This window comes from Rhipicephalus microplus, chromosome X, assembly GCF_043290135.1.
Source record: "Rhipicephalus microplus isolate Deutch F79 chromosome X, USDA_Rmic, whole genome shotgun sequence".
NCBI classification, from domain to species: domain Eukaryota; kingdom Metazoa; phylum Arthropoda; class Arachnida; order Ixodida; family Ixodidae; genus Rhipicephalus; species Rhipicephalus microplus.
Window position 1 is genome coordinate 438,327,794 of NC_134710.1, and position 72,089 is coordinate 438,399,882.

A 72,089-nucleotide genomic window follows, 5' to 3' on the forward strand; every position below is an offset into this window, starting at 1 on the left:
GATGAGGACGCTGCTACAGAAATTCATACAGATGCCAGCAACGTCGGACTTGGCGCTGTCCTTGTAGAACAACACGGCGGCGTTGAGCATGTTATAGCTTACGCCAGTCGCACTCTTTCTCGAGCTGAGACCAACTATTCTACGTCAGAAAAAGAATGCCTCGCAGTCGTGTGGGCGACGACCAAATTTCGGCCTTACCTCTACGGTCGTCCCTTCAAATTGGTGACTGACCACCACTCGCTCTGCTGGCTGGCAAATCTCAGAGATCCATCCGGGCGTCTCGCACGGTGGAGTTTGCGTTTGCAGGAGTTTGATATTACGATTGTGTACAGGTCAGGGCGCAAACACGAAGACGCCGACGCGCTTTCTCGAGCACCTGTGGGGAACGCTGTCAGGGGCTCCGAAGATGAAGATGCCTTTCTCAGAGAAGTTAGTGACTCCGAATTTATGTCAAAGCAGCGGGCAGACGATGAATTACGCCCAGTCATTGATTCCCTGGAAGGGCACAACTCTCAGGTTCCTCAACACATTGCTCGCTAACTGTCCTCTTTTTGTCTAAGAAGAGGCATTCTTTACAAGAAAAACGCCCGTGGTAGCGACAAAGCCTTTCTACTCGTTGTTCCTACCGACATGCGTGACGAAATCCTCCTGGCGTGCCACGACGAGCCCACGTCAGGAAATTTGGGCTATTCGCGAACTCTCGCCCGAGTACGCCAACAGTATTATTGGCCGCGACTATCAACTAGTGTACATCGATATGTGAAAGGCTGCCGTGAGTGCCAGCGCCGCAAGACTCCGCCTGTGAGACCCGCAGGTCTGCTCCAGTCGATCGCACCACCACAGACACCGTTTGGCCTCGAGGCAATGGACCTTCTCGGGCCCTTCCCTTTGTCGTCCTCTGGGAACAAATGGATTATAGTTGCGACAGATTATCTTACGCGTTATGCTGAAACAAAAGCGTTACCCCGTGGCACGGCCTCTGAAGTCGCGCAGTTCTTCGTGTACCAAATCGTCCTATGGCATGGTGCCCCGTCATGCGTGATTACGGACAGAGGGACGTCGTTTACAGCACGAATGATGGAGGACATTTTTAAACAGAGCTGCACAAGTCATCGAAAAACAAAGGCTTATCATCCGCAATCCAATGGACTGACAGAGAGGCTTAACAAGACCATAGCGGACATGCTGTCAATGTACGTGGACGTACAACATAAAACCTGGGACGAGATTCTTCCATACATCACGTTTGCTTATAATACGGCAACGCAAGAAACAACGCGATTTCCGCCTTTCCGACTTGTTTACGGACGCAACGTGCGAACCATGCTCGATGCTATGCTTCCGTGCGACCAAAGCAATGAACTTGCTCAAGATGCTGAGCAATACACTCAATACGCCGAAGAAGCTCGTCAGCTAGCTCGCATAAACACCAGTCACCAACAAGATGCAGACGCACGACGTTACAACCTCCGCCATCGAAATGTCACCTACCACCCTGGGGACCGAGTGTGGGTGTGGATCCCTGTCCGGCGACCAGGCTTATCCGAAAAACTCCTAAGCCGTTATTTTGGACCGTACAAGGTTCTTAGACGAATCACAGATCTTACCTACGAGGTATTTCCGGACGGCGCAGCGTCTTCTCGTCGACAGCTTCGGTCCGAAACCGTGCATGTCGTTCGGCTGAAGCCCTACTTCACACAGTAGCCCTTGTGGTTTCACGTGCTACGACATGCCGTGACATTGCGTTGCTGCTGCTGTTTGTGTTCTCCCGTGTTTTTATGCCTTTTCTTTTTGCGCTTGGCGGAAGCGTTGGCGAAACTTCCTCATTTGCGCTGCGAGTAGTGACACTCTCCCTCTTTTGGTTCTCTATATCTGCGTGTGTATACCTTCATTTTTTTATTTACGAGCATCGAGTCGATGCTTTAAAAGGGGGGGACTATTGCCACATGGTTTTGCTTGGGTGAGATCGAAGAGTGAAAGAAGACAAAGACGATCTCTCTGAGCCGCTGCTTGAGTAGTCGACTAAACGAGCCCATTTTTATCAAGTTTGTCAAGAATAACGTGACAATACTCTCCCGTCCGGCGACATTGAAAGAGCGCACCGCCTGGGTACTTACTCGCCTAACAAGTGTCGCCCAGTTATAGCGAAATTTGCAAATTATAAGACTAAAGAAAAACTACTTTCCATGCGCAATCGCCTCAAAGAAGACAATATCTCGGTAACCGAAGACTTCTCAACAAACACTCGTTCAGCGCGGAAAAAGCTAATAGAATTTGGGAAAAGGCAACCCAGCTCACCACTTTTCAAACTTCACTATAAAAAGTTGTCAATCGGTAACAAACAATCCATGTACGACCCTGTTATCGATGCCGTTCAAGAAATACGGCCGCAAGCGGCACGTGTACGACATTCTTCTAATCTTGCCTCGAGTTCCTCGCTGTAGGAAAACGAGAGAGGCAGTGGACAACCGATCTTATCTTATGTATCTGTTCTCTTTACAAATATAAGAAGCATCCTTAACAAACATAACGCTCTATCTTCCGCCATAGATACTTGTTCAGCCCATATAATCGCTGTAACTGAAACCTGGCTTAATGCGCATGTGCGTGATTCCGAACTTTTTCTGAATTCCTCCCGCTTCTCAATTTATCGCTGCGACCGCACTGAAAGACGTGGAGGGGGTGTTTTGTTGGCAATATCAAAAGACATTCCTTCTTCGCCTGTGCACGTGCGCAGCAATCTAGAAATAATATTTAGCTCACTTACAGTAGGCCACCAAAAGTACATTGTTGGTGTATGTTATCGCCCTCCTTCCTTATCACCGACTTTCATTAATGAATTACACAATGTTCTTAACATCATTCATACCCGTTTCCCTTCGTGTTCTTCGTTTCTTTTTGGCGATTTTAATCTCCCAAACATAAAGTGGCCTGCCGCCCCACCCTTTTTGTCACCATCTTCAAGCGAAGCTAGCGAATTCCTGCAACTATTATCGACGTTTTCGCTTACACAATTAGTTACACTACCCACGCGGGTAACATCTCACGCCGCCAACACCCTTGATTTAATTTTAACAAATACACCTGAGCTTGCATCCAACATTACTTGCTTACCGGTGTTACGCTTCATTTTACGCGAACCCCTTTGGGCCCAAATGCAAGACCACGGACAGCGAGCGAACGCTCCCGGGCCTGTAAACGTATCGGGGGTAGAGGCGCAGAAGTGTATGCCCAGACGCCGAGGAACCTGAGACGCTGCTGCCGCGAAGGTCGTCATGTGCTGTGCGCGAGAACGCGGTGAGCTCGTGGCTCATTCGCACCTGGCTCTTGAGTGTGGGAACGCCGGTGGTGTGATCCGTGGCGCGATCAGTCGCGTGATCGGTGGCGTGACCAGTGGCGTGGTAGGTGGTGCGAACACAAGGTCTTCCATATTTGGTCATGTCTGGAGGCGCCTGACGTCACACAAGCGTCTGGAACCCTTTAAAAACGCGCAGGGAGAGACTGGGTGGAGCATTCTGGATTGAGACTCTGCCGGAACTCTGCTCCTCGGCTTCTTACCTTTGTTTGTAAACTTGAATGTCCACTTTGGTCTAACTATGTAGTATTAAACTCTTTTGATTTGCTGTTCTGCGCCGTCTCGCCGGTACTTCCCTTCTCGTCGGTTCTGATGCAAGTTACGAGCACAACCTGCTGACGGCGGCGGTCAAGAGACACCCTTAACAACTGGTGGCAGCGGTGGGATGCTGCAGTCATTTCGACGACTCGAGGGCTGAGCTGCGACACGGATCCACGAGCCGTCTCGTCTGCCAGGCCGCAACCAGATGCAGTGTTTGCGAGGGTCTACGCGGAATTCTTGGCTGCTGAGTGGTGAGTGCGGGGCTTTATCTGCTGAGTTTTGCCAGGCTTTTCCAGTGGGGAAGCGTAACTGGTAATTCGAACTATTGTTGTCGCCAAAGTGGGCTGCGGCAAGAGAGTTGTGTACAGTAGGAAAGGTCGCACTGAACACAGCCATGAATTTGAAGTTGCTGCGTAAAGCGGAGTTATTACAGCTTGCAAAGAAGTTGCGTTTGGATGTTTCTGACGCACTCCGGAAACCAGAATTGATCGAGGCTTTTAGTGCTCTGGAGGCTGAGGAAGATGAGCTGACGGAATACCTTGAGATAATTCGAGAAAGGGAAGCCACAAAAAGACAGGCAGAGGAGCGTAGAGAACAGCAAGAGAAAGAGCGTGAGGAAAGGGAGCTCGAATTAAAACGACTCGAGTTTCAACGTTCGAGAGAGCGCGAGGAACGCGATCACGCGCTCGAGTTAAAGCGACTCGAGGTTGAAATAGAGCGCGTGCGAACGGCAGGGCAGAGAAGCGAGGCAAACAGTGCAGGGGTGCACATATCGCTCAAAATGACAGAACTAATTCACCCTTATAAACTAGGAGAGGACATTGGGTTGTTCTTGGTGAACTTTGAGCGGACGTGTGAGAAGCAGGGGTTCTCCTGTGAGTCGTGGCCACAGCGCTTGCTCACACTCTTTCCTGGCGAGGCAGCAGAAGTAATCGCTCGTTTATCCACTGAGGAGGTCGACGATTACGATAAAGTAAAATCCAGTTTGCTTAGGAAGTACAGGCTGTCCGCGGAGGCATTCCGGCGGAAATTTCGTGAATTGGAGAAAGGAAGGAGTGAGTCATACACTGAATTTGCCTATAAACTGAAGTCAAACATGGTGGAATGGCTAAAGGAGGAGAAGGCCTTCGGTGACCGCGCAAAGGTTATTGAGTGTTTTTTACTAGAGCAATTCTACAGCCGGTTACCAGAGAACATTAGGCATTGGGTGCAAGACAGGCCAGATGTTAGCTCTGTAGCCAGCGCCGCAGAGCTAGCAGAGGAATTCGTCACACGTCGGGCTCGCGAAGGCAGTGACACTGGTCGAAAAGGGGGTCCCGATTTTGGGTTCAAGCCAAAGAGAGGGCCTGTGAAAACGAAGGAAGAGCCTGAAATTGGGATGCCCGAACCGTAAATACGTCGGAGTCGGAACGGAACACCGAACCTGCGTTAGAACAGCAAAGGAAGCTAGAAGCGAGGAAACCGTTCCTTTGCTATAACTGCCATAAGCCCGGTCACATTGCGGCGCACTGTAAGAAACCAAAAGTTGTGTTTCTATCCATCAGTGGTAGGGACGAGAATATCGAGCTTCTCGAACCTTACATGCGCGACCTTGAAGTGAACGGGAAGCCATGCCGCGTACTGCGCGATTCTGCGGCTACGATGGACGTAGTTCACAGCTCGTACGTTGAACCGCAAATGTTCACGGGTGAGTGTGCTTGGATCAAGCAGGCTGTAGAGTCGTGTAGTGCATGCCTTCCCGTCGCAAAGGTAACTACCAAAGGCCCTTTTGGCACGCTCGAGACGGAAGCTGCCGTGTCGCCGGCACTCCCTCCGCAATACCCTTACCTGTTTTCGAATAGATCTGACAAGATGCTGCACGAGAGAGGGCAGCTGTTTGGGGAGGCAAATGTGATGGCGCTAACGCGTTCGAAAGCATGGGAACTCGCTGCGAAGGCAGTTGCCGAGTCCCCTTTAGCTGAAATCGGCCTGACGCAGGACTCCCCAGCAGAGGTCGAACTTACGCCAGCGTTACAACAGCAGGGGGTCCCATCCGTGGAGGATAAAGCTACGGCACGGGCACCATCAGAAATATTGGAAGAGCATTCCAGAGATTTACTTGTAGCGCCTACGTCGGAAAGCTTACAGCGACTGTTAATGGTAGACAGCATGGCCTTGAGGAATCAACAAGATAAAGACCCGAGCTTGCGAAACATCCAGAGCAGGGTACATGAAAAGATAGCCCCGAAAAACATGAGTTATTATGAGAAGGATGGCATACTGTACAGGAAGTATGTTGACAAAAGGGGTGTAATGTTTGAACAGCTGGTCGTGCCTCAAGCTTATCGAGAGGATTTACTGCGCTTGTCGCATGGAAGTTCTTGGGCAGGTCATTTAGGCGTCAAGAAAACGAAGGGACGGTTGTTGCAGGAGTATTATTGGCCAGGCTGTTTCCGCGACGCAGAGCGATTTGTAAGGACATGCGACACGTGTCAGCGTGTAGGTAAGCCGGGTGACAAGTCGAGGGCGCCGATGAAGCTGGTGCCTATCATCACAGAGCCGTTTCGGCGGCTCGTAGTGGACACTGTAGGCCCACTGCCGGCGACATCGTCGGGGTACCGCCACGTGCTGACCGCGATATGCCCAGCGACTAAGTTCCCTGAAGCGGTTCCACCTAAAGAACTTAGCTCTGTGGAAATAGTTAACGCGCTTCTTTCCATATTCGCACGAGTTGGCTTTCCCGCCGAAATACAGTCGGATCAAGGCTCTGTGTTTACTAGTGCTCTTACCACTACGTTTTTGGAAAGGTGCGGAGTAAAACTAATTCATAGTTCAGTCTACCACCCTCAGTCTAAGTCCGTGGAGAAGCTCCACTCCGTTCTGAAGCGAGTGTTGAAGGCGTTAAGCTACGAAAGGAAGACGGACTGGGAGCTATGTTTGCCGGCTACCATGTTCGTGTTAAGGACTGCCCCGCATGAAGAAACGGGATTTTCACCGGCCGAGCTCGTGTACGGCCGCTCGTTGCGATCTCCTCTTCGCTTGCTTCGAGAATAGTGGGAAGGCCGAGCCGAAGACCCAGTAGTGGTCGAGTACGTTTTGAAGCTACTGGAGCGTTTAAGAAGCGCTCAACGGCTATCAGAGCAAGCCATGGCTGAAGCGCAACATAGGTCAAAGGTGTACTATGACCGCACAGCCAGAACCCGTCGATTTGATGTCGGGGACAAAGTAATGATACTGCGACCGTCGCAGAAACACAAATTAGAAATGCAGTGGGAAGGTTACGCCAACGTAGTTGAAAAGCTTTCTGACACAAACGACGTGATACGCCTGCCCGGAAAGCGAAAGATACAGCAAATGTATCATTGCACTCTGCTCAAGCCATACCGAGAACGGGAGGCAGTGGTATGCATGATGGCGAACATCCCCGAGGAGATTCTTGTTGAACTTCCAGGGCTTGCATCAGTCATAAACGGTGAGGATGGTGAACCGCTAATCAAAGAATTAATATCGAAAGCGCAGTTAGAGCAGGAGCAAAAGATCGAGCTCCAGGATCTTCTGACAGAATTTCAGGACTTATTTGTAGATAGGCCTGCAAGAACCTCGGTTGTTTCTCATGACATCGAGCTGACATCCTCAGAACCCGTGCGTAGCAAAGCTTACCGAGTGTCACCGCGCCAACGAGAGATTATGGATTCCGAGGTGAAGAAGATGTTGGAATTAGGCGTGATCGAGCCTTGTGAGAGCGATTACACTTCGCCCTTAATCTTAGTTGAGGTGCCGGGAAAATCCACGCCGTTGTGTGGATTATCGCAAGCTAAACTCGATCACCAAAGATCAGATTTACCCGATACCAAACATTGAAGAGCGCATTGAGAGGGTTAGTGGAGCTCGATATATTTCCACGCTGGATCTCGTTCGAGGCTACTGGCAGGTTCCTCTCACCAAAAGGGCTAGCAGATATGCAGCGTTCATATCGCCGTTGGGAACGTTCCGCCCTAAGGTATAAAGCTTCGGTTCGAAAAATGCACCATACTGCTTTTCAAGCCTTATGGACAAGGTGTTACGAGGACTAGGGGAATTCGCTTTACCCTACTTAGACGATGTGGCGATATATTCGTCCTCTTGGTCGGAACACATGCAACATCTGCGAGTGGTTCTAACGCGTTTGCGTGAAGCGGGACTAACTGTGAAGGCACCTAAATGCCAACTCGCTCAAGCTGAGGTGATCTACCTAGGTCACATAATCGGACAAGGACGCCTCCGACCTTCTGAGCTCAAGGTGGCTGCCATACGCGATTTCTCGCAACCACGCTCAAAGACAGATATCCGCTCATTTCTGGGGGTTGCAGGTTACTATCAACGTTATATCCCGAGATATTCGGAATTAGCTAGCGCTTTAACTTACGCGCTCCGGAAAACTGAGCCACAAACTGTCATCTGGGATGACCGTAAAAAGGAGGCTTTCAAAGCATTAAAAGCCGCCTTAACAGGTCAACCTGTGCTGAAATCACCTGATTATTCGAAAGAGTTCATAGTTCAGTGTGATGCTAGTGAGCGAGGCATGGGAGTAGTGTTGTGCCAACGAGGAGAGGACGGTGAACACCCAGTTCTTTATGCCAGTCGTAAGCTGACTGTGCGAGAACAAGCGTATAGCGCAACCGAGAAAGAATGTGCGTGTCTCGAATGGGCAGTGCAAAAGTTGTCGTGCTACCTTGCAGGCTCGAGGTTCATAATAGAGACAGACCACTGTCCTCTCAGATGGCTGCAGTCCACTTCTTCCAAAAATGGTCGCCTCCTGCGCTGGAGCCTCGTTTTGCAGCAGTATTCATACGAAATACGGTACAAAAAGGGGAGTCTCAATGGCAATGCCGATGGCTTAAGCCGAAGCCCCTAGGTCATGAATTGGCCTCGATTGTTTTTCTTCCTGACATAGGTTTTTGTGTTATTATTTCTTCCGTAGTTTTGGAAGACCTGTGCGTCGTTAGGTGGGCAACGAAATTAGGGGTGTGTTTAGTACTTTGTACGAGTAATAAGATTGAGACTTTTGTGTTTAAGGTAAGCCTGGCGGGGCTCAGTGGATACGTGTCTCGCGCTTGCTTCTTCAGTGGCTTTGTTATCCTGTGTTTTCCCGTGAATTGTTTGTTCAGTCGACCGGCTCTACCATGGCGAGGATCTTGCTCGCCCAGAGAGAGGACTTCGTTGTCATCTGGCATCTCTTCGGACACCACGTCGGTTCCAAACTCTTGGCAGGAACGCCAGAAGAACCTGTGGTTTCCCTTCTTGCTGATGAAAGACCTGAAGCGGTGGGGTGTGATGATCTCACCACCCGGAGCTGCCTGGCAACCAGCCCCACCGACGAGCCCCTGCGGGGTCGCCCCGGACAGGAGCTCATACCATTGTCTTTGGCCACTTTTGACTGTCGCCATTTGCTGGATTCCATTGTATGGTTCGCCTCCAGCCTCCGGCGAACCTCGACAACATCAGGGAAATCTGGCGGAACTACCTTACGAGACGAAACAGGGCCTAGAGCCAGGTATCACGTACCGTGCTCCAGGTTAAGAAGGCTACGAGCTTCAACGACTGATCCCTGTTGACAGTGGATGCTGTCCCCTGCCGTTCGGGATCTCCATCCGCGAGGGGGCAGTGTGTTACGCTTCATTTTACGCGAACCCCTTTGGGCCCAAATGCAAGACCACGGACAGCGTGCGAACGCTCCCGGGCCTGTAAACGTATCGGGGGTAGAGGCGCAGAAGTGTATGCCCAGACGCCGAGGAACCTGAGACGCTGCTGCCGCGAAGGTCGTCATGTGCTGTGCGCGAGAACGCGGTGAGCTCGTGGCTCATTCGCACCTGGCTCTTGAGTGTGGGAACGCCGGTGGTGTGATCCGTGGCGCGATCAGTCGCGTGATCGGTGGCGTGACCAGTGGCGTGGTAGGTGGTGCGAACACAAGGTGTTCCATATTTCGTCATGTCTGGAGGCGCCTGACGTCACACAAGCGTCTGGAACCCTTTAAAAACGCGCAGGGAGAGACTGGGTGGAGCATTCTGGATTGAGACTCTGCCGGAACTCTGCTCCTCGGCTTCTTACCTTTGTTTGTAAACTTTAATGTCCACTTTGGTCTAACTATGTAGACCTGTATATGTAGACCTGTAGACCTGTGTTTCCTGTAGACCTGTAACTATGTATGTTAAACTCTTTTGATTTGCTGTTCTGCGCCATCTCGCCGATACTTCCTTTCTCGTTGGTCCTGATGCAAGTTACAAGCACAACCTGCTGACGGCGGCGGTCAAGAGACACCCTTAACACCGGATATAAGTGACCATTGATTACTCACATTCTGTATCAATGCGCCATCCCACACATGTAGCAAGAAAAAGAAAATAATAAGAAACTACAGGAAAGCAAATTTTGAGGCCATAAATGATCAACTTGCGGTATTCCTTGATGTTTTTTGAAGGATTTTGATGAGCGAACTGTTCAAACTAACTGGGATAAGTTTTCTTCCAAAGTTCGCCGACTAACCGATAAGTACATCCCCACGAAATTCATTACGACTCATGCACAATGCCCATGGTACACCCCAAGCATCAAACGCCTATCAAACAAAAACAAACGTCTATATCGGGCTGCTAAATTTTCTCAGACTAATGCAAAATGAGCTGCCTACAAAGAAGCTTCTGATAGCTATGTGACAGCTCTAAAAAATGCTAAAGAAAATTTTATGTCGAATGTATTACCTTCCATGCTAAAATCAAATGTGAAACAGTTTTGGCGCACTATTAACCCGACTTCTAATGATTCCATCTCTCTCCTAGATATGTATGGTGATTATATTTCTGAAAGTGAATGTGCTGGTGTCCTTAATGAAACATTTGTAAACAATTTTTCGCATAAATCCAACAGCTCTTTACCACACCTACCTTACTGCAATTACGTCCAAATGCCACCAGTGAACATGGACGCTCCTGGTATTGCCGCCCTTATAGGCAATTTGAAGTTTCATTCTTCACCTGGGTATGACAGCGTTGACGCTAAATTTTTGAAAAATACATCTGCAACTAGCTCAATCATCTTGGCAAAACTTTTTCAGCAATCACTCGATCAATCTACGCTACCTCTTCAATGGAAAATCGGGAAGGTGGTTCCTATCTATAAATCCGGAAATAAATGTTCTCCTACTAACTATCGCCCCATCTCCCTTACTAGCACCTGCTGCAAGCTTCTAGAACTTGTATTATTCACAAATCTTGTAAATTTCCTCCAATCAAACTCCTTTTTCACTCCTGCGCAACACGGGTTTCGTAAAACATACTCCTGTGAAACACAGCTCATAACCTTCACTGAAAAACTGCACACTATCCTGGACAGTTCGTCTCAAGCGTACTGCATTTATTTAGATTTTTCTAAAGCATTCGATAAGGTCTGTCATCAACTTCTACTTCACAAACTAAGTAACTTCAACCTTGATAGAAACGTGCTACAATGAATTGAATCATTCCTTACCCGCCGCAACCAATTTGTTCATGCTAATGACTTTAACTCTTCTTTCAGCGAAGTGCGCTCTGGGGTCCCACAAGAATCCGTCCTAGGGCCCCTTCTTTTTCTTATCTATATTATGACCTCCCTTCAAAATGTTGCTCTAATATTCATTTGTTTGCAGACGACTGTGTGATATTTCGTAAGAATAATAATAGTGACGACATTAGAATCCTTCAGTCTGATCTAACCGCTGTTTCTAACTGGTGCCAAACTTGGCTGATGGAATTAAACATTAACAAATGTAAGGTTATGCATGTATCCCGCAACCCCAAGCATCAGTCAACTTATTACCTAAACAACATAGCTTTAGAACTAGTTACATCATATAAGTACCTTGGAGTGCACATCAGAACTAATCTCAGCTGGTCAACACATATTGAACATATCATCAACAACGCTAATAGCATGTTAGGGTATTTACGCCGCAATTTTTCTAGATCCCCATCTTCACTAAAATTATCGCTTTACAAATCCTTAATACGCCCCAAGTTAGAGTACGCAGCATCAGTATGGGATCCAAGCCAAGAAAATCTAATTGCTTCTCTCGAGCTTGTTCAAAATAATTCCGCTCGCTTTATCCTGTCAAACTATAACCGTACTGCCAGCATATCTTCAATGAAAAGCAGCCTTTCCCTTCCCTCTTTATGATCACGCAGGAAACTTTTTCGGTTAACCATGCTACATAACATATATTATCATTCCTTCCTGCGCAACGAACTCTTACCCCAACCACTATACATTTCCCATCGCATTGACCACCGTCACAAGATTGGCATTAACTATTATCATAAAAAATCTGCCACTCAGTCATTTTTGCCCCGTTCGTCCCGGGAATGGAACCACCTTCCCGCTGCAATTGCGAGTATCACCGATAACCAACTGTTCCGTGCTGCCTTAGCCAATATTGTATATGCAGAAATACCTGATGTTTAATCTGTGTTTGTGTGACCACATTGTTGCGATAATACTAATTTGTTTTGTCTTTCCTTTTCCTTTTTATGTACACAACGTTTTTTGTAACCATGCTACCTCATGTTATGCCTTTGTTCTGTACCACTCCCCTCTGTAATGCCTCTGGCCCTGAGGGTATAATAAATAAAATAAATAAATCTTGGGAATTGCATGACATGGGTATACTTTGCATTGTTGTGGAATGATTTACATTTTCTAGCACCAGATGAGTGCAAGCAGCTCTACTGAGCAGCACATATTTATTCTTGTTTAGAGTGATGTAGTCAAGCCATCTGAGCAATGCTTTAAATTAGCCTTGTTATGTCCTGCATTTCAAGGTATTATCTGGCATCAAAAGTTCGCAAATTCACAAGTGAACTCGCTCAGACTCGAAGTTGTGAGTCTGTGTACGAGTGAGTCGGCGTAAGTGATTTAGTCAACTTGAGTCCGTTTAAGAAAATGTTTTGTGAGCCTGAGGCCGAGTGAGCCCTAAGGACAAAATGTATTTGCCGAGCGTGAGTGAGCTCCACATGTTTTGCCGACATACGTCTGGCGTTGATACATATCGTGACCACCTGACATCACTGCAAAGAAGCCGATTTTTGGAGAGTAAAGGAGTGTAACTGAAAGTTCTCACTTCTTGTCCTGTTGTTTCTTCCCTACTTGAGCTAGAGCACAAAAACATGCAGTGTGGACAATATCACAAGCCACATTCTATGCCTTGTTAGTTTTTATTTTTAGCTGCTGACTTTTCACAACATGCACTCGGAACTGCACAGCAGCTCTTTCATTTGAAATAGTCAGTGCGATAAGTTTTGGCTGCCAATAAGTCTGGCTCGTTTGTGGTTCGTCAACCATGCATTTCTACAGCCAGCTGTTGCATCTTTTAGGACTTAGGCACTTTAAAGTTTTTTTCACATGGGACTGGAAGGCAAAGACTTAACACAAAAGACAAACGGATACACACAGGCAGCTTGTACTTTACTAAAGAAGGACAAAAACACAAAAAAGGGGCTCTGAGTGTGTCTTCTTTGAGCCTTTGTTTCTCGAATTGCTGATTTCCATTTCAACCAATTGCTAATATTGGTGTCATGCACTTATGACACTTTGCATGAGTTTGGATGTGTGCATTCTTAACAGTTCCATGACGCACAATGCAGTGGTTGCCTTATTGTCGGGTAGCATTGTTTTGATGTGTCTGAAACATCATGGTGATTGCAGAAGAAATTATTATCCCAAGAAATCTAGGAGAGATGAAACTTTGACTGTGGATAGAGTAGAGATTGCCGACAGCCAGTAGGGCTTAAATAAGTTGCGCTACTTTAAGAACAGAACTGAATCGGTTTGACATTACGCAACTGACTATCCTACATTTTAGTTACATTTCTAGTACATCGGGCACCAATATCTCTTCTTCTACGAGCCCTTCTCTTCTTGTCAGTTTGATCAATGTGGCCATTTGCCGCACACGCTCTTTGGCATATTGGATCCGGCTAAAGATACTTCCCGAAGTCAAGGCGTTGTTTGGTAGCCTCACTCCCTCGGTTGGCCATGATTTAAGAGTACTCAAGATTCTACGTTCAGAATGGCTTCGGCAGGCTCACCTGTACAGTCAAGCCCTGCAAATACGACTTATTGGGAACAAAAGCACAGCAGCTAAACAAAACAATTGTCGTAAACTCTTAAGCCTTGTGGGCCCTGTCCTGTCTCTTTCTTCCTGTGTTGGCGCGCTAAAAGAACTTGCAAATATGACTATCTACGAACTCATTGGCTTTTCTAATGTAGCAGAACAAATGCCGACTAATAAACAATATACTACAGTTCACCCACTTATCGTCGATTCCACAGTCTTCAAATGTTTTTTAATGTATGCTTTGTGTGGCGTGTCCTAATAAATTATAATAATAACAAACATACCATGGCTATGTCTAGCAGAGGCACGGGCATTTCGCGCTGCTGCTTCCTGCATCCTTGTCAGGTATTCTTTTTCATATGTTCTTATGGGTAAGCTCTGCAATGGCACAGCAGTCTTTTTCAGTCGTCTTCGACTAGGTGTCCACAATTCGGGATCTACATAAAATGAGAATTTAAATGAAATCCTGCAATTTAGTGTGCCACAACAACCATCTGATTGAATGCACTACAGAAAAGCACATTTCGAATAACTTACTGCTAAGCGAGAATTCAATGCATGCATGCTAACCGAGCATTTTATGTAATTCTGCATTCATGACAATGCAGCTGCCACCGGTGGAATTAAAAATTAAATTTTTATTGGTTCAAACAGAGTGTTAATGCACACTAATGTGACTTAATAACCAGTCGCAAAGCTATTGGGCTGAAAAGCAATGCTGGTGTCACAAGAAACTTTTTCTCGCAATCAGGGCCAATTCGCATTGAGCTTGGTCCAGATCAATGGCCCTACAATGCCACGTGCGTTTAAGTGTGATTGGAATAATATGAACGCGGTTTCTTTGACGTCTGCACCAAATATAATCCGGATAGGTTTCTGCTGTGTAACAGCGACCAGTGTTGATCACGAAATCTGATCTTGATTGGCCCTGATTGCAGTAAAAGAGCCCACTTGGAAAGACACTTCAAAGTGCAGTCGCGCATTATGGTCTGTTAAAAAGACCGACAGGATGCCAAAATTAACGCTCCCTTCATTTCCTGCTGACGACAGACGCGTAGGCACTAGCTTCCTAAACCCCTCCAATCAAGTGTTGCGATGTTGACGGCCATTGTCCCACGTCGACCACGCCATTCATTTCAACAATATTGTTAGAGCGTAATCCTTATGCTTTCGTAAACAATGTCAACAATTAGCATTTGGCTTACCGATGCGGCTCCAGAAGGAATCTTCGGTGACAAAATGTGCGCTGCAAACCTTCATTGGCGGCGTCACAGGCTTGCCTATCCGTAGCTTCACCACCCACTCCTTGAGTCGCGCGTCTAGCGGAAACGAATGAAGGCTTATTTTATCCTTCACCGCTCTGTTCGTGCACTGAGGCACGCAACACATCCTGATGCCTTCAGATTTTTTTTGCAATCGTGTGCATGAATGTTGGCACGAAACGAGGAACCCACCTGGTTCCACTCCGCAACGGATCATCTCTGAGGTTTTGCACTCGCCGGCCGCAATGTGGCGCGACCTCCGACGGGCGGTTGGCAATGTGGTCTTGTGCACTCGTTCGTCGATGTGGTCTTGCGCACGAGATCAGAAGTTCAAGCAAGAATAGAAATTAAGTAACGTGGAATAGGTAGGCTTGCCTTAGGAGCTCACGGAAATACACCAAATCGGAGAGTACAAGGTGATATGGGATGGACATCATTCGAGGGCTGAGAAGTCATAGCAGCAAGAGAAAATTTGAGAAGCTATTGAGATAAATGGGAAGAAAAGCGTTGGGCTAGGAAGGTATTCAGCAACTTGTACATGAAGAATGTCGATACAAAATGAAGGAAACAATTCAGAAAATTGACTGGTAAATATTTATAAAACAGCAGGGGGCCAAACCAAAAAGAATTATCGGTGAAGAAAATGGTGAAGAAAGCTGAGACCGATATGTGGAGAATTGGTATGATTAAGAAGTTCGCACTAGAGATGTACCAATCTTTTAAGCAAGAAATTACCAAGGAAGGGATCTATGATAATACTCCGGGTAGGTCTCTATTGTTTGAGGCCAGGACGGGAGTATTGCGAACCAAGACATATCGGGTCAAATACGAAGGGGTAGACACGGTATTCAGGGCGTGTGGAGAGGAGGATAAAACTGCTGTTTCATTTTGTGCAATCGCAGCATGCCCGGGGACACAAAGAAACCGAACTTTTTTTAGGCTACGTGGTACGAGAGGCCAAAATATCCTTAGAAAAGGAGATTGCTTTGTGGACGTTAAATGCGTACAAACAGACAATGCATCCGAAATAACAATAGATTTTCATTGCTGAGAACTCATTTTTCAAAGAGCCAAGGAAACTGCCAGGAATTCTCCGAGATAAATTGGCCTGTAGTCAGGCAATCAGACCGCAAAAGACCAAGTAAGCTGATGAGAAAAAATGCCTACTCCAGACTTCTGAAGATTTTACGTTGCATCCGTCGAAGTTACCACGGAAGTAGAAAAATGACGGAGATGGTCTTGAAGGAAGCCTTCCAGAACATGCTTGAGACGTAATTCAGCCTTTTTGGGAAAAATGTCATCAAAAGCTAGGTCAACTGGCATCGAGCATAGGGTTTGGAAAGTTAAATGCTGAAGGGAAACGCGAAGATTGAATACCAGAGACTCGACTAAAATGATTCGGAACTTTCATGATGACGCCACGGGTGCTCAAAGAACGAATCTGGAGATTTCATGAAAAGTGTCTGTGAACGGAAGACGGGCGCATCGTAAAGCTTTAAAAACGTTTGCACGTAAGCTGTCGAAATGTTGCATCAAGTGGCATGATTCAAGCTTCCAAATAAAGCACGCTATTCACAACACACCTAGGTAGCCCGCGACAGAGCAGCCGAACTTGCCTTTCTTGCAATATAAGAGTTCCTATTTTGTACTCAGCCCTTCCGGAAAACAGGACGTGATTAAGCTTCAGAGTTTGGCGTACATAAAGTTTGTACATCATAGGTAACGTATCCCTACGCATCCCTACATTGTTATTGCAAAACCGGCGTAACTATCTTAAGGTGCTTTCTGCTTTACGGGTGTTTGGTTCTATTCATGCAGCTGTCTGGACGACTAATTCGTTTGGTCAACTGCAGTGTTTTTCTAGCTGATCCTGCTCATTTGAATTATCCACCTAAACAATGGTTACATATTTTAGTGTCATTACTTGTGGAATCAGATCATTTCAATAATGCAGCAAAAGAAGTGCGGGAACGGATAGAGGAAATACAAGTAGACCACATTGGCTGACATTAAGCGAAAATAACAGTCAGCCAAGCCATACCTGAAGTTGAATCAAGTCAACTGTAAGATTTGATACAAATGAATGATATCTGGGGATGACGAGAAAAAAGCAGTGTTATCGGCGCTGATGTAAAGAGGAATATTTTTATGAAATGCAATTGATGATGCTGAGATAATAGATAAAACAGGTGATAGAACTGATCCTTGGGAAACACCTCTTGTTTGCCCATATGAAGCAGAAGTAATACTCTCGTGGCAACAAAAGAATTGTCTCTCACAAAGAAACTCCTGAACCCAAGATATAATTTAATTCGGCACATCACACTCCGCTATACTAGAAACCAATATACTGTGTTCAACACTATCGTAGGCTTTTGCAGTATCTAATGTGACTAATGCAGAAAGCTCGCCACATACTTTTGCAGAGCGAATTCAGCTTTCTGAATCAACATGAGCTGTCACTAAAGATGGCATGCTTCCAGTTTTCAACGCTTAGCTGTTCGTGCTGACCAACCAATGCCAAGAGCTTCCTTCGATGTTCGCTGGTCAAAAGTGACTTTCTCACCGCCACGTGGTTTTCACATAGCCGAAAGACTTAGGTGAAGACCAAGCTCTTCAATTTCTCTTGATGCAGTGAAGATGTGGCTGACTGGGGTAGCTACAATTAAGGTTTCGTCCCCCAGAGTTGTTCTTCAAGGCCTTCTTTCGTGCGGTGTACTTTCCAAGAGATTCTTCCGGCTTGAAGAATGAAATTTCTTTCCTACTGTAGCCGGTTCAATTGACAGGAGATCTCTCGCTGAGACATGAAATTTTGCAAATAAAGAAGTCCATTACGTTCCTATATAGTCAGCCACCGAGGAAATGTTTTACAACACGTGCTCTCGGCTCACCTCCCGCATCGCAGCAGTTATACTCTTCTGCGAAAATATCTTGCACAATTTTATTCGCAGATGAATTCAATATAACGGCGCGATGGTCTTGTTTAGTGATGTATTGCGCGTCATTCAAGTGAAGCAAAGGCAATGATCAGCTTTACTAGAGCTTTCGTACAAACGTTATCTGGAAAGACGAAGGTGCTGTCAAGTTACGCTTCATGGCAGTGAATTGAAAACATGAAATGGAAAGAAAGAGCAATACGTTCATTGTGGGTGTGAGTGTCGCTCCATGGAACAGCCACTGAGGGAGTGAAGAATGCGAAATCTTGATTTTAACCTATTCTAAACGTGCCGCTAGCTTCCTGGGAGGCTTGACTGATCGTCGCTCACGCAATAACCTTCATATCGAAAGCGGTTGTACGTGGTCACTTCAGGAGCAGGAGGAATAAACGTTTATTGAGTGAAGCGGTAGAGTGGTTCAGAATCCGCTTCAACCCTAGGTCGAAGCTTTTCTCCTGTTTTTCTCTGCCGGTCGATTCTATTAACTCAACCCGTTTGAGCATATGCCCTTTCCACCTCCACTTTTGCAAAATGAATTTTAATCGTGTTTGAGGTCACGAAACCAAGGTATCATTACAAGTGGTGGCACTAAGAGGGCTAAAAACCTTTACCATAAGATGTTCAGTAGCGAACACCTGGCACACGCACGTCTATGTTAAGTATATTGCCTCCATTGAAATCCGGCCGCCATACCACGCACTCGGCCCAGTGGTTTACCGACCTCCTAGTCGGTAAACCACTGAACCGCCATGGTGGGTAGACTAGGTAGAGTGTAAGTAGCTCACCCATACACAAGATACCGTGGGCAGGTCCTGTCCTGAAGAAGACAAGGCCACTTTTGAAAACGTCACCTTCAGCGACACACTTTTCTTCAGTTCTTACTGTTCGTTCAGAATTAATCAACAACGCAAAACACGTTCTAGTATGACCCACCTTTTTCGCGGATTCACTATCCTGTCAACACATAGTGACAATGAAAAAAATTGAGAGAGCATTCGCAAATAACATTTTATCCTTAACAAGTGCACATACAATATACAAAATAAAAAATCGTTATGCTACGCAAGTACAGTGGCCGTATTTTTCGACCATTTTGCGTCCGTAAACTGCGCCTCAAGGTCAAGCTGGTAATTGAGGCACAATTATTACTCGTAGGCTGGGTCGTTGCTGATGCGTTTGTCTATCTCTTGAAAACACCACTTTATACGAGGATTGGTGGCCGTAGTGGTCACGTGGTTCAGCCGTTCCAGGTCACGGTGAAGACGCAGGACAGCCAGCACTGCTGGCAGTGGCCGTTCATCTAGGTTGACAGCGACACAATGTCTGAGGCTTCAAGGCAATTAACGAAAAAGATCATCGTGCCAGTAAGTGCACGCGCATGGTGTATATTTTGTACTGCAGAAGAGTAGTACGTTGCGCCAGTTGCTACTAATTTAAGGCTCAAGTGCGCGAGAAACAGACGGAAACGCGCAATAAGAAGGAACCACAGTTTTACCTGTTTGTGCTTATCTTCGTTTTGTGTTTCCGTCTGTTTTTTCGGCGTAGTTACATCACGAATATTTTGGACACTGGGCTGCGGCATTGATTCGTTTCGCAATTCTAATTTTACTTTGACGGGAACAGCCGCCGCACGTGGCAGTACGGAAGAAAAGAAAGAAGACCGCATGGTTCAGTGTGAATGCACTTCAAAGGGCCACTGAACGCGCAGAGGTCTACATTTATTTAGTATGTTGCATTGGTGCTCGAATGTACGACGAACATGTTGCCACAATGAGTTTTTAAGATGGTGCCGTACTAGCCCGGTTACGCATGTCTTGGAATAGAAACGCGGCATTAATTCGCTTCACTATATATTTGCTTCGCTACGGCAGGTGAAGTTGCTTTAAGGATGTTTTAAATAGACTTGTCAATGTCAGCTACAAGGTAGTTTTTATTGAGCTACGTTGTATCATCTCAGGTTCTGCTTACGCTACGCCAAGCGACGTGAAGCGGCAATAGAACTCGAGATTCTGGCGTTCAAAAGTGTTTTTTAAACTTTATACGACGTTTATCCTACACTGATGTGCCTGGGAGTAGCACACGTGCATTTCTGAGCCGTGGCGAGCGGTCCTATTCACCCCGTCGGAGAAACAGGGAGGCGGTCATCATCTCTGTTCTGTGTGCCAGAAATTTTAGCTGCAGTCAATGTCTCAATAGGCTCAATTCAATGATTTTATGTTTATACTCAAAATCAAGCGCCCTTATCTTTACATACACTCATGCTCCACAATCCTATGTATAAAGCACATAATATTTACTAGTACCAAAGATTGCGAGTTTTCCAAAGCGCGTTATTAGCGACTACGCAGGAAGACTAAGGATTCTCGTCGAGAGATTCTCCGCCAGATGCCGCAAATATAAAAGCTGCTGATACTTATTTCCTTGAACTGAATGCATGAGTCTTTTATTTTCCCAACAATTGGCTGGCACTTATTTTAGGCTTTCCCCCAAATTCATCTATCTTATTTTCATTTTCGTCTCTTCGTCTCTCGGTTACGCGAGGCGCATGACAAGGTTACACTAATAAAAACTTCGCCCTGAAAGAAAGCTTTATGAACATTATTAAAACAGAAGCAAATGGTCAATGTGTCATGGTTGGAAGAGAAGCAATATGATCACCCTGGTCTCCTGTCATTCAGACAACTTCAGCTAGAATACATGGCTTGTGCGCCGAACAAGCCTTGGCACCTATTGAGGATGATGGTCCGCTACTTATCTTCGATATACTTATTCAGGGAAAGACGTCCATCTTACCGAGTACAAACGTACTCAAGTGCCGCAGAAACACGTCTTCACAAGCAGCACTCGTTTAACCGCAGTTTTGCTGGTAGTTTCGATTCGAAGCAGAAGAAGCAGAATAATAGTTTCATGCACTGCCGTATTGAACGAACGGATAAGCAACACTGCCCCATGCTTTGCGCCGGAAAAGAGCATAGGGCAAAACTAGCCAAAAATAAATTAGAATTAGCCCACTATCCAGTACTAGAGAGCATTGCGCAGAATACCACAAAATTTGAGTGTGTCGGCGAACTGTAGGAAATAGTGAGCCAACTTTCCCCTAATACGCCTACGGCCAACAGATCAGGTCAGCACTACTCGGCACGATATGCCAACACAATGCATCACGTAACCAACGCTGCAAAATGTCCATCAAAAATGGTCACAATAGCTATACCAACCCCAAACACAAAGTGTCAGTCTGCCAACATTATTCATGTCTAAATTGTTGTAGGGGAATATTAACAAGCAGCGATGAGCACTCCATGATATTTAATAGTTATGGTGTTCCATACTGAGAAGTAGTCAATATTACTTGCACCTATTTATCATGACTAATCCAATTTTTTGCGTTGCAAAACCACCTTTTGCTTATCGAACATGCCGCAGCGGAGGGATTGGCAAAATTATACCATTGGGTCTTATATAACATGCGGCGACATCGCACAGAACGCAAGCTTCTAGCAAGGCGCCTCGATCAAAATGCCACTGTTGCGGCCGGCATTACCTTTTTTGCTCGTAATTTCTCTCGTAAACCTTACTCGTAATTTTCGGGTCTGCAGCAGAGTGTCGTAACCACTGCACCACCAGTTCGTGAAATGGTTTAAATAGAGGCTGTATTTATTCACAGCACCTATGAAGCTACAGGAATAGTAATTTCTATAGTTTGCAGCTCTCCTGTGACCATGATTTTTTGGCACAATGTGTGCTAAAATTGCTAAAAGCATGAGCTTCTTGGCTTGGTTCCATATCAAAGAAGAGCGCCGAATAGCATAACTTCGTCGTGTCCCGTATTTTTGCGATGTTCTCTGTTTTAATAAAAAGCGCTAATTGAAAATTTAAAACCAAGTGCCAACTTACACTAGAGGAAATATTGTGTTGAGAGGGACGCTTGCGTAACATTTCGTTATACCGCACAATGCCAAGCAGAAAAACTATTATTTAAATAAGCGGTTAAAACACTGCAAACTAATATGTAAATACCAAAAAGTGAAGTGCACTGTTGGTTCGAATGCTGTAGCAGTAATCAGAAGTGTGACTACAACAATTTTGCCTAAATGCACTCCGCCAATCGGCGGGAAGAGGCGGTTGCTTAGCATTGCACCAACCTCCTTGGTTCGGCCCTAGCGTGCATGTTCGCGCTTGGGATTTGGTCGGCTAGACTTGTGCACTGCCACTTGTCGGGTGAACGGGTTTGAACCGGGATGGACAGCAATGAAGGCCAGGTAGCCCTTGGGCGGGGCGGCGCTGCATCGAGCGGTGGTCCCCTCGGGGGCAGTCCCAGCAGGAACGAACCTCAGGTGACCGAAAGCGGCCACACTGCTTAGCGGCCACACTGCGTTAGAGTGCTGCAGATGACTCAACCAACCATGTTTGTCACCGGAAAGCTGTTGCCGCAAAAACATGATGGTGTTTTCAACTTAAATCGACGGGAGCTGAGGAAACCGTTTTTAAGGTGCCAAGCTTGCGTTCGCTCGCCCTCGAAACACCCTCAAACAAACATTTCAGGCGGCGCACACCATGATTGTAGAACGTTGCTGCACTGGCAGTTCGGGAGCTGCGTTTGTTAGTTGGTTGGTGGGTTGGTGCTTCCTTAGATTCCTGGCGCAACCCACCACGGGGGATCGGCCATGAAATGAATAGTGCCTCATTTGTGAGGTGGAGTTGTTTTACCAGCCGGATTATTTAGATAACATTGTGTTAACAAAGAACCAAATGGTGAACGATAGATTTGAAATAAAATAAATAGAGGTAATACAATAACAAACAAGCTAATATGGTTTAAATTGTAGTGAATTTATGCCTCAGCTTAACATTCTAATCATTTTGTTGCCTTTAGAAAGTCGCATACAGCCTCGCAAACGTTCCTGTGGCTAAATCCCTTTTCAGTTGCTCCAAAGGAAAGGACCACCGGAAAAGATAAATTTAGAGCCAACCTATGGAGAGGTTCTTCTAACAGTCTCTTTCTTTGGTTTGTATATAACCTGCAAGTTAAGAGGAAATGGTGAAGGGATTCACTCTCTTTGCAGTGGAGGCATAGGGGAGACTGTGCCAGACCAGACCTGTGTAGGTAAAAGTTGAGGGGGGGACTCGACATCTTAGTCTCGTAATTGATATCTCCGCCATTCTAGAGGAGCACCATCAATTTTTTCAAGAGTACTTAAGATGGGAAAAATGCGATGTTGCCAAGCAAGATTTTTCGAACTGATCTGACATGACAAAATGTTCAAAGCGTGCCATGGTGATAAATGCTAGCGTTGGCAATATAGAAATTATGGGATAAATATGTGAGGTCCATGCGAGTGTATCTGCATATTTATTGAGGGTTAAACCTTAATGCCCTGGTATCCACACCAAGCGAATGAGTCGTAAATGTCTTGGGGCAAGGTCGTAAAATACTTTTAAAGCATTGGACATATAAGGCGCAGTTAATGAACTACACACAGACAAGCAGTCTGAAAGAATAATAGCATCTCGTATTGATTGAGGTAATTTTCGTAAAGCTAGGAGAATCGCCCGTAATTCTGCTTGATAAATAGGTGTAAAATCGGGTCAATGAATCGAAAAAGACCTATCCAACACTGAAGATGCAATTCCAACTCCTGCCTTGTCTTCGCGATCTGGAAGCGTCAGTAGCTATTGCAGTCTTTATGTCTGATCTTGCCAGGTGGCCTTTCAAAATGGCATTTAGATATCTACTGGGAAGGGTTTTGCATTTATTACGAAAACTATTGTCAAATTCTTTTTTCATTGTTTGAATGGGTGTCTTTAGTACCAGTACCTCGCGAAGGCTAACTTCTAATTACTGGTTAGTGGTCTGACAACACCACCATTTTCCTACGAAATTCGAAGCATGAACGGTTGTAGTTTTACGGGAGTCTTTTTTCTTCAGCAAAGGACGCTTCGATGCTTTCTCTCTGTAGTAGTGTCTTACTTATTCCATTTTTTCTACTAAGTCTACTAGTGCATAGTAGGTTTTTTAAGCAGATTGTTCATGGTCGACAGACTAGGTATGGCAACCTGTCAGCAGTTAGGCGAGCTTCCCTTCCTGCTCCAGCGTGATGTACATGCATACGTAGCACCTCGTTCATGCAGCTGTCTGGACGACTAATTCGTTTGGTCAACTGCAGTGTTTTTCTAGCTGATCACAACACAACGAAGATTAGCTGCATTCATCACACTGTGAACTATTAAATTACCCTGAGGTTGATTTGAGCTGGAAGTCGTGTGCGAGCTGCCACTGCTGGGTGAAATTGGTGAGCTCTGTTGTAGATAAGGGCAACAGGTCCGCCGGCTACGCAAAGTCGGAGTATCACCGTCCTTTTGATAGATGAAGTGCCTTGATTTGCAAGGGTGAAATAAAGCTGAAATCACTGTGTGAACAGCATCCAGTTCGCCCACAAATTGCCTATCATGCACTTACGCGCTCAGATGTCTCTGCTGTGGACGGTAATATGTTTGGGAAGATACGCATCAAGTGAGCTCACTGATGATGCTTAGCTGTAGCATGGAAGTACTCTGCTTTTTTCACTAGAAATTGTCGTTATATGTCACACTTGAACGACTCCTCACGCTTGACTAAGCCAACCTAACTTGACACCTTTTACCGCGAATGCAGAGCGAAAACACAGGAAAATAAGATGGTCCATGCTACTGTGTTACGATGATGTTGACGATAATAGTGAGTAGAAATCAAAATTGCACCAAGTTTCAATTTCAACTTCATTTTTAAAGTGGTTTTGTAACAGTAAAAAGGCAGCATAAAAAAGTGAGGGAAAACTTGTTTGCAAAGGAGCAAATTACTGTACTTACTAAAATATCCGCAGGACAACGCTATGACTAGTACAGCGCCACCGGTTTTAATTACACACACGTCACTTGCTTTTATTTTGCACCCTCATGATGCGTGTTTACACTGGTTTCTATGTTGCGCTCAGAAGATGGCACCAAAACCAAACTGCAGTCATGATTACAAATAATATTATGATTTGCACAAAGAATATCTCAAATTACCTAATTATAAAACCAGCAATATACTTTAAGATCGGCACTTGCTTTATTTGACTTGGAGGCTATACATTTTAAACATAGGGTCTGATCTTGCATCATGGGCTGTTGTAGTCACGCGATAGCATTCGCGCTCACAATAATAGAGGGTTCCGCGGCAGTCCGTTCATCAGTAGTTAACAAAGGAAAATTATAGTTTATACAGAGTCTGCGTGGTTGTATTTATCGGCTTTGTGTTCTGCGGCGCCCCCTCCTGTCAGTGTAGAACTAAGCAAGTTGTTCGGTGGTGGCAACGGCTTCCGCCTGACCACTCCTCACGCTGCGTGATCGGGTAAGTAGCGGGGTTTGCAGTCTTCTCTTTTGTAGCCCTTTTTTTCATCGCATGTTTTGTCGCACTACTTGTGACGTAGGCTACGTTCACTGCCATTGCCACCAGGGCACTTTTGATCGTGATTTGGCTCCCGAATTGCGGTTTGACTCGTTTCGTGACTTGGCTCCCGAATTGCGGTTTGACTCGTTTCGGACAAACTCGATCCAGATTAACTTGCACCACTTAGCAAATATCATTGTTAATGGCAATCAAGAAATCAGACCCATCGTCGTTTTGTTCTTGCGCTTTAACTATCATCATGTCATACCAACTAGCCCAAGCTGCCACACTTCCAAATCAACCCATCTGACGAGCAAAAGTGCTCTTGTGACACCGATGCAATCTACTGAATGCAAGGAAAATGATAAATTTGTCATTTTCGCGTACATTCACTTTCATTGTCTCGATTTATGTAGTGTATACGATGTATGCACTAAATAAATTAAAGATAATATCAACTATTTTATTCTCAGAATGATTGTTAAGTTGCTTTGTGTGATTATGTCTACAAAAAATTGTCGCCTTGAATAAGTAGCTGCCCCTTGTTCGCTTAAAGAACGGTTTCACCATGTTTTCCCGGGCCACCAGTTTTGCCGCAACCTGTTCCGTCACGTCTGTTATCATGGCCTTCTGCGTTTGGCTCAAGTTAGCGTTACTATATTCGTACAGGTTTCTTCATGTGATAGCAATAACATAATCTTACTCCAATTTGTCTGTGGGGAGAACAAGTATGTTTCTATATCGCAGTTGAAACAACCGCAGCATGTAAATCTTATCTCTTCGGCGTGGTGACGTGCGGTAAAACTGTTCATTTGCTTTAACCACTTGCAAATAATTGAAAAGTGAATAAATGAATGGCACTTTCTTAACAATTGTGTAACCAATCTCGACACTCAAATGCTAACCACTCAAATGTTGACTACAACCTGAATGACTGAATGTTTAAAAATAACAGAGTGGACTAACCCCTTGATAAAGACTACTTGAAAGTACTACGCTGTTTTTAAAGACACCTACAAGCCCACCTATACATTCGGAAATGCCTTCTCCCTGTTGTTTGTATGCTATAAAGGTCTCATGGAGTGTATCCTTAAGACAGCGTCCCATCTGACCCTTGTAGCTCTTGCTGCATGTCAGTGATTGTGTACATCATGCCTTTAACACAAATTACATACTTCTGCTTGTGGTTAGTGCAGCAGTGTTTCCTTCCTTTCATCTGATCGATGAATCTGAGTAGGTCAGAAAGTTTCGGAGGCCATAAACGCTACTTCAGCTCCAACACTTTCTCCCTATTTTTAGTAGAGTTTGTGAAAAACTCTATGCATGCTAAGTGCGACAGCCATCTTTTTTTCTTGCAGCCCTTCAGATAGTCTGTAGATCCTTTCTACACCTAGAAAAACTCACATGCCTAAGCAAATCCTCGGATAGAGGCAACTCGTCTTGAGTTGAACCTGCAATATGATGTCTAGACACTTACTTGGAAATCGCTTCTACCACCTTGTGTTAAAGCGATCCACACAGAGCTTTCTGCAAGGCTATGTAGTGACAAGGGCAGCAGGGGCTTCCATGAATGAGACTTATACCGCAAACTTGTGCACAATTTTGTAAAAGGCTGTGTTAAGTGCAGGGATTTCATTGTGAAACACTCGAGAATCTTGCGTGGGGCCCCCAGATGCCTGAGCTTGAACTGCAAAACCTTCATACTGCGCTTAGCAACATACTTGCAGTCCACAGATTCTACAAAACTAAACAGAAAAAATATGCACATAGCAGGAGACTGTACGGCACTGAAACCTAGCAATCTGTTATTATTGTTCCTTTAAATACTGGTCAAGTTCAGGTCTCTAAGAATTGATACAGTGCTCGATTCAATACTAATACCCTGCCGTTACAAATACACCTTTATGACCTAGCCATGAAACGTAGACTCAAGCGACAGCGCGAAAAACACTTCCAAACAACTGCCAGTGACATTCAACACTTTTCAGGGAAGGATACTGCTCAAAGAAACTCGATAGCATCCTTGATGCTATCGAAGTAGATCCTTTGCGCTGAAGTAGATCCTTTGCGCTGGCAGGCTGTTTACATTTGGATAATCATTGCCTTGTTTTTTGTCTTGTACTTAGCGTGTGCCGAAAGAAAAAATATTTTTTTCAGCTCAGGTCAAGGGTGCTGATTTATTCGTGCAAATGAGGCACGAATAAATTCTTGAACGTAAGGTAATTTCTCAGAGAATAATACTCATGTTGTTGGTATGAAATTGTGCTTGGAAGCCATTGCTGCGTTTGTGTCGTAGTATTCAAAAGTGGCTATTAAGCGGAACATGCACTTGCCTTTGCAGAATGCTCTGTGGCAATAGAATCATCTCAAACAAGGTGGATGATGCATTCTCCTAGTAAACATCCCCTTTTTAAAATAGCGGGTTTTACTCAAGTTGTGTTGTTGTTGGAAGCTGTGAGTTTGCTTACGTATGTGATGAATCGTAGGCGTGAAGAGGAGTGGCTGGCCACATCGAAGCCCAAAGAAAGGAATAAGGCTACTGTGTACATTGCATGTACAGTGTCTCTCGCCAACTCAAGGAGGTAGGGAGAAAGTGTTGAAGTACAGGCAGTGTACTTTCTCGTCTGTGCAGATCCACCCTTTGATTGAACTAAAAAGGCTGCAGCTCTGACCGCAGTCAGAAGTGTGTAACATGTTTTAAACACATTGGGAACACAATCCCTTTAAAAAAGAAAATGAGCCCCTAAAATTTACCTATGTTCACTCATGGCGAGCGTCTTGTTCCTGTAGACGTAATGCCTTTAGGTAGTGTAGGAGGGCTCATTGTCAGCTTCTAACACGTAGAAAGATCACGTGCTATGAACCGTGCCCACTAACACTCCAAGGTTTACGTGCTCGGAAACACTCAATAATGTCGACAAGAGGACAACCACCACTTTAGCTTATTGATAAGAGCATTGAATGCATCATCCGAAGGTTGTAGGTTCAGTCTTTGCCGGTGGATAGTTGTGTGTTTGTCCACTATAATTTCTGAACATTTTTATCGTAATTGCTTTTACTACAGTCAAAAAGCTACTAATAACGTCTCCAATATTTTTATGGGTTGATTGCGTGTTATTTATTGAAGGACTGTATATACATCTGCACTGCTTTGTAATACACTTCTGTTGGAAGATGGTGCTGCATCCTTGTATCTTTTGACCCTCCGAATGAATTTGCTTGGAGCAGCCTTTGCAGGCAAGTTAACTTGTGGGATAGATATGCGGAGGCACGCTTGTTGTATACAAAATATCAGCAAGTAATAAATGCTGGAACACACTTAAAATCAACTTTACAGGGCTTGTAATATCATTACTTGCAGAACACCCCTTTGGTGTCTTTCTAAACAACCCACTGTCTTCTACGTCATATATTTGTGTTGGTTTCACAACCCTTGCTAGTGCTCTCCTAGCAGACTTCTTCAAATGAATAGGGGACAGATTTTCATGGGAGCACAAAGGCTGATGTCCGTGCTTTGGCTGCGCATTTTTATGGGGCATGCATATTTACCTCTCGGAGGAAATTATGGCTTCACCCAGAGAGCCTACATTGAAGAAGGTTGTCTGTGCGGTGACCACGTCCATGCAGTTTTATGTTCATGTAGTCATCTATGTTCGTATGAAAACCACGTTATGTCCCACCTCACTTGTTTAGCGCCCTCTGAAACCAAAATCGTGACTGAGCACTGTGAAACCTTTTTAGGTAACTACCTGTGCCATCCACGATAATTGTGTCATTAACTAAATATTGCAACAGACAAAAATGCTCTGCAAATTTTTGTGTGAGTGCTCAGGCTGTGTCTTTGAAAGATAATAAAGCCCTTAAATGCTCCTTTTGTTCTGTGACATACAGGAGGGTCAGTAGCTCAGACAAGAACCATACCTAATGATACTTTCTGTGAGAACCATTGCAGTCTTTAAACAGCAGCTTAAAGGTTTCTCTGAATCCTTGTGTGCGTTAATGGGTTAGGCCAATTTTTGAAGACAGTGTGTTTCTTGCACTTAGTCCAGGTCAAAGAGTCAAGGAGATAGTAGAGGTTGAGAAGACTGCAAGGTCAACTTGCGCATGTGTAAGCATGCTATCGTTGCACCTTTGAGAGAAAGAGCATTCTATTTTGGTCGGATTAAGAGATACGAGAGTAAAGCTGCATCTTTTTCGTTTCGCTTATCCTGATATTTTTATTCTGGTGCATGGTTTGATGCCTTTGTTTCTTGTATTTTTTCTGTATACAACTTACCCTTGCTGTACCTAAATGGACAGGTGAACAGAAAAATTTTGGTGTTGCAAGGGTTTCGTTTTAGGAAAATAACACAGTACTCAATAAATTACGCAAAAATGCATACCATCGGGGAACCAAATTGAGGACAGAAAAAAAAAGGTGTCACTCGCAACAAACTTTATTCTTGGAAAATCAGCGAAATATATAAGCGTAGCAACCATGCGCGTGCACATTGCCTCACATGCTAGTGAAAAAAACTTGCTATAAGATTGACAACAAAAGAATGATGACAAAAAGCCACTAAACAAAAAAAAATTCTAAGAAACGAAATTCCCCACCACGCCGAGCAACATATGTAACACTAACATGCGTACCCCCCTACTTTTTATAGTGGAATGCTTCCATAATTTCACGTGCCAAGGTATCATTACTCTTTCCAAGGACGGATACACTGAAAAACCTTGCCTCACTTTTGCAGAAACCAAAATGTGCAGACAAATATGCCGAAAGTTTCTTTTTCACAGGAAGTTCTTGCTCTCTAATTTTGTCCTTTATGCACTGGCACATTTGCCTGCACATTGTGGTTCTTGCAAGTGTGAGGCTAGGTTTTTCAGTGTATCCTTCCTTGGAAAGTAATGACACCTTAGCACGCAAAATTATGGAAGCATACTACGTTAAAAAGAAGAGAGATACGCATGTTGGTATTACATCTGTTGCCCTGCGTGGTGGGCAATTTCATTCTTCTGAATCTTTTTTCGTTTAGTGACTTTTTTGTCATAGTTTTTTTGTTGTCAATCTTATCGCGTGTTTTTTTACTAGTATGTGAGGGAATTTGCGTGCGGAAGGTTACTACGCTTATATATTTCGCTGATTTTCCGAGAATAAAGTTAGTTGCGAGTGACGCCCTTTCTGTTCAGTCCTTCATTCTCTTCCTCGATGGTATGTATCTTTATAACTTCAAGTAAGCTTGTACCAACTATCCCAACAAAATGATTCATTAAGGTGGTGGTCCCACTCTGGAAGCACCCGCTCTGCATTTTATTCACTGTTTGCTGACATTCTACGCTCAGCCTAATGAAGTGAATTGTATTGCATTAAAAAGCTTGCATTTTTCACTTTCTAATGACAGCTAGTATTGTCGCCTAGTCTGAAGCGGTTTTGCATAGAACTCAAAACAGTGCGAGCAAAAACCAGTGATTTTCCTGTACAAGCCTCCGTTGCACTGAAAGTGTGGTAAAACTGTTCAACATAACAAAGTTAAATTTCCTGCACCTCTTCATAAAGCATTATGCAAGGTTTCAATGAAGAAAGGAAGCCAGTAAAGCAATGAAAAAGTCAGGCAGGCTTCCATAAAAATAAGCAGAACATTGTAGGTTTATGAGTGAATAACTTTTTTGTGTAGAACAATAAGAAATAATGGATTTTTAGGATACAATGTACTTATTGTCTATGCGAAGTTGTTTCCCGTTCTGACGAATAGCTCATGATTATTAACTGCTGGAATTGACAATTATATAGACCCACTTTCTGAGGCATTACCGACGAGATGGAAAAATTGTCTAAGATGAAAATCCTAAATTTTCGATATTGAAGCAGCAAGCCTTTCTATGCAGAGCAAATTGTCATAGGTTAAACAGAAAAATGTAAGACAGAGTGGATTTAGCTCATTTTTCTGCTTGCCAGGTTTGTGCAAAGTAACTTTTTTTCTTTTATTGCTAATTCACAATAATGACACAATAGCAGGACTATGTCATGTTTTGTATTTTGGAGTGCTCACTACATTTACGTAGCAGCGCTTGACTCAAAAAAAATTTTCAACAAATAATAAATATTGCAAACATTTTTGGGTGGTGGCGTCATCTGTGAAAAGCACCATAAAGTTGTCTCGTGTCAGTTCTGACGTTTGTAAAAAGTGATGCCGCTAAACTAGACTATGCCGCCAAAACACGTATGGGTTATTATTCCAGATTTCAGACTTCAGCGTCTAGCCTAGTGGGTAAATTTATTCGCTACATCTCCAATACAAAATGTAATCCTAATAGACTGCTGAAAAAAAAAGAAAAAAGACACGGAGTGACAGAAAGAAAGAAGGGAACAATGCGTGCCACCTTCCTGACCAAGTGGTTTGGCAATCGTGCCGAGGATTCCAGGACCTGCTTGGCTGCTCGCCTTTGTAGCCAGGGGACTTCAGAAGCGTTTTTGAAGTACACAGAGAACTTGACCTTGCATTGTTCTATTATTGAGACTCACAGGACATTACCTGGTGGTCTTTCCTTCGCGGGGAGGTGAGGAATGTTTGGCAGTGTGTGTTTCACGTGACACTCGTTGAAGGGTATTATAAAATTGGGCTTTTTTCGAGAGAATAGTCTGCACATGTGAAGAAGTGGTGACATGACGAGCGTCACGTTTTTTTTTTGTTGGGAAAGGAGGGGTGGTCACAAGGCCAAGCAGCCTCTATAAACTTTGCACAGAGTGGCAACAGTTGCTAACTGAGACATAGCTTGAATCGTCTGCAAATGATTCCTGAAAAATACTAAGCCCCCAATATCTTAAAGAGTGCGTGGCGGATAACTTCAGAGGCCATGGAACTCCCGTTTTTATTTCCGTGACCTTCATAGAGTTGCTTTGAAGACTTGAAAAGGGCCCATCGACAAGTTTGTGGATAGTTTGCGGGCAAGTTGGTGGAAAAAACTTGCACGTGCACATAAAACATATTAGGAACTGTGAGACAATGAGCCATATTACCCTGACTGCAGTAAAAAGTGCAGATGACTGCGTGAGCTCTTTACCGTTAACAGCCACGCGCAGCAAAATAAACGTCAAGTCTCTTGACGCCTATGAAGTTTGAAAACAATAGTTTCAGTAAGCCAACTTCTTGAGAAAAATTGTGTTTGCTAGCGTAATACTCATTCTCAAATTACGGTAACACATGTATTGCAAATGATCATTGTGTCCTCGAAGATCATTTATGTGATGCCATTTGCTTGTTGTAGTGGGCAGTGACTGGTCTAGCTGAGAGGTAGCAGGAATAAAGCTTGAACTGCATGAAATAGACTAGACGGTCACCATTTACCTCTAGCAAAGCTAAGCTTTGGCAAATAATCTGTTCATTCATGTAGATCATGTTATATCTTACTTTCTAGGCACCCGGCCTTAACCGATCATAGAGGGACATAACGCATTTACTGTCAGCATCGGCCACAATAGACACCTAGAAAATGAGACGTTCGCAGAAAACGTAGATTCACTCAAGCGTATTTCTCCAACGAACTTCTTCGAGGGCTCACAGGGTGTAGCCCCAAATGTGTGAGCCGCCTATTCCCCTGTACCTTCCAATTGACAAATGCAACACCCGGACGAGTTTTGCAGCTTCTACTCGCTCAGCCTAGGGTCCCAATCAGCTAGCGTGCTGTCCAGACACTCAAGATGGTAAAAGCACAAACATTGTGGGAGAGGGGAAGCAATTTGAAGTTTGAAACAAAAGAATTGGAACCTTGAAAAGACTGTGCGTGAGTAATAACCATATGCACGACTGTGCATACGAAAAAGATTGTGCGCGATAACCATATCACATGCCAGTGCTATCAGTACTCACATAGGTGAGCCCTAATGAAGCAACTGTTTCGTGTGATCAATTCCTATGCCACACCACGGTGCTGCTGTTCTAAAACTGGAATGTAAATATCTGCAGCACCATGTGCACAAACTGATGAGATTCTGACAGGTCCACCGTCGCATTCGTGAAAGCCCAGTAAGTGCGCAAGTGGGGTGTGAAATTACTGTCCCAAAAAGACTCCCGAGATCCCATATCCATCTGTCTTAGAGGATTTGAATCTCGAAGCAGTCATCCTTTTCTGATTATCGGTCAACTGTATTCCCTTGCCAAAAGCTGTCTGCACCTCATGCGGTTTGTGAGTTTTTCAGGATCTGCCCAATTTAGACCAAGCGGTGATGTCACTTGATGATGTCATGATTTCTAAAATTTTGGTGATCTATGATGTAAACCAGTGATTTTATTTATCACTTGAGTAGACAGCGACAGGCACTTTTCGCGCTTGATAAGGCCTCTAAACTTTCCCGACCATGTGTACTGTGCTGTTTATTTTGTAGAAGCGTATGAATATTACTAACTTTTCACACTGAATTGAATACTGCCTAAGGCATATCAAATAAACACCCACTTTTTGGATTAGAAATCTGCGTCAATATGAGATATTAGAATAGTTGTTGAAAGTTCAGCGGGTGCAATTTGCATCTGACTTACAAATTATTGCGGTGGGCGGGGAACTCGTTTTGTAGCTGAAAGCATTGACTCTCATATATTTCAAAAAATCTCAGCACTGCATTCGTGTATGTAGGTGTGACCACCCTCTAAGTAGGAATGTTGCGCTGTTTGACCTCATCTTTCCCTCTGTCGGCTCACCATGCTTGCATCACATCATGACCGTTGTCACCACGATCCCCATTCATATTCTTGATTGTATCAAGTAGCAATGTGTGAAAGAAAATGAAAGCGGCAACCGATTCATCTGTTTAGCGCTGCATGAGGCTGGTAATGTTTCGACTGGCAAACTCCTTCCGCTATTCATGCCCATGAAATCACCATTTTTCGCTCACTGCAAGGTATGAAAAGGGGGCTTTGTGTAATGATAGCCAGGAAGTAGTAAAAGATAATTTTCCGGGTAGCTTCTGTATGTAGCGACATAGGTGTCAAGCAGGCAATGCGCAACACCCACAGTATATGTTGCAGAGGGGTCCACTGTTAAAGGGAACGCCGGAGCACGTGTCATCTGCTCTGGTGTTTTTTTACAAACTGCCATACCTAGCGGCCACGGGATCAAGTACAGGAGGTGACATTTACATACCCTGAAACGGGTAGGTTAACCTCGCCAGCTATCGCTCGTGTCTGTCAACTCACTGCATTTCCCTCGAAGGGTTCCTAGAACGAAATGAATAGCACCGGCAGTGAATACTGCTACCGGATGGAACGTAAAGCCCCGAAAAGGGGGCCATCTTAGCAACTCTATTGAAGGAAGAGTGCACGATGTAAAGCAGAGGTCGAGAAAGGGAAGTAGCTGGACAGGAAGCTTACACGTGCCGCAGGAACGTCTGACATCATGCCCATCGGGGTGCTGCCTCACAAAGACTGGTGTGCAGCTGCGGCCTGCCAGCAATGTTTCAAAAACACAGGCAGATCTTCAGATACACTGAGAGTAAATGGTTAATCGGAACAGATGCTGCTCTCAAGTGGAATTTGGATGTTTTCGTCTTTTTTCTCTTTTTTGTTCAGTGTGCTTTAAGCTCCGACAGGGGCATTATAGCGTGATGAATATTAGAGTAATTTGAGTGCAAGAAAGACGGCACGTTGTAAACGAAATGTCGTAAAATGCAGGTATTCTGGGGCCGAATTCACAAAGCTTTCTCTTTGGCTACGCATTTTCTTAGCCAAAAGTTCTCTTATCTGGAGGGATTACTATAGCGCGGGTATGAATTTAACTTATTCGGCACCTAAGAGGGCAAGGAGGACACACGATAGCCGATGAAACGACAAGGAAAGAAAGAAGTGTGTGCCGATAATATCAAGGTAGCACGCAAAGCATCTAGCATCGAGAGTATACGATGATAGCCAATGATTTGCTGCATCTAAGTTTCAGTTCCGCGAACGTCTGCTACAGCGCTTACGGGATGCCGCGTACGTTGTAATAGACGTTTTGGTGGGCTGTGCAAAGCCAAGCACTCGCCTTTATTTAACGACTGTAGCTAAAAAAATAATTGCTCGATGGCCTTAAGCCACCGAGCAATCCATGCACTATCTCGCCAAGTACAAGTAAACAACACTCCAGACCACATAAATGAAACCACACATAAATCGATGCATGCAATGTTTGAAAATGTGCCTCGAATGTCTTCCCCTATTTAACGCGACCAGTTACCTTACATTTCATTGAAGCTGCGCTGCTACTTAACTAATTCGGTGCGATCTAGCACGGTATAGTGGTGAACGTAAGGGTGTTTTGTACCTATAGTCAAAGGTAGCCTTTGTTACAATATTCTTATTACAAGACACATGAGCGACTTTGGTGCCTGCAGACGAATTGTGCGGAAATAGATAACAGCAGTAATCAAATGAAATTGTGAGCGCAATTTTGCTGGTTCCATGCACCGCAGCGTTTTTATAAAGCCGGAATGCGAGAACGTGCATACGCTTACGCTTAGGTATATGTCCACGTAAAATGAGGGAGACTCGTCGGGAGGTGTCTCAGTGCTAATGCTTTTCACAAAACACGGTGGAAATATTTCGCCCAGCATTGTTTGAGTGCGCAAACGAAGCAAGGGACGTGTATACGAGTCTTGAGGTCGAGAGACGTTATCACACGTGCGAAAAGGATGAAAAGAGAGAGAGAGACTCTCCTTTCGGCTTCGCAAAAGCTTGAAATTGATAGATAATAAAGACAATTTTCTGGCCCAGCAGACGTCAGGGAATGTCTCCGCAAAGCAGGGTCAGATGCTCGGAGAGCATAAAAAAGTGGAGTACGCGTTATATGGGAGTGACAGCCACTCAGAAAGCGAGATGATGTGTGACTGTCCTTAGGTGTGAGAATCAATGCTAATTAAGAGAGTTGAGTTAATGAGCCAAAACTTTCCTAAATAACGATAATGGAAGCAAACTGAGCATTCATCTAGTGAAAGTGACACTAGTGACAGTGAACTCATAATAGTTGATTAGCGTTGTCACAGGCCGATATATATTTTTATTTTCTTATCTATATTTGGCAAACTATGAGAAGGTAGCGTATGTTAGAGCCGGCTATCCCAACGTAATGACAGTAATGTACAAGAATAAATAGCGCACGGTTATACAGTCACACGTGGCGGTTTCTATCTTCTAGTAACCTTGGGAAAACGCATTCTAACTATTTTTTCTATTTTTGACAAAGTTTTACGGGACGTTTTTGCATTTGGCTTCGTTCGAAGGAATGACGATATATCAGCAATAGGGCGAACACAAGCACTGCTGCAGTGGACGAGCGGTTACAGCGCTCAACTACAATCTAGGAGGTACTTGGTTCGATTCGCAGAATCACTGAGCACTTTTTTTTTCAAGAGGTTGCCCGGCCTGACCTTATGCGTGGTGGCGGGTACTAGTTTTTTGAGAAGTAGGCTTTCACACTTGCTTCTCTCACTCCCCTTTTGGCCCAAAAGCGCTGTACTGTGCTCCTTCAAAAATTTAACAATTGAGGGTTCATAATTTTCTCCTCCATCCTCTCTTATCGCAAAAGTGTCCAGTGCTGAAATACCAATATCATACCTAGTATATTACTTTTCACGTGTTTTGATATTCGACCAGCAATCAGTCTTCACGGTGTTTTGAAGAAAATCTACACATGCAGTGAGCTAACTGCTTGCAGCCAAGTTGACTGCCTTTGTAGGGACACGCTTTCGTGCTAATTTGGTGGGCATCATCACATGCAGCAAGATCAAAGAGCACGGACAGTTAGAGCTGATGCAAACAGAGTGATTAGTTTGTGTCTTCTCTCCCGCTATTTGTCATGCTGCACGCTTCAGTGTAATGTCGCTGTCAATGGTTAAAATGAACTATAGCCGGTAATCGGGTTCTGCTGAGAGGGTCCCCTATTGTCCAGAATGGAACAGAACAATGGCAATTTGATTTGTGTGATAAAGAGATACCCTGCTTTTGGTTACTAGAATAAATTTCTAAACTGAAGTTTATTTTTTATTAACAACAGTTCCAGTGCAGATGAAAGGTGCATGGACGAAATTCGTGTATTCAGCTTGACTAGGTTTGTGACCTTAATTGTACTTGCGAACTGGTATCACGGTATGCATAAATATCACACACATATACAACCACGGGTGATAGCTTGCTTATTCTGATTAAAATTGAAAGGTTGAAATCGACATATTCAACCAACGCAATGTGTACGAGATATGCTATGTAGAGTAGCTATGCTCGAAACTAATCTTCGCAGGTTCGTTCCATTTTACCCAATTTCTTGCCCATGACTGTAGGTTGGGAAATGAAACTTCTTCGAACACACATATTCTGTGTAAGGTTACATTTATTTTTATGCAGTACAAAACAAATTGAAATGTATAATGGCTCAAAAGAGAAATAACTAGAAACAAATTCAGCCAAATCATTACCAAACTTACTCACCAATGATAAACGGATTCTCATTTAAAAGATACATACATACATACACACACACACACACACATACATACATACATACATACATACATACATACATACATACATACATACATACATACATACATACATACATACATACATACATACATACATACATACATACATACATACATACATACATATACGCACACACACATATACATATGTACACCCATACATACATACATACACACACTCATGTGTAAATATTAAAATGAATGGCTATAAAACAACAATTCTAATACACTCATTTTGAATATACTACAGAAAATAACTTACGAGAGATATCCACCGGCACTGTTATGTCTGAACAAGGTGTTTCTCGAATTATCTCGCAAAAGCTTGATGCATAGTTTTCTGCTGCTGCCCAGTGACAAGCAGTTTTTATAAAAAACACAAGAATAAAGCCCTTGACAATGTCATGCTAAAGAAAAGGGCTTTGCATCAATATTTTGTACATGTCTGCAATATCACTCTGTTTATTTACATAGCTTGGCTCATTCACAACCCACTAACAAAGCATGTTAGGACACTTGGGCTGAAAGTTGGCACAGCACGAGTAAATTCTAGACAAAACATGAATAATACAATTATAAGCTACTAAGCTCCTTGGTGCAAACAGTGTTTATATTGACAGCTATAGGTGCCATTTCGTTTCCCCAAAACACTTCTCAAAACTAGAATCAACTTTATTTAGCTAAAAGTTTCTATTCTGGCGCGTCGTGGTTGCTCAACGGTGGAAGCGACTCTTTCTGCCAAGAAAACAAAGACCAATTATTTCTCCAGTTCGTGAATTCACCCCATGCTAACATTGAGGGAGCTGGTAAGAGTGCTTTTGGAGAGAGGAAACCACCACATTCCCACCAGTTGTGGCCTTGGGTAGCTACTTCACTTGGACAAAAATGATGAAAAACACTCCTCAAGAAGACTTAAAAGTTTGCACATCAACACAGTTCCCATACAGCTGTCTATTAGTCTGCTTAAAAAATATTGAGTTTACTGGTGGGCAAAGACTGTACACTATGTGAGGTGATGCTCCAGTGCACTGCATGTATGTCTTGCTGCTGGCCTCAACTGCGATGTTGCTCAGCACATATGTGTAAAGTAACAACTAATACTATGCCACTGCAAAGTAATTATGTGTCATTTGCATGAAACAGGGACCACAATAAAAGAACATAACAACAATTGCCTTCACAAAGTTCAAAAAATGTAAATAAATTTCCACAGAGTTTTCACAGTTCATCTGAGGATAGTAATATTGATTGTAAACACATTCTTACTTCTACTAACAAACTATTTTAAGATGCCAGATTCAATATTAGAGTATACCAGCACTTTTGTAGGGCTAAACAATTGTACAGGCACCTAAAAAAACACAAGTGAATGCATAGTATAGCTACATATAAAAATAAGTACTTTTATTTCTAGTCTGAGTAGAGCTGCATAGATGATAAGTCACTTGCATTACATTATGAACAAACCTATCCGAGCAAGGTATACATTTAAAAAGTTACACTTACACAGTAGATAAGTAGACTGTTGAAGGACGGACAGGCAGTGGGATAATACCCAAGCACTAAAATCTTCTGTTAAGATATACTAGGTGTAGTGATGATCTACTTCCTTCCAAATAAAATAATCCACATAGATTCACTTCCCAGAGCTTATACACTCATGGCATCATTGGTGCTATACAAATGAGTGTACACTGAAGGATTACATCGACTAAGTACATGATTACTGCATCCATGGCTTTACTTCTTGTACTACAAAGAATGCAGACACAGTTACCATTGGCGACCATGGATGCTGTGATTTCTGGCATGTAAATGTAGAGGCACGCAGGCACTTAACACACATGTTAAAAACTTCAGCTCAAAAATATTTGCCCACTAACACTACAGCAGCCTTTAAATTAGTGTCATAGTTTGGTATCTTCCATGCAAAATTTAAATAATTTTGAATGCAAGCAATTGAACTGCTGAATAATGCACTGCTAACAAGTTAAGCAACAGCTGCTCCTGACATCACAATGTGCTCTTTCTGCTGTTGTAAACTTTGAGCAGGAGAACAGTCACTGGCAGTCCCTTTATACTTGTTGGTCTTCTGTGCTCTGTTCTTGATACACTGTACATGACCGTGGAGCACCAAACCCCTTGTTACTGCTGGAACTTAGAAAAATACAGATCATTGTTACAACCATGCTACATGCAAGAGTGTATAGTTGTCAATTATGTGCTCATATTTACAGATATTGTTGTATTTTCAGAAGCCAATGACAAGCCTCAACACACACACACACAAACAGTGAAGACTGAAAATATATTTATTATGATACAAGAGCAAAACTACAATGTTATAGATGAAGGCATGAAACTTCTGCCAGACATAAAAAGCCAATAATTTCTTCTATTTTGACTTTTACACTAGGTGCGAGAAGCAGACCACAAATAAGTTCACTAAGAAATACAAGTTAGACTGCATTACAACGCAACAGCCAATGTTCCTACCTTTAAGGCTGTCTAACATAGCCAGCTCACCGTACTGCGTATAGGAGCAAATGGGCAGTCTAGAAGACACAAAGAACTTGTGGATTATGAGTGTGCTTGTTGCTGACATCTATTATTCTAAATGAAGAAAACCTTTCAAAAATGCACTTCATCAGGGGAAATAATCATACGCAACAAACACAACGGGCTCCTACAGGTGCCACCAACACTCACCATTATTGTTGATACCAGTGTCTTGCCGGATGGATATGCTGCGTCCTGCACAGAACACCAAAGGAGCGCTCCATGACTTGGATTGCATGTGTGCTAGCTGCATCGCTCTGCTGCTGAAATAGGCTAGCCACAGACAGAGAAATGAGAAGCCATGGCTTTGAAACACACTGAACGTCACCTTTAGAGATCAACAATGCATACTTTGGTCAGGTACAATTTGTAGAAAAATATATATCAATATGCAATCGTGGTGAACATGTTCGGCTGAAACATAAGCAACAGCACTGAGAGAGAAAAAGCTACATTAGGTAGAAGATGCAGTTACCGGCCCTATGTCATCTGAGGCTTCTTCAATAGGTCTTTCTCCTTACAAGTTGTGAACAGCCAGGCAATTTTCACCCACTTGCTATTTCCTTCCAGAGCACTTGATCCACAGAGGGAGTCACAAGCTCGAGAGCTCAATAAGGAATCAAAGTATTTGTGCTCGTTTTAAAGCACAAGCTTTTGAGCCTCAGATTATTGGATTTTCATTCATAAGCTGCAGGCTTTCAGCTTTCAACATTCTCAATTATCTTGCAATTTAGTTCTATAAATGTTGAATAAGAATTATGGCTAAGAATATTACAGGTATCCACTGAAAGCAACCATGCTTGGGTTTTCAATTTGTGCACAGTAAGTGGTGTTCACGTAATCGTATGTATTAAAGAAAAACTAACCTTGCAGCCAGCCGTTAGGCAGTTTCGTGACCTCGAAGCTCCCAAGCAGATCGCAGTCCTTCCAGATGAGGCTGCCATGCATGCTTCCACGCCCCATCCGCTGAATGATAACAGTCCCAGCAGTGACACAGGCTTGCATAGTTAGGGAGAACGCGTCCTTCCTATTTTTGTACAGGTGCTCCAAGTAATGATGAGGATTGATGTGCCAGAATGTTCAACCCATGAATCACAGGACCTTAACAAACCAATCTCTGCGATCTGTGAAGAGCCAAAAACGAGATATTTAAAAACAATCATTAAAGCACTCACTTCTAATACTTATTTGAGGAAGCTATCACTTCGTTAATGTGACCAAAATCTGCTATAATCACTTTGAAATAAACTGAAGCCTCATGTAAAATTTACGTACCGCAATATATATGTCCTACTGAAGTATAGTACTAGCACAGTGGTAATCGTCTATAGAACTAATTTTCCAAAATAACATAAATTTTTTTAAGTGCAACCTGGCTTCTGAAAAATAAATTCACATTAACTTTCCAACTATCAAACGTGGTAATCGATAGGCCCAACCTCATAATCAAACAAGAGCTCACTTGTATCAAATCACAAAAAACTTTTTATGTATTTGCTCCATAATATATGTATGTATATAACAGTAGTAGTATATTTTTCATGCTTCAACTTACCATAGAGAAACATTACATCTGATGGGCTTAAAAACTTGCACACGTTATAGAACTGCGTGAATTATAGTACTGGTGAAATTTAGTTCTGCAAGGTGAACTCACCGATGGCAGCATTTAGCAATGAAGGGCTGGCCAGGCGTGCACGTCCATTGATAAAGTGTAAGAACTGGCCATGACCGGCTGTTGTCAAGGCTCTAGTGCCGTGAAAAACGATGGCCAAACGAATTCGGAAACCTGTAGTTAGGCGATATTGGCCTACAACTTCATCCAAAGCAAGGCACTGGTGAAATCTTTGCTTTTTCTGGGGGCCGAAGGGAAGCTGGACGTTCACGGGCTCTCGCTGCCACATAGAACTCTCAAATTGTTACCGAAGAACAGTCTAGGCGCGCTTCCAAAGTAACACGATCCACAACAGAATGTAGCATCTCGCAGTTTTGGTTGATCACATCACAGCGCTAGGACTATGGTTATCACAAAAAGGAAAAGTGACGACTTAATAAACAAAAGCGCCAAGCTGCCCCACCACAACTTCGCCGGGCAAAACAGTTATCAACGCTGTCTTTCAATTTTCGGTCACACGAGCACAGCTTGTTCATAAGTCTTGGAACGTCAACACAGCACCACCGAACAGTACATTGCTCTCAAGTAAATAAAAGCGTACGGGCTAACTAGTGGCGAAGCAAGAACCGAGCGCGTAGTTCATACGTTTCCGTACGTACTTGGGGTCACTCAAGTAACGTGTCAAAGCGCTGTCAATCCGAAATGTCGCACAGCACCCAACTGAGAGACTGGAAAGTCAAGCGAACGAACTGTTACCGGCACACAAACACACATTGCAGGCTTCTCGAGTGCTAGTTGCCGTCGATACATCGACGCCGATCCCCGCTTGATAACCACACTGACGCACAGGCTTCGCTGCGCTTCACCGTACACCATTGCACTGCCACAGCTTTCCGCACTGCTCACACGCACTGAAAGAGCTGCTGTAATCACAACACATCCGGTCAAACGCTGAAGTAACTCGTGCGAGAAGCATTTGCTGAAAGTCGCACCGACCGATATGCTGTTTACGACGCCATGTTGTTTTCGACAACTGCACCGCACGTAAGAGAGCTCTTAGAAAGTACTTGCACTATTTTCACGGCGTGAAAAAAAATTCTCTTATGTGCGAGGGGGGTGATATGACGAACAGGACAGGCGTGCCAGATGAAAGAAGTGTTTTGGCAACGTCACGGAGTGAGCTGATGTAGAGGGTATTGCTTCACAACCAATAACAAGCTGTGCCTGTCGGCCAAGCCGTCGTCTGCTCGCGTTTGTCGTCTGCTTCGATCAGAGCATGCGACAGGGGATTCGCCTTCGCAACGCTATTATTCTCAGGTCAAGTGGTCACTATGTCGCACAAAATACATGTCAGTTGCTCGCTCTACCTTTGAATGATGTTCGTGCGCCAAGTTAAATGACTGGTAATTGACGCAGGGATGAATTCAGCCAAGGTTTGCTCCAGAATCGTGAAGGTTTGCATATTTTCGGTGTCATACAAAGTTACTAGGGTCATTTCATTCCGATTGCTTGCCATAATATCACGGTCCATATCGGTGTCTTGACAGTGAAGGTGAGGATGCATGATTTGTTTGTAGTTCCATGCGTAATCACGCGCACCCATAATACGCTTTGGTTTACAAAGTACGCTTTGTTCCACATCGTCCCAAAGTGTATCGACAGCTGTATTTCAGAGATCGCAACCATTGGACAGTTAGAGCCGATGAAAGTACACTAGAGCACAAACTTTAGGAACCACTCACTGGAAACTTTCTCTCATTTTTATTTCCAATAGCGTGCAAAGAATGTGCTCCTATTAACCTCTTTGGTGGTAATTTCCACCAACGAGGCAAGGATCTCGAGTTGCACTTTTAAGTGGATGAGATGGGGCGCAACACAACAACATAACAAATAAGGTTGATCCTATGTCATGCCGCGTTCGAATGCACCGACCATTCACGTATCACATTGGTTTTCATCCAACCACAAATCTTTACATGCGTAGTTTTATGCCATTGACGCCCAATAGAATTCTTCAATTACTGCGACTTCGAACTTATTGGACGGTGGTGGTTGTCAACACCATCCACTGCGTACAAGGGAAACAACACGCGAAACTCAAAGTGCCGAAAGAGATAAAAGCGCACCAGCAGTCATCAGGCAGCCCTTAATGGGCGTGAATTAACTCAAAACCAGCCAGGGCACCAAAGTATACCGCTGTGGCAGCAGGTTCTAAGTAGCCACATTGTTCCTAAGAGTGGTCCGGACCACTCTTGGGATTTTCTCTCAGCCATGCTGTTTTTACGCACAATTTCGCTTCGTGAATCCACTTACGAGCACTTTTCGGTGACGTAAGCAAATATAGCAACTGCATCACCATCGCTGACATGTTCCCGGGCAGTCACAGCGCGCTTTATTTGCAGCGGCCGATGTGACAACTATGGCCTCTTACGACGTTTTTTCGTTTCGTGAATCAACTTACGCAACAAAATTTCTCTTGCGCAAAAATGTTTTCGTAAGTGAGCTTTGTGAATCCGGGCCCTGTTGTTTGCACGAGACCAAGTCTTGCTACCATAAGTTATACCAGGATAATTAAGGCTAGGCATTGTACGTGAGTTAGCTATGCTTCGTTGCGAATTCGCAGCTTAACATGATGTTCAAGGGAATGCTTCTGCGAACCCAGTGATACAGTGTCTTCATGGCGAGGAAGTACGCCAATGTTTAATCTTAAACGACAAAGTGTATAGCAAAAACTAAGCTTGTCCTATTCTAAAAATTGAGAAATTTCACCCAAGCCAAATGCATGCAATCGGGTCAAGTTTGTTTTGATGCTTTATATTTAGAAGGAGAAATCTGATAGAGTGAGCAGCACTCGTTGAGCTAACTACTAACCAAAAATTTGGTACTCAACTGTTGCACTTCTTGAAATCACACAGGTAGTGTAGTCAAATACAAGAGACGCATAGATAACAATTTCCAAGAAAACAGTTCACTGGCAATAGCATAAATATGGGATGGTAGATTATCTGTAGTCAACGCATGGAAATAATGATGAGTAGCAATTTTTATTTTGCCTCAGGAGGGAATCATGTACCAAAAGATAGAAAGCAAGTCAATAAATATTTGTTTTTGTTTGAGTAAACAATTTTTTTCTCTGAAAATAATTGAACATATGCCAAATTACCATGGAAATAAAACTCTGCTCCTTAGTGATTCTAATACGTACTTTGACTTTACACAACAAAGTATAACGAATCTACACAGACATTTCGCCTCCTATGTGAGTGGCATCCTCAGTGTGCACTGAAACCAAATGTGTGAAGGTGACCGAATTCATCGATTGTCTCGTATGTGTCTACCCATCTGGATGGAGGCCATGTTTGTTGTTGCACGCTGGCTGGTCACAAAGGTCTAACCACGACTCGAAAAGCTTTTTCTTCTCTCTCTTTTGTTCGCGAGCCAGCGTCATAGAATTACGGAATTCTAACGTATGTCCCACTTTATAGCAGTGTTTGATGAGTTTTGTCTAAGAATGCCTAGTTTTTGCGATGTCCTCTTTGTGTCCATTAAATCTCTTTGAACACTTCCTGCCAGTTCTGCCAATATAAGTGGTGTCGCAGCCACCACAAAGGAACTTGTGCACAACCCCGTTTTAATCATTCGCAGGGGTCCTGTCTTTGGGCTTAGACAGCACGTTTACCAAGGTACAATGAGGCTTGAAAAGTGTTTTATTTCCCAGTTGACCAAGTGCTATTTGAACAGAGTCTAAAAAACCTTCAACCTAAGGTACAGAAACAATGGGTTTTGCGTTTTCTTGCAACACACTCCTTGTTTTCTTTTGCATGTGTTTCTGGGTGTTTTTGATAAACCGTTACAAATCACCAACCATGTTTTCCATCTATATGATTGCAAGTGCTGATCAGTGATGTATGCGACACGACATGCATAAGTGAAATAGACAGTAAGTGACCAACAGGGCTCAAAGAGCACAAAGGAGACATTGCAAAAGCCGCCCATGCCACGTATTATAAGACAAAACTCGTCGAACACTGCTCGACGCCAGACATGCCTTCAGTTTTAGTAATGAGACAACGCTAGCTCGGGAACAAAAGCGGGGTAAGAGAAATCTTCTCGAGTCGTGATTCATTCGTGTGACAAGTTGGCGCGCGATAACGACCGCGGCCGCATACTAAGCGACATACAAGACAAGCAGCAAACTGTGTAACCTCCGATGATTTTGTGCCAGGGCATACCGAGGATGCTAGCTGCATATTTGGCAAAACGTTCATGTAGTTTTTGCTATATTTTGCTGTGTTAAGTATGAGTCTATATTTTTAATCATGAACTGGCCTGTCATTTGGAAGATTTTTACATCTGCTTCTTAGTTATAACTCAGCTGCATACTGTGGTGTACGAAAAACATGCTGATAACCTTATTTTGATGCTTTGAATGAATTTTTCTATTTTATTCTAGGTACACATGCACGTGCCGGATGAAGAAAATGAGCAGCAGATTTTTATCTTACTTTGCCACCAATGCAGCTGAGGGGAAGTGACAGAAAGGAATACTACGCTGTAAGTGCCATCTCTTCAGTAAGCACCGGAATATATGGCAATTTTAAACTACTAACCATTTTCTTTGTGCATAATTTGTATTAATTAACTCAACGAACATTGCCACCCTGAAAATGACTAGATAGACAGAATATGTTTGAGCCGAAGAACTGAAATAACACCGTAAATAAGCTCGAATTGTTGATTTCTTGATATCAATAATGAGTAAGGAGCCAATCTTTCAGCTCAATAAAGCCTCACGAATTTCATCTCTGCACTATTTAGGTTTCCGAACTGCTGTGTTTTTTCACTGCTGGATTGTTGCATAACTTTCTGTCAGTCCTGGCACAGCTTTCATGGAATGTTGCAGACAGATTTTGTCTGCGGATTCTCTGCATTTTTAGAGAAGTGTTCTCACTTAATTATTTTGTTTGCTTGAAAGGTACTATTATGGGTCTAATCACTTCCTCTTCATAATGCAGGACCTCATTGCCTACCGATTGCCTCACATCACAGCTTGTTCCACGGTCGTCACAGCCATCACCCTGCAATTGCTGTTTGCCGACATCGTCGACAGCGTACTCCTCTTGGGCGTACCCTGACCTGACGAGCTTGTTCACTCAAATCGAACCACATTTGCAAAGTCTCGACTAAATACTGTCAACTTCCACATGCAGCTCAGTTTGCATATGTGAACTCCACTGGGCATGTGAAGTATTATGGCAGTATGAGTGTGAGTTGCTTCTGTGATGGTGATGCCGGTTGGTGTTCATTTGTCATTCTACTCTAAAGGATTGCATTTCCGATGCCTGCTGCTGTTCCTGTGCCCACAAGTACAATTGTATGTGTATCCTTAATAGACATTTATGGTGTTATATTTTTGTGCGAAATAGGGTACTTGGTCAAAATACTCGTTCTCAATACCTTCAAAAAATCAACTCCCTTCCTGACGACTTCTGCAAACAAGCGAGAGTACTTTGCCACTTTTCTAAAGATGCGCATAAACACTTGCTATAAAGTATCAACTTAGAAGCTGCATTCACTGCAAATAAAAAAATTGAAAAGCTAAAATTAGTGGCACACATAACACAAGAGTTGCATAAATGAAAAATACTTGACAGTTATGCAGAGCATTGCATAACAATCTAAACATAACGTGAGCTCACCTCCAGAAACAAATTAATTAATAAAATCTCGGCTGAATGAGCAAGAATAATTGTATCAAGGTAGTTTAATTATCCAATGGACAAAACGGCAACAACTTGGTAATGAACTAAACCGAAAATAGTTGCATGCCGCGTGTATTTGTTTCTTGATCAATATTTCTCATTTAGTTGTGGCTGGGAGGACACTGCTTTGCGCGAATCACACTGAGCAGTTCCTCCATTAATCGCATTTCATTTTTTCTGACCGGGTGTCGGCTACTTTACCTTTCAAAGTCGTATATTTTATGTAATCAATCGGCCACTATAAATGACTCGCTTTTCACTGAATGCGTGTCAGGCAGAAGTCATGAAGTTCAGTTGCTTTCAAACTGATAAGCTTCTTTTGATGTGCTACATGTTTTGCTACACTAATATTGGCACCTTTTTCTGTTTTGGTAAAAACAAGTTCTCGTTTTGAACGTTTTAGGCTCCGTCAAAACAAGCTGTACCTGAGTGGGACGTGCAAGTTTTTCAATGCTGCTATATTGTCTCTGTTCATGAAATCATGACATAGACATTCAACAGCAGGGGCAACCATTATTACATAAAATGCATGCTTCACTGTTGAAAAATTACCGACAAGGCAATGGTTGCCTATGGTATTCGTGTCCTCCCTTGTATTTAACACATAGCAGTTTTGCCAGTGTCTTCTTCTTGGCCTATTCACTTTCCCACTGATGTTGCAAATACTATAGATAAAAGCTTTTTTCGTAAACATTTGCTAAGATTGTGTACACAAGTTGTGTTTTCATTTTGCTACTGTATTTTTTTACAACCCAGCAGTTGAGATAGTTTGAAAGAAACATGCAACGTGCCTTGTTCATAATTACGGCTGAATGTTTAAAATGTGTTTTGAAACACTCCTATTCATGTCTTGCTCTGTGACAACGAAAAATAAATAAGAAGTAAGTAATCTTCGTAAACAAATGTCTTCTTTTTTCTTTCATACGGCATTCAGTCACTTCGGCATGTTATTTCCTGCGTAAGCTGTGTGACTTCATGTCTTTATGGTTGCTGCAATTCTGCACATAAAAAACTGCACCCTCAACACATGCTCACTTATTGTAGTCAATGCTTACACAGAGCAATGTAACATTTTTCAATGCCCTAAAAATGCAGTATGTGTGTATTGGAAGTAGTGGGATTTGAAAGTGTGTTGTTTGTCTTACGGACATGCACAAGTGTGTTCTGACATTTTTATAGCTTGGCTGTTCTGAAAGCCCTTGTTAATGCATGTACGATTGCGTCGATAAATAGCTGTTAGGATTGATTTATTGATATGTGGGGTTTAACGTCCCAAAACCACCATATGATTATGAGAGACGCCTTAGTTGAGGGCTCCGGAAATTTCGACCACCTGGGGTTCTTTAACGTGCACCCAAATCTGAGCACACGGGCCTACAACATTTCCGCCTCCATCGGAAATGCAGCCGCCGCAGCTGGGATTCGAACCCGCAACCTGCGGGTCAGAAGCCGAGTGCCTTAGCCACTAGACCTTCGCGGCGGGGCTAAATAGCTGTTAGGAAACGTTTTTTGTGCATGGATGATAAGGCAATTTTTCACCCCACACTAGAGCTTTCTCCTTGCCAGAAGCTTCGGGGTGGTTCCTGTAACAAGTCAAAATGTCTTCAATTATTCATGCACACACACTAGTATATATTTTCTGTGCAAGTCGCGTGAAAGTCAATACGTCACACAGCAATGTTGACAACACGTTGCTGGTAAGTTGCCATCACATTGCTGGTATGTCGACATGATGTTGCTGGTACGTTATGAAAACGTTCCCGGGATATTGAAAATGTGATTCTTGACTTGGCCACATCGTCCTGAATGTCACCAGCAACGTTATCTTGTGATCGAAAAAGAGGACATTAAGCGCTTTTAGGCAACCTTCTTGACTGACAACTGAACACTTTCATTCAACGTTGAGATAACATGTTGCATTGCTTACGTAGGTGGCGGGTTGGAATCCCACAATGAAGATTTTCGCTCTCAAATCAAATCAAATCAAATCAAAGTTTATTTACATCCTGAAGATGTGGGCAAGCTTGGGCGAAAAGCGAAACAATTCGCTTGAGGAAAGCCCAAGCCCCCATATACGAGGTATAGCAGTAGACACACAAAGATGTGAAAACGCTATCAGAAAACAAACTAGCACGTTACATACATGAAAAAAAATACTAACACAGATACTCTCACGGAATCATACCAGCGCGTTACAACAATGATACAGGGTTTGTGTAAATGTTCATGCCGATAGTCAATCGATAGAGATAATGATTTGACCCAACAATTTATTCAAAAACAACAGGCAAACATCAAACAAACAAAAGCAATGTAAATATATCTCTCTTCATACAGTACAGCAATTTTTTTTTACGGTGATTGGTTACAGGAAGTGTTTTTTAATATGACTTATACTGCGTTTCTCTACTTCTATTTCGCTTCTGAGGAGAGTATTTAGCAAGTGAGGCAAACAATACTGTAACATTTGTCGTCCGTATTCAGTTCAGCAGAAGGGGATGTTCCAGAAGTCTTGTTTGCGGAGAGAATAGAAAGGAACATTTCCTCTTAGATTAGCAAGATTTAGAAGGTCATGCTGATTTTTATAAACAGCCTTTTTATATCTGATAGCTAGTTTCCAATCATAAAATTTTTCTATGGGTACAACGTTCAAACGATGAAACAAATCCTTTGTGTGCGCATGATATTCAACGTTAGCTATGGACCGAAGAGCCCTTTTTTTGTAACATTAATATTCTATGGTTATTTCTCTGAGTGAAATTTCCCCACACCAAAAAACAATAATTTATGGGAGATAAAAAAAGCGTGTTGTACAGCATGAGTGTTATCGATACAGGAAGAATGTGTCGAAATTTTGCAATAGCACCCACACTTTTAGCCACGTGAGATTGAACGTGGTCGAAATGATCGTCCCAGGACATAGTTTTTTGAAACAGCACACCTAAACTTCTTATTGACTTCCCAAATCCTATAGGCGCCGTGCCTAAAAATAAGGAACTATCAATGGTGACTGAAAGCTGACGCGGATGAAAAAGAACGGCCTTTGTTTTTTTATCATTGATCAACAGCGAGTTTTCTTTACTCCACATTTGTATGTCTTCAAGGGCGTTATTTATTTCAGGTGCTAAAGTTTGCAAATTTTTTTCAGTGAAAAATAGGCCAGTGTCATCAGCGTAAATTACATAAGTTGGTGTTTTGTTGATAGGGTTTATGTTGATAGTGTTTAAAGGATGAACAATAAAGGACCCAATATGCTTCCTTGCGGAACGCCAGTGACTACCTGCTGTAACGATGAAACGGCCGTTCCTATGCTGACACATTGAAACCTATGCTTCAAGTAGGATTTTATCAAAAGCAGTGGCACGCCGCGAATACCATATAGTTGCAGTTTTTCTAACAAGGTTGCATGCTGAATCCGGTCAAAGGCCTTAGAAAAACCTATGTAAATACCTACACATATCTGTTTTAATTCAAAAGCCTTAAGAATGATTTCCTTCTGGGTTAGTAGTGCAGATTCAGTTGATTTGCCGTGGAGAAAGCCATGCTGAGACTCATTAATTAAATTGAAAGCGTGACTAAATTTTGTTATTCGTTTATGAATAATCTTCTCAAGGCCCTTTGAAAATATAGGCAATACAGAAATCGGCCTGTATTTCGACAACTCATTCCTATCGCCCTTTTTGTGCAGGACACTAATTTTAGAGATCTGCATCATTTTCGGAAAACAGCCTGTTGCTATTGCAAGTTTGTATATGTGGGCAAGCAAAGGAGCAATGACGTCAACCACAAACTTTACCGGCTCGATCTGTATATCGTCAATATCCCTAGCTCTGCTGTTTTTGAAAGACGCATAAATATCTCGCACCTCGTGTTCATCCGTTGGCTCTAAATAAATACTGTGCTTATTTTCCTTAATACCATAGGTTGCAGGAGGGATTCACTGTCCGGTACTAACCGCATCCCAAAAGAACTTATTGAACGCTTCAGCAAGTTCTTTTCCGCATATGCGCTTACCGTTTATAACGAGATCATCGACAGTCGATGGCGGTTGCCTACGGTTTAACAGTTTATTTAGTTTTTTTCATACATCTCCTGTTTGATTACAGTAATCCCTGCGGAACTGGTCATGCAGATATTTGTTCTTTTCACTTCTAAGGAAAGAGGTTAGCTTATTTCTATATTGCCTAAAGATATCAAAGTCAGTATCCAGTCTACTCTTAAGAAACTTTTTGAACAATCTCGTTTTTTGTTTAATTCGTTTTATGCATTCACGGTTCATCCATAGTTTACGACCTTTACCCTTTTTTATATTCTGCGTTATTAGGATAAAATGCTCATGGTAGATACGTTTAAAAATGGAAATAAATGCCTCGTAAGCTGCATCTGCAGTTTCACTACGTCTGACGTCTTCCCAGTCTTCTTTTCGAAGCTTTGAAAGGAAAGCATGCAATGTTTCAGTGGTGATTTTCTGAGTTAATATTTTTGCTTCTGCATCCTGCAGCTTATGTTTTACTGATGTTCTTGCGAGCATGTAAATGGAAAAGTGGTCGCTGATACCGGAGCACAAGGCTCCTGATATCACGTTTTCTGTGCTCACATTTGTGATAAACACGTCAAGCAATGATTCTGTGCAAGAAGTGACGCGCGTCGCAGTGTTTCCTAAAAGCGTATAGCCATTTGACTCGACAGTGCTGAGAAGGGCCGCTCGATTATGGGAAGGTTGCAATAGGTCTATGTTAATGTCACCCCCAAGTATTAATTTATATCTATTGTCATTTACATAGCCTAGCATCTTATCTAAATGACTGATGAAACAAGCCGAGTTTCCGTCTGGTGGTCTATATGCAACACAGAAAACTTGTTTGTGGGATAATATACATAAACACTCAATATCACTCGTAATAGTACAGATTTCCGCAATAATTTCAGATTTTCGTTCGTTTTTTACTAAGATAGCCACGCCCCCACCCTGACGTGTAGCTCTATTTATAAAAAAACTGCGATACCCGTTACGTTCGTATATGTTGCTGTTTGTGTCATACCAGGTCTCGGTTAACGTGATTATGTCAAACTGAAAATCCATAGCGTCTAAAAGGACCGATAATTCGTCCTCTTTATGCCTTGCCGAGCGAATGTTTAAATGAAAACATGTGAGCATGATACCTGCATGAGATTTGAATAACTGATTGACGTCATGGGGTGATTGAGTCATCTTGAAGACGATATAAACACATAGAAATGGGTGGTGTGGATCACACTATCTTTTCAACATCCTGCGCAGTGCGAATGCGCACTACCGGAGCGGATTCTTCCTTTCTGGCGAGAATCTTTCCGTTGCTCGTCCACACGAAACGCCAGTTCTGAGCCTTCTTTTTCGCAATTGCCATGCCAAGCAGGTGCTTCATGGCTGGGCTTAGGTGTTCGTTTATGAACACAGGCGTCCCTTGCGAGTGACCGAAATCTTCCCTTGTTATGCGCATTTTCTTCTCCTTTTGAAGAACCATGTCCCGCTTAGAGCGGCTTTTAAATTGTGCAACAATGTTTGAAGTGTCCTTTACATTCCTCGAGACAACACGGTGGCAAACTTCGACGTCGCTTTCATCAATGGGGACATTCAAAAGTTCTCCAACACGATGAAGAGTCTCGAGAAGCTTTTCATCACTCGATTGGGGTATGCCTTTAATTTCAATGTTTCGGTTGCGTGAGTACTGTTCCGACGCAGTGAGCCGCTGCTCATGTTCAGAGCTCTGTTTTTTCAGCATTTCACAATCTGCAGCTAGCTTCGTGCTTGCTTCTTTGAGCGCCTTATTTTCTTTGAGAAGTTCTATCTGTTCTTTCATTGTCTTTTCAAGTTCATCATTCATGAATTCCAAACTTTTCCTAAATTCACGCATTTCTGTCCTGAGTTCGCGTTCCAGTTTTGTTTTGAAATCGCGCATTTCTTTCCTGAGCTCTTCTCGGAAATCTTCCGGCATCGCTTCAGGTGACAAAATCCAAACAAAGAAAAGGAAAAATAGCTGATGCACACGGTCGATATATTGGGCAGCAAGTAGAGGCAGCAAAAAAAAACAAACAAAAGGTTTGTGAACTCTAAGGGTAGACTCTTAAAGAGAGAGCGCAAATACTCATGAAATTTCGCATCATCAAAACAACTAAAAAATCAATTTCCCTCAAAACAAGTCGCGCATGTCTTCCTGGGATACACGTGAACGCACGGGAACGCGCAGATGGCTGCCGCGAAAGCAGGGGTGAAAGCTTTCCTCACTGTTAGATGTTTTATAGGAAAGCCAAAACGCTTCTAGCCTTTTTCACGTCTTTGCTAATCTACTGCTGTTTTAGCCACGTGCCCTAAAAGCTCGTAGAGCATTATCGCGTCGTCACGGCAAAAGTATTGTGGGGGGCGGTTGCGGCCAATGGTAGTTCCAATTTCAATCCGCGTGGTCTGGCTCCACAGATGCCTTCAAAACCAAATCGTTTCATGCTATCTATGATAGAATCTGTCGCGATTTTCTCCACAGAATCTTCGGAAAGTAGTGTTGCTTTGAATGGTAGAGCGTTGGACTCACGCCATTTCAAAGTTCTGTCAGTATAATCATCACCTTACATGATTGTGTCAAGAACGGCCGCGGTTTCATCCACAGTGGTTCTCGCAACGACAACCAACCACAGTATAGAAGACAATACATGCACTGGTCGCACGCGTACTTATGAAGCTTCGAGCAAACCGCTTTCTGCCTTCATTCGACGGTTCTGGTACTAAAGTTCATATCACCCACCGCGATGCGTGAAAGTGTTCGGAACGTTCGGTTTTTGACTCAATGGAGACAGTGAAATTGGCTGGGGAATTTCACGAATTTGTATCTGCTGTGGTTTCACATCACTGAGATTTTTGTGTATGCTTGGGTGAAGGCCTCCTAAATTTGTTTATAATAAAAGGCCGTGGGTTCGCTAAAAGCCTGGACGAATTGACCTAAATTTTTGTGAATGCTGCCAGATTATGCTTAGAAATTTTGATTTCCAGGAGATTTTCACGACTACTGTACAAACATAAGAAACAATCCGGTAGGCTTGGCAGGTATGCTCTGTTTATCTATATAGCATATCCTTCACTTCGCAGCCACTGCAAATACAGTTGGACAACACCCTCAACGCCATGAATCATCGTAATTTTTTATATGCCGGAAAACACCCACTATGCCAACATTCGTGATTCTGTGGAGCAGCTCGGTACCCATTGCATATCTGAAAGGCATTGTGTGCCCTTTATTGATGCTATCGCTGATGCCGATGAATTATCACTGAGCCCTTCGTAATGAATTTGGAGTTTTAAATAACCCACTAGTTGCTAAGTTCGCATTGTGTGACTGCTAGACGTTATTCTACTCTTCTACCACACTATACACATTTCACAGCTAGTCTAGTTACTTTCCTCACATGAGCGTGCATAGGGCATTTCTGCAAGACACCTCATGCAATGGCGCGGTACGGCAGAACCATGCCGGTAACCCAGCTTCCAATCTCATTTTATCCTGGATATTCCATTTTTAATTTTGGGCAATAGCAGTTACAAACATTGGCGGTAGAGACAACTATGGCACTGGGACCCCATAACAGCTTGCACTGTAAAACTGACAAATCAGCATGTGTCACCAAACACCAAAGAGGCATCACACAATTTTACTAAGAAACTTACCATAAATCGCGGTCTCTTAGGCTGGGCAGACAGTGTCTTTTTCTAGACTTCAGAAGCTTCTGTTAGAACATAGGTTTGGGATCAGGGTCACAAGCTTGCTGACCCTGAGCTTGCATTTTGCTGCAGGCCAATATGCAAGCCGCTTCTCATTAGAGTAACTGTTTATAGATCACTGTAGCCAATGATCACCCAACACGCAATTTCGTCTCTGCATATTAAAAGTTGCTTTGCTTGTGCTCGAACAGTTCCGGATTTTTTACATGACTAATTGCATATTGCAAAAGTGACAATTCTTGACTTTAATAAAAATTTAGCTAGTCGGCAGCTGAGCAAATCGTGCTATACAGTCGAACACGGATATATCGAACTCGAAGGGGATTACGAATTTGTGTGATATATGAAAAATTTTATGTACAAAAATAGAGGCCCCAAGAGTTCACCTGTAGCGGATCATCACATAGAATAGGTGCATTTAGGAATGACAACTGATTCCGCGCACACGCCACAACAGAATGTTTTATTTGCGTGAAAAAATTGCTCATCTTGGCTTGTGTCTTCGTTTTTAAATGAAGTTGGAGACACTAGGCTAGATATTATCAAGGCTCTCTAGGTGCGATAGTCCGGTTCCCTCTATTCGCCGATGCAACGACAAATGACGCCGAATGCTGCCGCTACTTCAGTGGCGGAGTACGCATGTGTAGCTAGTGCCTCATCTCGAAGATCTTTCCCATCACTTGATCTGTCAGCTTGGGCATCCTGGGTCTCTGCGACCGCATCTACTATGTCCTCGTCGGTGAGGCTCACAATGGCTTAAACATGCAGTCTGCTTCCACAAAGTCGGCCACGGACGCTTCGTGTGAAAAAGCTGCCAGGAAGCGGGACGAAAACTCGCAAAACGCGTCTTCTATGCGCTCGTCGTCATCTTCACTGGTTTCCGGAAGTTATGCCATCTCGAATCCTGCCTCGCGGAAGCAGTTGTCTACTGTGTCTGTCTTCACATCTCGCCAAGCATTGAAGATCTCCCGCGGGAGAAAACCTCGCAGAAATTTCCCACCACACCTTTGCCATTCACAGCAGGATGTCCTGGCTGCTGACAGCTTCACTTTCGCCAGAATTGGTATTGCCAATGATCTAGTAGCACTGCTTAAATCAGTGAAGCTACCCGGTGTTGTCGGCAAAGTTTTTTTACTGAGTGCAGTGACAAACAAGTTGGCCGCAACCACCAGCATCTGGCTGTCCACCAGAATGTTCTTCGCATGCACATATTAAAACCAGGTATACCTTATAAAAAGCGTTTACAGTGTCTGCCAGTGCGTTTCAGCGCACTAGATTACACTGGAAACACTGTACAGTGCGTCCCAGTGTACTACAGCATACTGAGAGGCATTTGGGAACAAGTACAGCATGGCCAGTGTCGCCCAGTGCTCTGAAATGCACTAGGCCACATCATACAGCGTAGCCCAATGTCTTAAAGCGCGCTGGAAGGCACTGGTCACGCTGTGTGGTCTCTACCGCACACTGAGCTCATTGGAGACACATTGAAAGAAACCAGGCGCGATCGGCACACTTTTTGTAAGACTTCATAGTCTTATTTATTCGCGAGATGTCAAGCGTAAACTTTACCGAGCTAGAGGGTGTTCTTATCTATGTGCTACACTTATATAGCTTTTGTTTTAGTTATGCAATTGATTTATGTGCGAGTACGCTGAAGGAATCATTTGTCGAGGAAGTGCGTCAGGGGCACCACCAGTATATTGCTGGGGAGGGGGGCACCAACGACAATTGTGTTCCAGCTGGGGCAGGGAGGCACAGAACTTATGCATCGTGTTTTGACTATGCTTGTTCTGGGGGGAGGGGAAGGGGGGCATGAGAGAATTTCGAAAAAAAAAGGCTCCAGCCCACCGATGGATGCCTCCTCCTGGCGCGAGTGCACTTTCCTTGAAGTTTGAGTGATCAAGAGTCATAAATGTACTTCATAAACGGCATTGATAGAACTGATAATTGGCAACACAGCATGAGAGTAGTATCAGTCCGATAATGAAGACTGACCTACTCTAGCAGTGAGTCATTCCGGCTCATTCCGCAGAAAGCCGCACATCCCCGGCAGCACTCATCTGCTGCCATGCCCATTTTCGGTGTTTTTAGCTTCTGATTTGTGTAGTAGAAAGTAAAAATATGCCCACTCATGCGTTAGTTATGATCGAAACTACGCTTTAACGTCTGTTGAACTCTTTATAACTAAATATATATGATTTTCACAGCAACCGTGGCACACAAAGTACGGCCCTAAGCCTAATGGTCGTGTCGGCTAGAGTGAACTGCTGCGGCTGTCGTATGTGGAATGTAAACAAGGAAGACAGAATAGAGTTTCGCTTTATTTAGGGACGGAACCTACGGTGTTCAGTGAGCAGTTCAGATTATGCTGTTTTGTACATAGGTATGACTAACTGCATAGCAAGTCACTGCGATTGCCGTAGCACATCTGCAGTTTTGCTTACAAGCTTTGCGGCAAAACATGCTAGATAGATGTGATGCAAGGCAACCCGCAAAAAATAAGCTAACCATCACATGTTTGGCTTGAGCACGAAGAGATGAAACACTGGTTATGTAAGCGACAAAATGAAAATATTGGAAACCTGAAATAAATTTAAGATGAAAAAATACATTCACTTTTGTCTTTCAGGTGTGGTGTAGTAGCTTGCATGTCAGCCTCAGGATGTGTGATGTGTGGATTTTTTTCCGTTTTTGATTTTTCACTGCGCGCGTGTTTCAGCCCTAATTACAATGTGCGAATGACCGAAATTTTATAAATAGTTTAAAAGCTAGATTTTGGCCTATAACGGGTGTCTCAGTGCGCAGAACCAACGTTCTTTGTGCTGCGTGATGGTGTCCCAGTGTCAGCGCCACACTGGTCCAGTAATCAGGTATGGCGCTGGGCCGGTGCCACTGGCCTTTGTTATAGGGCAGAGTAACATTTCTACATTCCCATGGGTAGAAGCGCACATATGACAGGCTCCCGATGTTCGCTGCTATGCCGCCTTTGCATTGATATCTGCTTTGTTCTTCAACAAGGTACTCAGAGTGTTCCGTGGTATCCCGAAGTCTTCCGCGATGGTCGTGCATTTGTCGTACACCTCAACACACTGAAATAGCCTTCGACTTGGTCACTAAGTCAAGGGTCTTGCGCTTCTTGACGCTAGCCATAGCTAAAGGAGAAGTCGACAAGTCAAGGAGTCTGCAGTGGCTTTGCACACCACGCACGCCAACGAGAAATCAAATGATGCACATGCGACGGCACACAGGCGACGCGACAACAGAAGCAAAGTGCTCGCGAGGCGATGGCCACCTGTGAGGGCAACAGCAAAAAACGCGAGCTGTGGTTGGCTGATCAAACCTCGCGAAACAGCAACAAAAATAATAGAAAAGGTGAGAGGAGGAGGACGTCGACTCCTTCATTCCTGCTCTTCGAGCCGAGGGGTACGCGGAGAAAACATGACAGAAAGAGAATTGAAGAAAAAAAAGCATTCCTCAAGTGAGAGATTGTGTAGTGCGAGCCCTCTCGCTCTTACATTTTTTCGAGCGTTTCGGGTTTTGATGGAGGCGTTGTGCTGCGCAAAGCTAGCCGGGCGGGTAAGTGCGAAAGCATGCCTCTTCCAACTCGCGCGCAAAGCCGCGCTTCCGTGAAGATCGCAGGGCGTGGAGAGTGCCGAAGCGCACCTTCCAGCTAGCGCAGCGCTCGATATACCAAAAAGCGGGAAAAAATATTGTTCAATAAAAACGTGCGAATTTCTATACTTTTACAAAGTAATTTCAAGGGGATAACTTACGAGCTCAATACACCCCGAAATTCGATATACATGGGTTCGATATAACCAAGTTAGACTGTATTAAAATGCACTTCTAAAGTAAACACTATGTAAATTAAAATTTTAGGGCACTTTTCTTAAGTGAATAAAGAAACTAGCTCTAACAAAAAATCTCACTTCGCATCTTCTTGGCATATCTTCAATTGATATTCTTAAGGCATGTATTTAGCAACTTTTTGAGTGTCTACTGGCTTGGTAAAAATATTCATTTTTGATCACTTGTTTTACATAAATGCACTTGATGTTCCCATTATGATATTTTTACTCTCTGGTGATTTGTTATCTTGTATGCCACAAAAAAAGTTACATTACAGCGAGTTATCTTGAAAAAAAACCGTAAGCAATATGATCATAAATTGTTTTCTTTATGAAGCACAGCCTTAAATTATCCAGCAAGCCTTCCACATAACAGTAATTGACATAGTTCACTGTGCGTACTTGCCTAGAAATTTGTTTTTCAGATGTGCGGTTAGATGACAAGATAACTTTTAAGGTCTTCATTCATACCACTTTAGGTAATGTAATAATAAAAAGTCACAGCTTTGCCACAAAGGCGAAGCAATGAACGTGATAGCAACAAAATGGAAGCTCACGCAGAGAATGGCAAGCAGATCAAAACGTGGCCCGCGTTTCTCATGCACAAATGACACATGAAACGTAATCACAGCTACAGATGAACGCGAGTAAGCGTCGGAGTTACTACTTTGTTAAGTCTAAAAAGTGCGCTCTTTTTGCAAACGGAGACTATGCAACAATTACAATGACCTTTGTGCGCCCGGTGACTACAACACAATCGTTCTGGTGAAAGCCAAAGGCCAGCCAAGATGTACAATCCTCCCCACCACGAGATAAGGGCACGCGATTAAACGTGAGAGATGAGAGTGTGTACCGCCGCGTCGTGACAATGTGGCGACGCGTGCTCAACGTGCCATCTTGCTCGTAATGCTGAAAACACGATAGTCCTCCCCCCCAAGGTGCCCATCACCAGCGGTAAGTGGTAGATACAAATAGCTTGCCGTTTGAACGCTGAGGGAACTGCTCCTCTATGGCTGAGTGGTTAACGTCTCACACTCCCACTTCAAAGGTCTCAAGTTCAATTCCACACGCCGGAGTCTTTCTCTATGCTTGTTTCTTTCTTTCGTTTTAATACACATAGATACGTATACATATACGGTGAGTGATGGTGGCGCCTATGTCAATGCCAGCGGCAAAATCCAAGCAAGAGTGTCTATAAGATTGCTATTTCAATAATAGCAAAATTAATAATGTCACTTGTCATCTGTGTGATATACAGATGGCGAATGGTAAAAAAAGCTGTCCCTGGACAATTCAACTTGCCTACAACCCTTTGTATTTGGCAGTGAGGCAATATTACCTATATTATACTGTAAATTCTCTGTAGAACGAGTACCACTTCAACAAGCTTTTCAGAATAATAAAATTTTTAAACTCCGACGCCGACTACTAATGGTTTCAATGTAAAATTATTTCACTGCTATGTACTTCAGAATACCGAACTTTTCAGAATAAGGAGCGATAGTTTAGTTTCACGTTATACTAACAACGCCTCAGTACTACAACTCATGTTTTGTAATCCAGCACGACCACCGGAGCGGTACCCAAGCAGACGACACAGTCAACAAACGCCTTGATTCTCGGAAGACGTGGGAGTTGCAGAGCAGGATGCATGGGCGTGGAATACCTGAGACAGCGAGAGAGCAGAAAACAAAATGCAAGGAACTTTCTCTTGTTAGCTCTTTACTTTCTTCGGAAGAGGCCATGACAGCCATGACGCTTTGGTTTTTTCTTTTTTTAGTTAGCTCTACATGTGATCTAGGAGGCCAAAGGGGTATAGGTACGTGTTCTCTGAGGAGGTCTTGTGAGTCGTATTCATTTTTTCAGCGATTACTTTTCGCATCTGCCTAGCAAGTTGACGTTCGCACTGCGGTGCTACTACAATGAATTCATCTTGTCTTGTCTTGTCTCCTAGGAGATCTTGGCTCATACCCACATGGGGGATTGGCCACACTGTACCTCATAATAGATCATTTTTTACAACGCAAAAAATAAAGAGAAATTAGATGGGAACAATATTAAAAAACGTGAAATATTGCAGAAGCATGCGATAAACCAGATTCTATAAAATAAATTAACAAGAATGAGGAAGGGGGAGAAAGAATTGGATATATCTGGCAGTACCAATAGCAGCGTATCCTTCCGGTTGCCTGAATGAATTTATGTAGCGCTGACAGAATAGCACTGCGGCCCACACCCAACTGACTGGCTCCAAACGATAATAGGGTGGATGTATTGACTGGCAATCCGAGTATACCAATCGGTCTTCCAAGAATTATTCGGCGCAGTGAGGCGAAGCGGCGGCATTTGAGAAGAAAGTGATCTATTGTTTCCAGTTCATTGCAAACTACACATAGGTTAGTTAATGAAAATCCTGATTTGTTGAGATAAAAATTTAACAAAGGAACTCTACAGCGAAATCTTGTGAGGGTCACCTCACATTGACGGGAAAGGCATTTTGTGGTGTTCCATGTAAATTGCAAGTGGCGAAATTCTTCAGATTGTAGAAGCGACGTTTCGTTGATTTTTAGGATTAACAGGCGTTTGAATCGTTCGGCAGTAATAAAAGGAAACTGTGGAGCTACTAGCACCACCGGTAAATTTAAAGATGCCGAAGCGAGCGAATCAGCAATTTCATTTAGTTCAATTCCAGCATGCCCGGGGACCCAAATAAACCGAACTTCCGATAGGCTATGCGGTACGAGAGACCAAAATATCCTGAGAAGAGGAGAATTCTTTGCGGACGTGAGATGTGTACATACAGACAAAACATCCAAAATAATAATAGCTTTTGATTGCTGATAATTTGGTATTCGAAGAGCCAATGTAATAGCCAGGAATTCTGCAAGATAAATTGGTGTGAAGTCAGGCAATCGGAGCGCAAAAGACCAATTAAGCTGATGAGAAAAAATACCAGTACCAATACTCCAGCCTTCTGAAGATTTTGCGTTGCGTCCGTCGAAATTACTACGTATTTAGGAAAATGACTGAGATGGTCTTGAAGGAGGCCCTCCAGAACATGCTTTGGGAGAAACTTGGCATTTTTCGGAAAAATATCATCGAAAATAAGTCAACTGGCGCCGAGCATTGGGTTTGAAGGGTTAAATGCCGTAGGGAAACGTGAAGATTTGATAACAGAGACTCGACGAAAATGACTTGGGGTCTTTGATAACGAAACCACGGGCGCTGAAAGAAAGAAACTGGATGTTGGATGTTGGATTCATCTCTGCTTGCGAAGAAGAAGAAGAAGCAGTTTTCGCTAAAGCGAAAGTGGAGAATGTATTATTCTCGGGTGGCCCTGCTTATAAAACGAAACCTCTAGTTATCTTGGAGCGAGAAGCACTGCGAATGTGTCTGGGACTCCCTAGATTTGTGGCTATCAACGTACTGTACCAGGAAGCGCGCCTGCCTACACTACTTTGTCGATTTCGAATTTTGACCGTACAAGCATTTTTAAAATTTTATAGCTTACCGGCAAGAAGATCTCTATATGCTTTTATCGCAAACCCAGACGCCTTCTTTCTTGCTCATTGGCCACGGTTTCGCACACCTCAGATAATGTTTGTACAAAAAAAGTCTACAAAGTATAAATGTGAACATTAGAAATGTATTTGAGACTAATGACTCGAATTGTCATGTTAATATTGAGTATGATGATATATTCCCCCAAAACGCCAAATTACAATCTCTCAAATTTTTAAATAACATATTATTAGATTACTTGGAGCATGCAGAAACTAAAAATACAATAGCCACAGATGCTTCCGTAAATAATCAAAAGGCAGGTGTAGGCATTGCCTCTGATTCGCTTGACTGGTCCTTTTCAGTGAGACTGCCTGATTTTACTCCAGTTTTTGAAGCGGAGCTCTTTGTGATTATTTTAGCTCTTCAAAAGCTTCCATCAAATCAAAACAACGCAGTCATAATGATGGATTCTCTTTCAGTTTGTGCAGCTCTGACAGCTTCAGAGAACTCTCGAATTCTAAGCACATTCAAAACATTGTACCCCCGCAGTCGAGACTCCTGAGATTACTATGGGTTCCGGGACACTGTGGATGAAGATTGAATGAATTGGCCGATTCCTTAGCACAAGCCGCACTTGATGGGCTAGTTTTGTTCATACTGCCAGATGTTGAATATATCACGGCAATAAGATATCGAAAATCAGCAATGTCGACTGATACGATAGAAAAAGTAACTACATGGACAGACTATAACCACCTCATGTTTCCATGGCAACCCCACTGGAGTCAGTCCAGAAAGCTCGAAGTCTTAATTACTAAATTTCGATGTCGTGTCCCCCCCCCCCCATAAACCTGTATCTACACAGAGCTGGTCAGACAACATAACCCCTCTGCGCACTCTGCGGAGAAATGGAATCACTAGATCATTATTTTTTGTATTGTCGCCGCTACGATATACTTAGAAAAAGGTTACTAGTTTTGCCATTTCTGAAAATAGGCGTTAGATTGACGGTGGAAACGGCGCTAAGCTTTGGTGCCTCAGTTTTGGGACATTGCCACAGGGATGCTCTCAATGCCGTTCGCGATTATATTCAGGCAACCAAGCGTATACCTTCGTGATCTTCAATCAAAAAAATTATTTATTACTCCCCAGGGCAGAGTGAAGTGTACGCAGCTGAGTGGTAATCATAACACCTCAAATCTCAAAACTGCTCAACTTGATTTTTTTTGTTTGCTCTTTTTATGTTCTTTTTTACATTAGTCTTATTATATTACCAATTCATTACACATAGTTAAAATGATCACAGAAAAACTGCACTACACTTTCTTGGCCAATCCCCCTGCGTAGGTATGAGCCATCATCCCAGGGAAACAAAACAAAAACAAAACAAATTGAGCTGCAGGCTTTCGCGCTGCGAAATTTGTGCTACACACATAACAAAAAACGACAGACGTCTTTAAAGAAAGTTCACTTTTTGGTGTACCCTTGCGCATTTGTTTATTATGGTGAAAAACGAGTTGAGGGAACCACCGTTATAAATGTAAGTCAGTTTCGACGGTGGAAAATGAGTATTTGTGGTTAATTTGTATTTGTATTTGTGGTATAAATTTGTATTTGTATTTGTGGTATATATATATATATATATATATATATATACATATATATATATATATATATATATATATATATATATATATATATACTTCATTTTATATATTTATACAAACATAAAGCTCCTATCACACACGCATATATACTACAGGGGGGCACTCTAACATATTTCATCCCACACTTTCTTCTTAAAAGGCAATGCAATTGAAGGTGCGTAAACATTGCAACAACATATGCAGAAATTACGTACATTCATTATCTGTGAAGGAGGCCATAAAAATATGAAACTATCAATTTATAGCTGTTTATTATTATAGGTATTGTGCAGTGAAACATTTGTTTTCCGTAGTTTGAACGTGGTGTGGGCACTGTGTGGTCCCGTAACTTGAAGATTCTTCGAAGTGTGGCTAGACCATGCAATTGATTAATGTTCCTATAATGATCTTGTTTGTATATGTGACTCAAATGATATTGGTACAGATTATGTGCAAGGACGATGCCCGAATTGTGAAAAAAATCTATTGTTGATGCTGTGTAAGAAGCGGTGTACTATGCGTGACAAACACTTTTTTTTGTAACAGAATGCATCCTAGGTCGGTGTGTTGTATTGCCACATACTATTTGACAATGGTTTAAATGTGATTGAAAATGTCAAGTATATAGTGAGAGTTCATTACGTGTAGAACGAATGTATTGCAAACCAACGTTAGGAGAACAACCTCAGGCTGTGTTCCAATTATTAGACAGCCTCGTAGACAGTCCACGCAAACGCTTAGAAGACAGCACCGAGCCCATGCTGTCCAAAAAATAGAACATGTGTGGACGGGTTCTATTCCACGAGGTGCCACCTCGAGCCGAGAAGAGAAAGCTAAAATAAACAAATGTAACTTTGTATTTTTGGCTCACTTCGTGTTGAAAAAAAAAATTAAATGTTATTCACATTCAGCGTTTCGAGAACTGTCTTCTTGTGTCCAGACGACCATTTTGGTGACATCTGATCTATATGAGCGATTCCCTGAGCCACCATCTTGTTTGGACTGCAAAGTAACCTCGATCTTTTTTTGTTTACGATGCTGCCTTCTCGGAGCAGTCTATTTTTACGGCTATGTGAGAACTAAAATAAGACTTGAGATGACCGCCGTCCATTTAGCTTTTAGTTAGCCGTCTACAGTGAGTATTGGAACACACCAAGATTCAAAGCTTCCTATCTCCACCAGCAGAAGAGGATGGACCAAACGGTGGTTACCAAAACTAGCGGCACTATATTCACATTTTGCTTTACTCCCACTGCATCGTCTTCTGTGGCGGCGTATCGCGGCAGTCCTCCACGGTGATGGTCGCGACGACTCTGTTATTGTACTAGTATCCACAGCTCATTTGGATACGCACAAGGTGTCCTGTATAAATTGGCCCGGACACGTGGCCCATTGCATGTTGGCTGAGAATCAACGAGCTGTCTATACTTCAGCTCTTTGCATTGCATTTAAACTCAAAGTACGTTAGGTTCTAAGTGAATGAGCATTTTCAGCATAGTCTTTGTGATGAGCACTACAATTTTAAGCAGAGCCGTCTTGCCTAGATGAAAAACAGCCCAAAATGTCTGTAAAAGTCTCAAACAGGTTCACTTACTGGAATACAATAATGCTCTAGAAAAACAGTACTGATGCTTTCTGCTAGTTACGAAAAACGACGTTGTTGAAAAAACAGTACCCATTGCAAAGCATGGGTACTGTTTTTCGAGAACTAAAAAGAAGAAGACAGGGTATTTTCATCATAATATGAAACATTACCACTCTAGTCATTACGTTCTGATCATTGTTGGTATAACACAAAGATGTGGTGGCAACCACTCCAACTTTTCAAGCACAATAAAAAGAGGTCACCAACAATGAGATTTTCGTGACATGCCTCCAGGAAGCTTTTTTAATTGATTCTAATTTAGAAAGAAAGCCGCGCAAGTGGTTTGGGCACCGCTGCCCCAGGGGTACTTGTGAGAGATGCTAGGCACTTTTTGCACGTTGTCACTCAATTTTTCTGCAAATGTACACACGAAGGTAGTACACTCACAGTGTGTTACTGGTGCACTACGCTGCACCAGGAAGAAGTGATATGTGCCACACCCCGTTATCTGCTATAAGGTTGAGAAATGGTAACGCAGAGATAGAGAAAAAGAGATTGATACCGACTGCTGTATTATGAAGCAAACCTAACAAACCTTGCTCACTGGTAAAAGATGACCACTTATATGCCATTGTGTTGGTTCACAAAGGAAATATATATTAATGCAAAAAATATCCACTGCTGTGAATGAAGCGAGACAGTTGACGATTGATCTAATGTCACTGCGATGCAACTCTCTATCAAGAGCATTGTTTGTCGCATGCCTTTCATCTCGCTGTTTTATTTTTAGTGGCTCCTCCAAACTAGGCACTGGGAATTGGATGGGCACCATGCGCTTTAGGGCGATTGGCCTCTTAATTATGAATATTTTGGCCTCAATATAGGGGGTGGAATGGCTGGGAACGAGCGGAAAAGGGTACCATGCGTGACCTCCCACTTTTCGCGTAATATCAATACTTTTTGCCCAGAAAAGCATTAGGGCAGTGCGTTACCATGTCGTCAATCTAAAATTAATCATAATAGACATTGTGTTTTACAGTGGGTTACCTTTTTAATGCAAAGCTTGATCCCACCTTTTGACTTGTGTCGGATTTCTTCGAAGGTCTGTCATCACTATAACTAATTGGTTTATACCCCAATCAACAACAAATCATGGCATGCAAATGATTTACTTCACCATACCGGATTTAAAACTTGGCTATAGCAACATGGTGCCAACTTGTTTCGGCCATTTATTTATAACCCTGAGTTAGTTTTGCTGGAGGTAACAACTACCTTGCGGTGTGTGCCTTGATCATGCGCTCAAATCACGTTGTCAGATAAATGAGTGCCTCTTCACTTACACCAATATTTATAATAAATAATCATATTACAGTTATATTACCGTTTACTACTTAAACGCGACACCGTTAGAGAGCGCGTTAGGCAGAAATTCTTGTGTCGCATCTCCGGTTGTGAGCGAGAAAACATGCGGTGACATTCATGCTAACCGCTTGGCATCGCCGTCGCCGATCACAACACCTGTGCCCCGGGTCGCGAGAAAAAATCGGACTGCAGCAGCACTAGTTCTCGCAACCACCGCCCGGGCCACCACTTAGGCGGAGCTTTCAAACTGAGTTTATTCCAGTAACGTTAGTGCAAACAGCCTACGTCACAAGTCATTTTGCTAGATTTATTCAGGACGTAATTAACATGATTATCCCATGACACGTTGGCAGAAAAGATAACACCCAAATTTTCGAAATTCTCGGCAACATGAATACTTCTGAAATATACTATGATGTCTTGTTGTGGAGCTTCCTGCTTGTTTTTTGGACTGAATATGACTGCTTTTGTGCTGCCTACATTTATTTTCGGGTGATTACACGAGAGATCGACACGGGTACAAAAGTTGATATTTTAGATTTCATTGAGTATTTTATATTTCGTGCACCTCTCACCAGGTAGCCCGAAAGTCAACTTCGTTTTACGATTAACGGCATAACTCACGAGAAAAAAATATCAAACTTCACCAACACAAAGGCACCAATTTCGTCAGCTGTCATATTCGAAAATTGCAGATGTTATAAAAATACAAATATTTTTGTTTCAAGGAAGATATTTTTTACCTGAAATGCATGCCTAATGAAGAATGAATTCATACGGTTTCAAGTTTGTAGACCTTAAGAAAATAGCTTTTAAAACGTCTAATTTTGCGACAGTTTAAAAAAGGTTACGTATTCCCCATTTTTTCCTCAAAAAGTAATGCAAGCAGCGTTTTCAACCTTGACACGTCTTAAGGATATAGTGTGTTCATTAGGTACGTAACTTATTCCTGCCATAGCGCAAATGTAAATTTTTATATATTGCCTCAAAATTCTCCTATTGGCAAAAGTGTACTCCCCTGAAATTTTAAAAATAAAAAAACCCACCTTGGATTTTTCTTTAAATCTCGTAAATAGAGAACTGAAGGCCATCATACAGTAATATATAAAAACATGTTGCATTATTTTGTTTTTAGCGACAACATTCGTGGTACAAATCAGACCTTTTCGAGAATGCGCTGATAAGTTTAGAATTCTAGGAATCGGAACGGGAAAGCGGCAGTAAGCTTTAAACGCGAGTAAACGTGACCGCATTTGGTGAAGAAAGGCTGTTTTAGCAGATAGGAGTAACTATTTTGAACACGGTATTCTACAGTATCTGAATTCACTCTTATACGTAGAGCACTGAGACTTCTAGTATGTGGTGCCTCTCCATTACTGACACACAGATAGAGCTGCTGTGACAGCCATGTGTTTTCAACACGTCGGGTAAGAGAATTGAATGTTGAATGAGTTCATAAACGATTCATAACAAATTTTTATCGTTTGGGGCACGAAGACTGCCGCATTAGACTGAAGAACACGCTTTAGGGCAAGGTGTAATCCGTCGTCTGCTCTACAGATGAATTGCTGTGCGCCGCATCTCGGAGGCAATGCTTTAGTTTATATGGTTCAAAGTAGAGACAAAGAAAACGCCTCCCGTAACTTTATGGACAAAAACATTGTAAAATTCATTTTAACGTACTATACTTCAGTTTTCTTTTCGCACTGTGAATACTTGCGCGCAGCCGTCGGCCGAGGTCCCAGGACCTTCTCTTCTGTAAGCGGCCGTGAATCCAGCTGACAGAGCCTTGCTTTCATAATACGTCGGTTAGACTTGTATGCTGGGCAATTGCATAGAATGTGCTTAAGCGTTTCTTCGCAGGCGCAGATGTTGCATGCCGAAGTGCTCGCCAGTCCAAGGAGATGAGAGTACGCATTCGTAAATGCCACGCCCAACCTCATGTGACACAGTGAAATTTCAGCGCATCGTGGGAGCCCGGTTGGCAAACAAAGTTGCAAGTTTGGGTCGATTGAACACAGGTGCGTGTCGGAGAAACCCGGCATATTCCATTGTAGAAGAGTTATACGTCGTGCAAGTGATTGTATTCGCCTTGCAGCGTCCGATCTCAAAAGTGGTATGCACGTACGCTGGTCTTGGTCATGAGCCGATCGAGCAGCTTCATGCGCGTGGTCATTGCCCACAATTCCGCATTGACTCGGCAACCACTGAAATACAATATCGTGACCTTCCTTGAGCGCTTCATGGTAGTCGTGCCTTATCTTATATACTTATTGTTCGTGTAACCCGTGCTGTATAACAAACCGTAGTGTCCGTAAGGCTCATCTCGAGTCGCAAAAGATGGCCCATTGGTTAGGTTGCTGCCAAAGAATGTACTTTACTGCACCTTGAAGCGTTGCGAGCTTTGCTGCTGTCGACGTCTTGGTGTGATTGATTGATTGATATGTGGGGTTTAACGTCCCAAAACCACTATATGATTATGAGAGACGCCGTAGTGGAGGGCTCCGGAAATTTAGACCACCTGGGGTTCTTTAACGTGCACCCAAATCTGAGCACACGGGCCTACAACATTTCCGCCTCCATCGGAAATGCAGCCGCCGCAGCCGGGATACGAACCCGTGCCCTGCGGGTCAGCAGCCGAGTACCTTAGCCACTGGACCACCGCGGCGGGGCACGTCTTGGTGTGAGAAAACTTGTATTGAAGCAACACATTTTCAGAACCACTGCTCCTCTATGGCTGCCGGAAATAGTGGAGCCATCGGTGTAAACATGTATGCGGTCGAAGTACCTTTCGTCCAACAGACGCAAAGTCAATTGCTTCAGAGCTAGCAGTGACATGCGTGCCTTCCTAACGATTCCAGGAACTGATAAGCGCACGTCAGGTTCACGGAGACTCAATAACGCAGCTGCTGGATGCATCGCAAGTTTGAAGCCAGGCGGTAATATGCCGTGATGTTTTGTCACAATACCACAGAACGAAGAATTGGGCCTCGGCGCTGCCAAACACGCTACATCATGTGGCGGTAGCCGTGATAAATGCCGAATGTGCGCTCTGAGCGTCTACACAATGATATGAGTTGTGACCAGCTGTTCTTGTGCGATAACAATAGTTGCCACTGTCGATGAACATCTTGAAAGGCCAAGACATGTCCAAAGTGCTTGGGCTTGTACGCTTTCCAGTGCACGGATGTTAGTCTTGCAATTGTTGGACAGAACAGGAAGCCTGTACAGAATTCCGAGAAAGAGAGCTGTATAAAGCTGCAACATGGAGTGCACAGATGGGCCCCATGATTTTTTGGCGACGATCTTGAATACATTCTCAATGCCAATGAGCTTTTTCTGGAGGTATGTGATATGCGGCCTCTAGGTTAGGTCACGATCTACGATGACATTCAAGAGTCTATGACTGCTCTTATATGTGATTGATCTGCCATCGATGCACAATGGGCAGAAAGACATCAGTTTGCGTGTAAACGCCACCGCTGCGCATTTTTCTGTGGTGATAGTGAAATCTTGCTGGCGAAGGTATGCTGATGTCATTGTTGCCGCTTTCTGTCCCTTGTGCACTTGATGCCGTGTAATGCCAGATGCCCAAATGCATACCATCAGCTTAAAGAGATATATAAGCTGTCTGTGGCAGCATTTTGGTGAGCCCCACGAGAACCAGGATGAAAAGAGTCGGACTCAAAACACCGTCTTGTAGCACCCCACGACTTGTGAAATGCTTATTCGTAGGCCCATCTTCAGTTAGAACGAACATGGATATTTTTGTTAGGTAGTGTCTTACCCATTGAAAGACACGACATCCAAGTTCAGCTGCCTTAAGAGCCTTGAGAACAGCCTCACGGGTCACATTGTCATAGACACCTTACACGTCTAAGCACAGAGCTACCGACAGCCGCTTCTTAGCTTTATGAAGCTGAACAGAGGTCACTAAGTTAATAACGAAATCAATTTAGGACCGACCTCGCCGAAAGCAATCCATAGCTCCAGGATAGATGTTATAATGTTCCAGGTAACATTCCATGCGTCTAAGCAGCATCCTCTCCATGCCCTTGCTGACGCAGCTTGCTAGTGGTATAGGCCGGTACAATGCCAAATCCAATGGAGACTTTCAGGGCTTCAACAAAGGCATCAGGCGACTGCACTTCCACTCATCAGGCACCATTCCATCCTGCCAAGACTTATTGAAATTGTTCAGAAGACAGAAATGTGCCTTCGAGACAAGGTGACGTAGGGCAGTATAGGTCACTCCATCCGGACCTGTGGACGATGAGCGTCTGCATGTGTTCAATGCCGCATGAAGTTCTTCCATAGTGAGTGCAACCTCCATTTGCTAATCTCGTGTGACTGGAATGTCCTGTGGCAATAGATCGATTGGTATAGAGATGTCGCCGGCGATCTTTGCACAAAAGTCACCAGAAACATCAAGCTGCGAGCGGCGTTGGTGTAGTGCCAGAGCGGCGAAGAGATGACGCGCTGCGGATGCGAGTGAATACCTCGAAGAGTCCTCCATACAGGAGACAAAAGCTTTCGAGGGTCTAGCGAGTCACAAAAACTCTTCCATTGTTGTTCCTGGAGTTTGTGCAATCAACGCTAGATTTTCTTCTGAATGCGTCTGGATTCTTTGAGGTCATA

At 43.3% G+C, this 72,089-nt stretch overlaps 1 protein-coding gene across 3 annotated transcripts; it reads right to left on the reverse strand.

The window, feature by feature from the left end:
• Positions 1–37,651: 37,651 nt before the first annotated feature.
• On the reverse strand, positions 37,652–43,299 carry LOC142776597 (uncharacterized). 3 transcript variants are annotated; one of them, XM_075880525.1, is made up of 4 exons: positions 42,037–43,299; positions 41,246–41,503; positions 40,530–40,574; positions 37,652–39,977 (listed from the first exon to the last, which is right to left on the reverse strand). In XM_075880525.1, the coding sequence occupies exons 2-4, from the start codon at positions 41,382–41,384 to the stop codon at positions 39,811–39,813; spliced, it is 351 nt and encodes a 116-aa protein (XP_075736640.1). In that variant the 5' UTR covers positions 41,385–41,503; positions 42,037–43,299; the 3' UTR covers positions 37,652–39,810. The 3 variants fall into 3 exon arrangements, with proteins under 3 accessions (XP_075736640.1, XP_075736638.1, XP_075736639.1); XM_075880523.1 differs by having other exon boundaries at positions 40,530–40,652; XM_075880524.1 differs by having other exon boundaries at positions 40,530–40,652; positions 41,246–43,299.
• Between the last annotated feature and the right edge of the window lie 28,790 nt (positions 43,300–72,089).

Bases quoted from the DNA above. Each gene is read 5' to 3' on its own strand.
- LOC142776597 (XM_075880523.1), bottom strand. From the start codon at position 41,384: ATGCAAGCCTGTGTCACTGCTGGGACTGTTATCATTCAGCGGATGGGG. The intron at 40,653-41,245 runs GTTAGTTTTTCT...GTCTGTGGCTAG, and splicing joins GCCTAACGGCTGGCTGCAAG to CCTATTTCAGCAGCAGAGCG. The intron at 39,978-40,529 runs GTGAGTGTTGGT...TATTTTTCTAAG, and splicing joins CACTGGTATCAACAATAATG to TTCCAGCAGTAACAAGGGGT.